Below are 67210 nucleotides of genomic sequence, written 5' to 3' on the forward strand. Positions count from 1 at the left end.
GCAGGTGAGACAATTCTTCACCATTTGCAAGTCTGATATGATTTGTATTTAGTTTTGGTGATGCCTGTCATAAACGTATATTGCTTGTACAAATATTTATAAGTGGTATTCACGTTTATGGCGTCCAACAACACAATTTAAAATTTACGTCAATTATACAAAACTCTTATCAAAACTTATTAAGAAAGCAATAATATTTGATAAATTGTAATGTTTTATGTTAAAAATAAACATATCTACTTTGTATTCATCTCTAAGTCATTAAATGCAATGAAAATATAATTGCAGGGCAATGTTTTTTCTACTACGAATCAATGAAGTACCTAAAACAAAAGATACACGGATACAAAACTTTTCTTCGAAATAATGTATGAGAATAAAAATATCAAGCTCAATAAACACGTCAGCGAGAGTCAATCATGATCCTCGCTTGGACATATTACTAAATATGATCGACTTAATTAACTATAGTACAAACAGATTATATCGTTATCTTGCATATATTCTCGTTGTGATAGATATTTCAATTTTCATTATCTCAGTTTAGTTGAGTGTATTACTATTAACTTTTGTTCTTTTCTGTTTTTAAGTTTATTACATGTTTAGTACAGAATATTGCTGAGATATGCAAAAAGATTACGTGAACAGAATCCACTATGTCTCTTTTATATCTACCATCGACATCCTGCAAGTTAATGGAACTTGAAAATTATCTTGCTTATGTTTTGATGTTTCAATGCAAATTTTCTGCATATCAGTATATAAATAACGTATGCACGTGATGAAGCGCATAATCTGTCAGACTGTCTATTCTCTTTTATGATGTAAACAGTATTATAAAGAAATATCAGATTTTAACTAAGGGATACCATGTATCATTTTCAGAGAAATCACAAATGCCAGTTCCATTTTTAATAATGCAAACAAATGGTCTTAAAATCTCATCTTGTCTGCAAGCAAATTTTCAAAACAAATAATAGCATTATTATTTTCACTTACCTTTAGTGGAAACCCTTTGATGGGGAAGAAAACCATAAACAACACTAGAAAACCTGACTTCATTTTCAAACGATTTGCTGGTCTTTAATCTTGCGGTCCGCTTTTTATATGTGAACCTTGTTTGTCGATGGTTTTTTTTCTACAAGGTTCTGACCAATACAAATAATCTTAGGAACACAACTTTAAGATGTTAGGTTTTTTTTCTTCCTGCATCAGATGCATTTCTATGAAAACATTTCAATTGTTCAAACACTGGACTGAAAAACTGACATTTACAAAGAAAACCAGTATGCTAGTAACTTTTAAATTTACGGTGACATAGAATTTTAATAAGGCTTTTACGAAGTATCGGGTGATGAGGTTAATGACAAATTTAAATTTTCCTCTCAAAGACATATGGAACTAAGAATAAAAAACTAAATTCGTATTACTAAGAATTACGTTATCTTCTGGAGTTCTTTATATCAAGACTAGGCAGATAATGCTAACTTTGCTTTTAGGTTTGAACAAAGCAAATACGATGTAAAACTATATATGTGCATTTCCCCGTGATTCTATCCTTGGTGTTTTCTTTTGTCTGATAGATGGCTATCCACTGACCCTTAATGGATAACAGTGTTTATCTTCTCCCAATAACAACTACTTGCACTGACAAAAAAAGTGATTTGATTACGATAAGCCAAAGGGGTTTGAAATATTAAAATCAAATGACGGTAGATTTTCCAACGATATTTAGCTCTAAACAGTTTGGATATGTAACATACGAACGTGTGGCAGTTGCAAAAAGAAAGATAATTTTATTTTTAAAGTGTTAATTTATTAGGGTTTGACAATGCAAAAATTGGGAATAAATCTAGTAACGTTGTCATCTACACCACAAGAGTTATCTTGCAAAATGGCGTAATGTAAATCTTACTTATATATACATGGTGGTACGAAAACCGTAAGATAGCAGAAATGTATGGCTAAAACATTTTTGTGCATAATATCCAGACATTTCCTCCAAATATTGCATGATACGCGCAATATTGGAATAAATCTGTTGGTTAGTAAGCTATAAAAATAGACTGGGTTAGATTTTGGGGATAGGTCGATTCAGTTTTATGAGATATGTTGCATTGTCCCACACTTGTTCTATTCATTTAAGTAAGATTGAAATTGAATTGTCTACACGTGCATGTTTTGTCAACAAAGAACGTTATCTCTCTTACAGTAATCGAATCTAGTTACATACAGAATAATGAAAATCTGGAATCATTTTAATATATGTGATATACGGGTACACATTTTGTGTTGTAGTTATTGAATTTTAATGGTAATCTGGAATCATTTTAATATATGGGATATATGGGTACACATTTTGTGTTATATTTATGGAATTTTAATGGTAATCTATTAGGTTTCAAAATGTACACTGTATTTTATTCCGGTATGTTAGTTCCATAGTATCCATTGAGTTAGAGGAACTCTTTCAAGCTGGCAATGAACTTCACTAATTTGTTTAGCATTCTTGCACACCGCTCTCACAAATGTTTTCTAAATTGTAAGAATCCCTCCAACAGATAATAACCACTGCTTTAATTATGGTGTATATAAAAGCTCATTCCACAGTCCTCCACCTTAGTTGTAGATAGAGTTACCTCTTCTATAATGACTTAACTTCCACCTCCAGTAGGTCTTCTCGGGTTGCTCTCTTTATCTGTTCACAAATAATCCAATAAATCGTCAAGATTTAGTGCGAACCATCTACGCAGATTCTGCTTTCAGGGAAGGAAAATGTATTAGTAGGAAAAAACTTCATTAACTTTAGTTAGCACCGATACACTGACCTTTGGTTGCATATTCCGGGTTATTTTAGTGCATAAAACACATACGCTAGTCTAAGGCTACAAACATTAGTTAGCATGAAATTAATATCATAAATTATTAAGAGATGTCTTCATTTTAGTTCATATACTTACATGCTATATTTCGGTGATGTAGGTATATTCCAAGTATTTTCACTGATTGTAGGATTTTGCGCTTGATTATGAGTTCTTTGTTCTATTTTGAGGGCATGCATTACTGTTTTAAGCTAGGTATTTTTTTCTTTTGGATGAAATAGTATAAACCTGTATAAGTAGATGAAGGTTGCCTGAACACGTATCTCATAAATAGATTGCATACCAATTAAGTTTCATTCAAACATTCTGCATAAATTGTTGATCACTACTAGCACGTAAAACAATTTCAGACTCTACTCGATCGCAAAGTTCTCATTCTTGACTTCTTTCTGCAAAAGTAATTTGATCGATTCATAAGTGTCATTGTACATAAACAGAAACATCAAAACTCTTTAGAAGCGAGAAAATCATTCTGATCCATTACAAAAGTAGCTGACGTGTTTCTATGTTTAATAGTGGCGTTTATTTACTCGTTTTTCCTAGAACGTGCTGTACACAATGGACTTGGTGAAGATGGGCCTGTCGATTTCTCGATATTTCTCGATTCTGGTTAATTGTCATTGTACAACCTATCGTGATCCAGCAATATATTCTACAAATAAACAAAAGCCTTCACGAAAGCCAAAGTGAATATCGACGCTTTTATCAAATTTAATCAACAACATTAAACAATATTCCCTTTTCAGTCTTACTATCTGATTTCTCAATCAGTTTGTTGTCGGCCAGTTGTATGCCCGTCATAACTCTGACTTTTTATCTCATCACGTTGTCTATGCGTTGTCTGTCCAAAGAACGTCAGTTAACATTTGCATGTCCGGCCTATGACTATGATACGGTTGAAGGGATTTTCATTATTTTCATTGCATTTTACCCAACGGGGTAAATCACTGTCCTATTAGTTATCCACTTGGGTGTGGGTATATGTTCCTGGTCTTGAAACCGGCGGTACTGCGAACTGTAGGGCTTCACATCCTCTTATCTGATAAACCATCAGACTGAACCCTTGATCGTAAACTGTTTCAACCACTTCTCGATCATAGATATCGTCTTAGCTATTATTCTATCGAGGTCACCGGCCAACAGCGCCACTTCTGCTCGGCGAATCGATAAGAAGGCCGGCATGGAGAGAACTTCCTCTTCTGAGATTTTACAAACTGAGTATTGATGCACCAGATAAACTTAACACCCTTTCCTTCATTATGTGTGGGCGCGGTGATGAAGCCCTGGATCATGACCCTGTGCAGCTGGGATATATAGAATCTATGTTGGGGATTGGACCGAGACAAGGAAATCCCAGTCAAGGGGTTATATTATTTGTCTCCCCACGAGGCTTGTCAGAGTGGGGAGACATATAATATAACCCCGCGACTGGGATTTCCTTTTCTCGGTCCAAACCCCAACGTAGATTATTTTTCTCACCCAATATTTTCCTTTAAAGTAAAAAGAATTCTTCACTAGTGTTCACGTTCAATGTTTACATGCGGCGCATGAATATAAATATGTTAATGAGGGCTGTGGTGTGACCGTTGCGTCCGAAGTACACAGTTTATATGCGTGAGCAAAGAAAAATAACAACATAAAACGTCGCATAGTAATGAGGAATTATCACATTTAATAATATGGATCTTATATGAAATTGATAATAAATAATTAACATTTATTACAAGAAACTGTTTTATTTTCATCAGTTTCTATTTTGAAAAGTTATATTGTAAATAATAAAACGATACTGGCTACTCAGCTCTACATTAGTTATACTTAGTACAAGCTGTAACGAAGAGCAACATATTGCTTCAGATTATTCATGGGTAATTAGAGATCTGTGTCACTATCGTATATAACGTTTCTTTTCTTTGGAGGAGGTGAAACTGTTTGTGACATACTTGTGTTGTCCTTAATATTGGTTGTAAAATTACACCCGTGTATAACCCTCCAAAAACGGAATCTAGCTGATAACCATGTGCTAAACTTTCAAGTTCACGGATTCTTTGAACATTTATTTTTCTGTCCTGGAAATATGGCAAGTCCTACAGTGAAATTTGCTTACGGATTAATGTCTAGACGGATAAATGATTCCTTCTGGCTGGTAAGTGCATTATTTGTCATCCAATATTGTAAGTATATTTTTTATTCTACCGGACGCAATGGAGATGCTTAACAAAATTAGAATAAAGCATTTATTATATAACACTTTTCTGGCTGTTACTAAGTTTTCCGAAGTTGTTAAGAGAGTTGGGAGGCTATGAAGTGTATAGGTATATAGTCTATATACATGGATCAGTGTTTTCTGTCATAGTTCATTTCACACAGCATTGAGAATTTTATCCCATCTGTAGCATTTTTCAGGTCAGCGTCATTAAATGTAGCTAACAGTATATAATTTGTTTTACACGAAGTATTTAAAACTAGTTAGGTAGCTTTAGCTACATTTAATGACCCTGACCTGAAAATGTACTGAGCTAGACCTGCATATAGGATAAAACTGACCATGCTGTGTGGAACGAACTAGCATAATACCAAAAAGCTCGACATCTTATGCGTTTGTTTTTTTGTTGTTTTTTTTTGTTTTTTTTTTTTGTTTCTCTCGAAATGTTTTTTTTATGGTGTGTTCTCAAAGATGGATTTACCTTAATTTTCTATGTTTTTGCTATATATGTGTTGCTGTTGTTGTTGTTGTTTGATTTTAGTACAACTACGTCAGGCATAGCAGAAGACAACAAGGGTTTCTTTTTTTTAAAGTAGTTCTGAGCGCGTGGACACCTTGACTGTGACGACTGGAGCAGCAGAGAGGGCGAACAGACCAAGGTCGAAAAGCGTTGAAAAACTAAAAATAACCCTTCCTACGAACAAACAAACAAAAAAACATCGACATAAATTTAACCAAAAGCGTCGACACAAATTGAAGCAAAAATAAATCTTCCAAAAAGATTTCTCAAATTGGTGTTACTTTACCGTCGTTGTCTTTTATTTTGTTCGTAGAATGGTTTATTTTACCACGTGAACACTTTATTGAGGTCGCGCCCTCTCTGCTGCTATTAATTAAAAAATTATTATATCAAAATAATGGTACATCCAGAATCTCATACTGCAAGAATAGCACGAGAGAGACTAGAAGCAATTAAAAAATTTCTCCCCGTGCGAGACTCATTCAGAAAAAATCTACAAGCGAAGCAAGAAGCACAAGTTGAATACGAAGAGGACACTAAAAAACTGTTTAAACCCGTAACTGCAGCTACTGAGAAAGCTTCAGCGGCTGTTGAAAAAACTATATGGGGAGATATTGCGGAGGAAGATGAGAAGAGGAAAAGGGGTATTTTTCCGGTATTAGAACAAACTGCAGCGCAGACTGAAAAAATAGCAAGAAGAACTAAACAGACAAAGAAGATTTTACGAGATCTTCCAACTGATATAGCTGCGGCTCAACCTCCACTCGTTGGCGAAGAAATACTTGAAGGTATTGGAAAACTTCGTACTGAAGTCGCCGACGTGAGAAAAGAACATACACCTGAACCCAAACCAATAAAAGAAAACGTAGAATTGATTGCAAGATTTAAGGAAGGGTTTGTCGAAGATATTAGAAATACTAAAAAAGAAAAATTACCTGAAAAAGTATTAATTAGTATATTTAATAAATCTAATATTTTAAAACCCCGTCATGAAAAAGTAAGTGATGATAATCTTATTAAATGGATATATCGCGTATATAGAAACAAAAGACAAGCTAGAGATGATGATTTAGAATACAGATCTTGATGAAGAAGTAAAAAGACTTTATAGAGAGAAAATAAAACAACTAAAACAAGAACAACTCTCCCAGCAGGAACCTTCATATCAGCTTCCTCCACCGCAGCAAGAACCCTCATATCAGCTTCCTCCACCTTTACAGCGTAAAAAAATTTCTGCGCCGGTAATGACATTTACACCGATAGATTCACCACGTGAATTTCGAAGTGACTCACCTGGCACACACCCAGTCACTACTGAATCATTTTATCCGGTAATGCAACCACCAGTATTTAAAACACCTCAAGATGAACCTAAAACAGGATCTGGTTTATGTCCTAATAATATCATTAATGATGTGTCACGGTTAGAAGTTCTCATAGGAGGAAAACGAGCTGGAAATAATTCACCAGAAATAATTAATGAAGCAGCCGATATTTGTCGGCGATTATTTCAAGGTGGTATGGTATCATGGATATCGGCGTTTACCGAGAACTTATCGATGAACTTGTTGATGATTACAGTGACTAGTTGTTAGATAAATAGCAAATTAAATAAGATGATAGTACACAATAATCATCGTAAATCCGTATCGGTCAAAGTGGTGAACTCACGATTACCAATCTACAGAGCTATTTACGGAGATGGAATTGGTGATGTAGTACGGGGATTATTTACAAGGTTAGCCCTAAAAGCAGCGCCTATTGCAAAACAATTATTGATGAAAGCTATTGATATTGTTCGTGAAAAAGCTTCTGGTGCAATTGTCAATGTTACTGGTAAGGCGTTCTCGGCGATCAAAGATAGACTAGCACGATTAATAAGACGAAAACGACAATCAGTAAAATTACCAAGTACTGAAATTATGCCCACAGACGTAAGTAAAATAATAAATCAGGCTGCAAATCAAAAACTGGCAGCGTTAGCAGATCAAGGACTCGGTGAACCAAGGAATAATATTTCAAGTTTGATATCAGGAAGTGGAACTTCCCGAACGTGGTAATCAACGTGTTAAACGGAAATAATTATAATAAAATGTTCAAGCGCGTATCCGACGAAGCATTTGATATGGAAGCACCTGTCCTTAAAGATGAATCGGTACGTGATTATCAGTTTTATTCTTATGAAGCACGAACACCAGATCAACGTGGAGGAAGAATTGAACTACAAGTTCATGACACAAGTAGATACTTTTTACCCGCCGAGGCTTTTATTGAGGTAGAAGGTACAATTGTAAGAACAAATGATGCTAATTACGCAGATGCAGTAAAAGTTGGTTTTGTCAACAACGGGATCATGTCATTATTTAATAGCGCCACATATATGATTCATGGAAAAAATATTGAATCGATTCAGAATGATGGCGACGTTGCTACAACAATAATTGGTCTAGCAAGATATTTTGATGATTATACAAGATCAGCAGGTCCCACAATGATGTTTGTGAAAGATAATTCTGGTCACTCTGAAAGTGATCAGTATAATATAAGACGACCAAGAAATGCTGACGATACCGCTGATGCTGCTGTGTGGCCAGTGGTTCATGGTCCTAACGTAGATTTCAACTTGGGATTTGCAATGCGTAAAAATATGTTGCTAGGAGCCAATAGAAGATTTTCATGTACAATTCCACTATCGCATATTTTTGGATTTTGTGGAAATGTTAGAAAGGTTATTTTTGGAGCTAGACACACGGTTGTTCTTGTAAGAAAGGGTGATGATAACGATGCTCTGTGGAGATCTGGTGGTGATGCTGGTAAAGTAGTATTATCGAAACTTTCACTGTGGATGCCGGTAATGACTCCAACGATCGCAGAAGAACAAAAGTTGATTTCTTTCATGGACACTGGTGGTAAATCCTTGTTGTCATGGTTAACAACAAACACAGATAGTATACAAACTGACGTTAACGGTCAGTTTACATGGCATATAGCATCACAACAAGGTGTTTCTACACCACGGCATATTTTTATTGCGTTTCAGAACTATGATCGTTTAGGTAATCAAGAACGTACTCATATGATATTCGATAAACTAGGTGTCACAGATATTTCTTTACGGATAAACGGACAAGAAGAACCAACAGAGAATATACAACTAAACTATGAACAAAATAGTATATGACGTGTATATCATCGTTTAATGTCATTCATGGGACGTGATCAAAATGTTGATACTGGGTTGCAAATATCACAACATGATTTTAGAACTTTGTATCCGATTTATTATTTTTCACTGGAGCATCTTGATATATCAAAACAACCTGTCGTTGATATGCATCTTAAAGCAACATTAAATACAGGAGGTGTTGATTATAGAGCAATCGCGGTCATACTCAGCGATAAAGCCATGTTATTTGAAGGTGGTAGTGGTCGAATGAGAATCGTTAATGCACCAGTGGAAAATCTTTAATCATGTTATTTAGAAAAATATATTTATATAAAAATGTCGTATAGTCATGTTAATATCAATCTGACTCCCGGTCAGGTCAAAAAACTTAGGTCAAAAAACGCCAACAAATGCGGAACTAAAATACCACTAAAACGAGATCAGATTGGTGGTGGTCCAAACAAATTATCGTTGACAAATAATCAGATTAATCATTTCAATAAAGCCATAGAATCAAAAACCGGAGTTCAATTCCATCTTTGTCTGAGCGCCATCAAGGACATAGATAAAATAGGTGGTATATTTCCACTTCTTGCGGGTATTCCAGCGTAATAGCTGCTGTTGCTCCAGCCGTAGCAAAAGCAGCCGCATTAGGTGCTGTTGGAACAGCTGCTGAAATGGCTCTAAAGAAAGCAACAGGAAAGGGATACAAAAAAATGGGACGTGGCGTAAGATTACCGGGATCTCGCTGGGGAAGAGGTCTGAGGCTTCCACGTTAGACGCTCCAGCATCAAATTTTGACTTACTTGATGCTGCTAAAAATTTAAAAATAAAAGCCTTTAGAGGTGTTTTTATGCGAGATCAATTACCGAAACAACCAAACAGTGTTGAAACAGGTATTATTAACCTCGACTCGAATTCAGGACCCGGTACTCACTGGGTATCATACGCGGTTGATCCACGTGGAATCGTTTATTTTGATTCATACGGGTTAGCTGCACCCATTGAATTTATCAAGTATGTTGCGCCACTTCACGTGCAAGTTTGGTATTCAACGCTACCCACACAAACAATGACAGATCCGCCAATATGTGGCCGTGAAGTAATTAATGTACTTAACGCTATATCAAAATCATCCAAACCGCCACATAAAGTCGTGCATGATTATACAAGCAACCGATTTGTTTTAAACAGATCTTAAAATATAATGGTTGATATTTACGGAAGAAGATCTTCACGCGTTAAGACAAAATCCGATGACGTTGATCTGTCAAAGTACGCGACTAAAGATGAACTCGCTGATATCATGAATCTTGCTGGAGTTGACCCAGATGAGGTTGTTATTTTTCAGGATCGATATGGTAAACTAAAAACGAGCAACATCAGATGGAATGATATAGTTCGACGAGTACTCGGTGCAGTTACGGATAATATTCCCGTGTTTACTGACAGCGGCAAAATCAGGGATTCAAGTATATCGTTTACAACCATCAGAGATGAAATTGCAAAAAGTGTTGCTAATCGCGTGAAAAACACCGGCGACACAATGACGGGTGAACTAAGCATGAACGGGAATAAGATAGTAGTTTTGAGAGATCCAACATCCGACGAAGACGCAGAAACAAAAAAGTACGTTGACGTCAACTACAACACCGTAGATGGTAAACTATCCACGTTGCGGGCCGAGTATGACGTTCACGTGGACGCTTTTGCAAGATTTCGCAGAAACCATCAAAAAAGCGATGAATCCATAGATAAATTCTTCGGCACTCCGCACACCGTTGACATAAAACTCGTTGATATCAAGACGAACATCGACACGATCAAACAAACACAGCAAGACATCGTAGCGGGGATTCCTGAGATCGTTAATAAAACCAATTTGATTAAAATTTCAGCCGGAATAACTCCTGGGCATATTACAAACATCGTATACACGGTGTCATCTGGATTCGCAACCTGGTCGCAGCAAAATAAAACTATCAAATATACCGCAACGGTCACTGGCGTGTACAGGTTGTCTGTGTTCAGTGCTGCAAAATTTGAAATATTTACAACGTATCCATGGCGTCATTCAACTGATAAGTTTTCTGGGGTTGTATCTGTTATATTAAATAGCGGAACCGAAGAAATTTTTATTCTGGAAGCAGCTGATAAGAAATTAACCGCAACATCTTACTGGTGGTGTTTGAAATTTGTAGCTGAAACACCTCAATTGGTTACTGCATAAAAATATATGGACGGTGCACAATACAGGTACAATCAAGCGCGTGAATGGTAGGCAGCATTAAAAGATCGAGTCGAACAATATACAGTAAAAGTAAAGAAATATCGACGACGATTAGTTATCGTTGATGCGATTGTTTATTCAGTATCCGCTGTTGTTGCTGAAACAGGTGTTATATTATCAGCGGTGACAATGATGGCAGCAGTAGCCGTAACAATATGTATTTCAGCAGCAACAACGATTGCAGGTGTGCTCAATATCATTGAAAAAAAAAAACACGTACTTGCACGAATGAAAAGTTATCCGATTACATGATAAGATTACATACAGCGACGGTCGCGTACTCGAAGTTATCTTCGTTGTTATCAGCAAGTCTCAGTGATGGAATTATATCTGACTTTCAGTTTTCAATGATGACTAAAATATATCACGAAGGTATCTGTATTAAAGATACAAGTACTAATAATGACGGAATTACTCCAGCAGATCGTGACTAACACCACTCCGCCAAAGATAACGATGATCTCGGTAAGTTCAACTAATCCTGAATTTAGTATTAACTTTCCTACTGCAATTCCAGTAAAGGAAATAGCACTGGCTCAATTACGGGTATATTACAGCTGGCCAAATATCAGATCAAAATCATTTAATGGTACACCAGCAAATAATTCGCTTGTATTTGCTAACAAGAACAAACCAGATGGTACTCCTGACTGGATTGTTGTTGGAATACCCACTGGTAGTTATGAGATTGAAGAGATCAATGATTAATTACAACGTAGAATAAAATCAATAACAGGAAAAGAAGCAAAAATATCGATTAACGTTCATGAGCCGACGCTATCTTCTACGGTTGAGATACATTCTCCTGATTATGCCGTTGATATTTATCAGTCCACGATAAGATCCGTGCTAGGTTGGCCTGATATTACGCCAGAACATCATGGACCACCAGAACCAACTCGGGCTGATTTTACATCGACAAAAAGTTTTCATCATAATATTAAAATGAATTATACAAGTTTTTGGTGGAACATAGAAAAACGAGTATGGGATAAACGGGATCAATTTCGTGTCGAGCGAACTGGTGAATACTATTGGCTTTTACATAACGCTGATAACGGTAATAACCTGTATAATTCATTTTACGATATAAATATCAATAATGTCATTAAAATCATAAATTCAGACCACAAAGAGCAACTAAATAATTTACGTGTCCTTTTTCATGAATATTTGTCTGATTTGACATCTACGCGTGAAGAAATTATTAAACAAATAGAAATTTTAAATCATATAGCTGATACTATTGAATATTTACATAATAGAATCATAAACCTGGTTTTTGAATCATCGGGCGATTATAGAAGGTTTTTCGCAACCAAATACAAAATACTCGAAGCTGACATTGCAACGTTTAAATTCCCTGATTATAATCCAGATAAATTAAGAAAATCTGTCAATGACATCATCAATGAGTTTTTTCCTAAAATACTCGATGCATGGAGAAAACTAGCACCACCTCCAACTGTTCTCAGATATAATAACGATCCACACGGGGCGGCAGAGACATATCACCGGGAATCGTTAATATAACAAGCACGAACGTGGTCAATCTGGTTTGTGACGTAGTTGATGGTAGCTATCAAATAGATCTCGGAAGATCAAATCAGGCTCAACAAGGATATATTTTATACACATTTACACCATAAGTATCCCCTGGAAGTTTAATCGTGCAAGAACCAACTAATCCTGTGTATCTGCGGTGTCACAATAATATGTTAACACGAATAAATTTTAAGCTCACAGACTACCTTAATCGCTTAATTGACCTACGTGGAGAGGAGCATGTAATAAATCTGTATGTGAAATCTTAAGGATTTGTATCGTAGATCTTTGATCTTAAAGATCCATAAATTAATCAGGTAAATATTATATAATGTACCAGCACGTGAGGGTTTTTATACATGACAAAGAAGTACTTGAAAACGCCATCAGAACAGCGTTTTCACAACCTCAAGACATAGAGCAATTTAACGTCAATTTAGTTATTAATGAATACGAAAACGAGGATTTCTTATTAACACAAGAACAGTTAGATGAGCTCCGTCGAGAACATATTGTCGCGATCATTTGTAAGAGATATCAGATTCTAAATTATGCACACTCCTGTATTAAACTCGATCAACTTAAAAAATAATATTTCAAAATAAATAAAATATTTCTAAATAAATAAAATATTTCAAAATAAATAAAAATATTTTTTATTATTGATATGGTGATTGGTACTTAAAATTATACAAAATAATCAGATTGTGTGTCTGATAGGGTGATTGGTACTTAAAATCGTGTAAATTAATCAGATTGTATGTCTGATAAAGGTAAATGATACAAATTAATCAGTTTTGTAAATAATTCTTATAATCTGAAACAATTTATTCAGAAAGATATATTTTATTATTATTCTGAAATATTTTATTTGTATGAATTCGATCAGATTGTGTCTCTGATTTGTAGTTTGGTACTCAAATTGATCAGCTTTGCAAAAAATACTACAAAAAAAATATTTTATTATTATTCTGAAATATGTTTTTATTCAGAAATATACAAATCAATCAATTTGTTAATTCTGATGGGGTGATTGGCACTCAAAATTATACAAATCAATCAGTTTTGGAATTCTGATGGGGTGATTGGTACTCAAATTCGTGTAAAACAATCAGTTTTTCCAAAATATACTATAAAAAATATTTTATAATCATTCTGAAATATTTTATTATTATTCTGAAATATTTTATTATTATTCTGAAATATTTTATTATTCTGAAATATTTTGTTATTCTGAAATATTTTATTATTCTGAAATATTTTATTATTTTATTATTGATAGGGTGATTGGTACTCAAAATTATGACAATCAATCAGATTTGTAATTCTGATAGGGTGATTGGTACTCAAAAGTATACAAATCAATCAGATTTGTAATTCTGATAGGGGGATTGGTACTCAGAAGCATACAAATCAATCAGATTTGTCGTTTGGTACTTAAAATTATGCCAATCAATCAGATTTTATGATAAAAATAATATTTCAGAAATAAAAAGAAAATAATATTTCAGAATATTGCTACTCAGGGTTGCTTTGGTAACTTGTAACTTCGTTACCTGCTAACATAATTTTTCTTAAGTATCTTATGCGGGTACTGATTATTTATTTTCGTTTCGTACTCGCTGGATAATCCCGATCTGACTTTTTCTACTGCAACAGAAAGAGGAACAAATTCATTTACTTGATTATCGTTCACCATAGCCAGTGACTGAAACATAGCTACCTGAATCCTCTTTATGAACTTATATTGAGATGATAGAACATACTTATTTTCATTTTTAAGTTCTTCTAACGTTTCAAAATCAGATATTATTTTTTCAGGATTTAGTTCATCAGATATATTAATTCCGTTTTCTTCTAGTTTTTTAATAGCAGAAATAATGCCTTTGATATTTTCATGGTTCATTATATAATATATAAATCTTTAAAATAAAAAGAAATATATCCCTATGGAACCCCTATCGAGTGTTTTAGCGAGTTCGGAGGGATGTTTCAAGGACGGCACAACATATAGTATTTACATATTTACAACCCAGAACTCGTAGCTTGCCACCGCATTCTACCAAAGTTCAACGGGCACACACGGAACACAACACGTAGTATTTACGTATTTACAACATCGTAACTTGTAACTTGCCACCGCATTCTACTAAGTTTAGAGGATACACGGAACATATAATCTTAATTAAGAACAACACAACACGTAGTATGTATAATGTATACAATGAATGAAGAACGGCACAAACATACAATGAATGAGCATATACAATGAATGAAGGACGACACAAACATACACGCTCAGCAGAACACCCCCCACCCCCGATAACCAGCCCGTGGGTGATACAAAACATGTAATCAAACACCAATGATGTGTGGTTGGAGGGTTCTGCTGAGGGGGGGGAGAGTTCGCGGAAACCCCAATTATTATAAAAATCGCAATTATGCGTACCACCGACAGTTGTCAGCCATGGGGATTCGATCCTGGACCGCGAGCGTCACAGTCCGATACGTTACCGACTGAGCTATCGAATCAGTTTTAGAAATTAATATATAGCTAATAATCATTGAAAATGAACTGATATCAAGTATTTTTGCTCAAAATACAATTCTGAACTCAAGAAATACGTTTATACAATATATTTTCACCAAACAAGTTAGATTTATAAAGCTAATATTTTTCTGGATAATAAAAATAATTAGGGAATTCCCTATTTACTATGCCGCTTATGATCCACTCCATCTATGATAGAACAATCCGGTCTAGATCTCACATATACTAACTTAACTGCTGGATTTTTCCATCCTCCCTATAACTGTTCAATGGAGAAAGTATCAGAAATATATATTACGAGATTTCCCACTCATAAATCTGTATCCGTGAAAAACACAGTCAAGGGAGTATTTAGTTGTAAATATTACTCGATAAAAAAAAGAAAAATAAATAATCACACATACATACACAAACACATATTATATATATTTCTGCACTGAAAAAGGAAAATGCAACTGATTTTTAATTCCAAACACTATTATACACGTATTTCTGTAATCGAATCAATATATGCAGGATCCCTGTACTGTACTGTGGATCTAAAATTAACCCGCCACGATCGATACAGACTAGACGCTGGTTTCTGCACTCAGTAAGCTGAAATATACATGTCATACTGCGCTCGGTTTTCTGTATTTCAGTTTAAATATACATGCATTTTACGTGCTGTCTATATATAGTACACTGTTCTAAATGTTTCACGAATAGAGCAGAAAATACACGAACCGTATATTTTGTAAGTTAGAAAAAATAAATATCTTTCTACGGGTACAGTTACTATGTAGATGATTAACAAACTAATTATGACCATATACCGAGAAAAAAAATTACCTCCCTTCGTTTAAGTCGAAAAATAAGTAGTATAATAATGAGAATTTCTGACAAAAAAGATAAATAATTAAATAAATAGTTAATAAATATAATACTTGCTAGTGATGATAATTCTTGATATCAGAAGGTGATTCTCTGTTTATATTTTTTGAGAAAGCAGTTTTATATATATTTTCTGCAACGAGTTGTATCGAATACGAGTGAATATCAAAATACTTGCCAGCAGCACTCATCGAACGAAATATTATTTCTTCTCTGGTCTCCGTATTTGTAGCCTTGATCACCCTTTTAGAAACTGTCTTACATTTACCAGTATTACCATGTGTATTATTCTCACTCTGTGAAATATCTTGTAAATTGGATAAGGAGTTATTTTGAGGGTTAGCATCAATATGATCGATAACAAAACCATCTTTGATCAAACCCTTGTGACACTCGTAAATGAAACGATGACAGAGATATCTTTTCTTCCCAACAGTAAATCTAAGATAGCCAGTATTATCAACATTACCAACCGGTCTTTTTAACCTATAATTTCTGATCACACCATCAATATTTGATTCGTAGTTTGTTATGACAGGATGTGGGACAAATTTATTTTGCTCCATTATATAATAATATTATTTGTTTAAATCATTGTTTGTCTTAAATCTTGATATATAATCCTTCACGGATTTTATAGCGTTTTCACTGTTATTTTTTTTGGTCATAATATCTCTTAAGTTCTCTAAACCGTTTTCCACTGCTATTTGGCACATAATCCTGTTTTTCTCGTACTCCAACACCACATCGCAGATACGGTACTGGTCCTAGACTCCCCCGCCGTATACTTTGTAAGTGCATCCAACAAAATTCACCTTTACAGGATTTGTTGCAGCGAGTTACTGAGCCGATCATGAGCCAAATGCACTGATTCATCACATATATATAATATTCTTTCTTTAAATATTTGTTTTAATTATATGAACGAATTCGAGAGATTATCCCAAACTAGGCCTTCTAAATATAAATTTAATCTCGACAGATTATCTCCTGACTTACCAGAACGAGATCTGGTTGATCCGAAAAATAAAAGTTTGATCTCGAAAATTCATGACGCCAAGAAAGAATTTTACACGGATGGTGCATCTCATATATGGTCAACGTTCAAGATTATTCGCAACGCTGACTCTGTCAAGGACAAAGTTGTTGATGTTACAGTGAATGACAAACGAGCGGCAACTATCATTAACTACATCACTGAGTACGAGGGTGATCAAAAATATTTATTCAGAGTAAAATTTATTGTGTTAACAGAAACAGATAGTTGGATTATCCGTGACAAATATGATCCTGTCCTTGGTAATAATAAAATTGCCATATTAAGTAAAAATTCCAGACCTGGTCTATTGACTGGTATTGATAAACCGTATTATGAGCGAGCGTACCCTGTAACAGCAGTTATTTATGGAATCTAGGAGATAAATAAAAAACCCAGCGTTGATAAACTGGCACCAATGAAATTTTCAAAAATAAATTGTGTAGCCGAACGAGTAATAGAACACTTTACAAACGCGATGCGTGGAAACGGCTGAATTAGGAAAAATAGTAAAATTTCCAATAACAGTTTCAACGATAACCGAAGAAATATTATACGAATCAAAATATAAATCGAAAGGAGCTCCAATAAATATTATTGATCATAATGCACACTCATGGACCAGCGCAGTAACAATGTTTCCACGCGATCGAACTGTTAGATAATTCTGGGGGAGGCATGTTTGATTTTATTAACGAAATAAGTAAAAACGATCCTGTATCGGTATGGTTATTTAAAAGTGATGAGGAAGGTGGATTTGATCAATTTGTTAAACCAAACGGTGAAATATATCGAACAGAATCTCTCCACGAGATGAAAAATCTCGCGGAGAAGTTTTTCAAGTACAAGCATGCGGAAAATACTAACAAATTACGAACTAATTGTTTTACTGTTTCATCTGTTGCGGCTCATTTTGCTAGAGAAAAAAATTCATGGAAACCAACACGATTTGATTTACTCGAGGACGTACGCGCAAGTTGCGTCGAATACGGACACGGTGGATTATGGAATACCAAGTATAATTACAATGATGTTATTTCGGTTGATATGGTTGCATGTTATCCGGGAAGTTTTCTAGGATACGGAGATTGTTCTGTGTACTTTAAAAGATTTGGTCACCCTACAAACGAGATGACGCGAGTGGCAATTAATGGACCATTACCTGATTTTGATCTGACTGGATTCGCTTGTGTTGAATCATTCGAGTTTAACGAAAATCTCCACCAAATTTGTTATGTTTGGTTTGGCAGACATTTTTGTGAAAAACGTTGGGCGCCTATAGTTTTATTACGATATATGCTAGATTGTGCGGTACTGACATCGTTGGTTGTCAGTGAGGCAATTATGTCATATCACGCGCAGACCAAAGTTTGGTTGCCCATGCCAGATTCTATCAGTCTCGATGAAGTTATTAAGGAATTTAAGGAAAAATGTCCTGGTGTTTCCGAAGATGATATTATCAAAGAAGCTCCTAAAATTCTCGAGATTAAACTTAAAAATAACGAAAAAACCGCAAAAGATCTCGGTAGAAGAATTATAGGTAAATTTACTCAGGGTGGTGCATATGATCATAAAAGACATTACGCACGATTAATTCTAGATGATGCCGAATACGATTTTATAATCGCTGATACAACAGCGAGAGATATATTTGTAAATCGAGAAAGTGTTTATTTATCCGACGGAACAAAATTGGGTACGATAGTTAGTTACATAAATGATGTCTCCCCACAGTATACTCATCTAAGATCTTCTATGTTGGCTTATGTTTCTGTAAATTTATTATCGATGATTAATATATTTCCTGAGACCGCAGTCAGAGTCGCAATAGATTCGTTTTATATTTCGAGTAAATATTTAAAGTCTGTTATGGAATTTATAAGTAGTGATGAACGATGGAGTTCATGGAGAATAAAAAAGGAAATATTACACAATTACACAGAATCAGCAGATGTTCCGATGAGAGGTTTTTATCGTAAGGTAATACAATATCAGAAATGTCGAAAGCGCCGTCGGTGAGTGATCCAATAACTAGATGTAAGACAGTATATCTCAATGGACCTGGTGGATGCGGCAAGACGACTCGAGCAATTAATTAGAAATTCAGATATGATCGTGCTGACACCCACACATAGGCTTGCACGAGAGATGAAACAACGGCAAGTACAATCGTGCACGTATCATAGTTTCTTTCGGTAGCGCGGGGATACATGGACTCCTGAACGAATGGGAGGAAAATATATAGCTAAAATAATTATTTGGGACGAGATATGTACGGTGTCATTGGATACATTAAAAACGTTTCTTGATTGGTTGTTGACGGAAAATACCGCTATAATAATGTGTGGCGATAATGGTCAGCCGCCGCCTTTTGCTGGACCATCTCCACATGATTGGTTAAAAAATTTCGTTGATTATTACGAAGAAATAGATGATGATCATAGAGCTCTTGATGAAAATTTAAAGGAGTTTAAAAAATTAATCAGATTACAATCAAACAAAATTCAGTGTGAAATAATACGCGGAGTGATCTCAGAGACCTCAATGAACGATTTTTTGAATTTATGGAGACCCGACGATTTCATAGTAGCAAGCAGGAAAATAATCAGAGACGCTTTACAACAGCAGTTATTTCAGCTGCATAAAGAAAAATACTCAGAATTGCCCGTACCGTTATGTTATAGACCATCAGATACACGAAAACAGAATATTAATGTTGATATTTCAGGGCAGACTGAGAAACAAAATCTTGTATTAAATGATATTGTCGCTGTTTATATCAGTGTGGTCGAAGATGCATTACGCGCTGACAAATCTCCATGGGTGTTGGGATACGCTATGACGATCCACTCGTCTCAGGGATTAACTATTTCTGATACACGAGTCTGGATTGTAGACGATAGTATCGAGTGGTCAAATTTAGTTTATTTAGCGGTATCAAGGGTTAGAAAAATGTCTCAGTTACGGAGAATTATAATCTCTGAAATCGTTAATAAAACCAGCATCATCATCGACGGTGATATAATAAGAAAAAATTAACCGGATATAAACAATGTGATAAAAAAAATAAACGCGACTTTGATCTTGATGTTGAATTTATTATTGAGTTAAAACATCAGCAGAATAAACATTGCGCAAGTTGTAATTGTATAATGCTGTGGAGGTATTCGAATAATGATTCAAGACAATTTACCGTAGACAGAAAAGATAATAGTCGCGGTCATACACGAGAAAATGTGATGCTGACCTGTCTCGAGTGTAATCGACGTAGAGGCGCCAGCGCCTTGGGTGCTAGTTAAGTGATCGCGGTGGTAGTTGTGTATCCTCGGGAATCACCTGTAATTGTTCACGCACAAATCCACGTTGAGGAGCAGTTAAATCTAATCTGTAGATTGCAGGTCTACCTGAAGATCTTGTCACGGTGGATATTTTGTGTGTGGTAACACTCCAAATAGGATCAGTCGCTCTCGCTTTACCACCTTCAAGTTCACCCGGTTCATATAAATATCTAACTGTAACATCACCCAGTATTTTTTGTTTTTCAATATCCTTTCGTTATATTGGATTATTTATTTTGGTAATTGCATTAATGGGTTTCATGCTGGTTGTTCGTGTAATCTCATTATTTAACGCAGTTATCACGCTTGGTAATCTTGCAACCCATTCGCGAGATCTTTTATCTTGAATAAATTCCTTCGCGTATTAATATCCAAATAACCGCTCAGCAAGTGTTCGATTAAATCGCTCAACAATTGCCTGATCACGGTGAATTGCAGTCGTATTTTGTTATGTCGTTTCATCAGCGATGATACTGGACCAAGAAATTCCTTACCAGGATCAACCTGTAGCAGCTGTGGCCATAGTAATGGTCCTCGTTGATAAATTCGTTCAAACGCATCGGCTACTTCAGATGCTGTCTTCGTAGATAGAAGCTCTGCCTCTTTATACCTACTTGCAACATCAACAACAGTTAACGCGTACTTGTATGTTTTTCTACATACAGTATCATGTAATGAAAATAAAATATCTGTTTGATGAACTTCATTAGGAACACTAACATCGAAATACGCGTACTGAATTCGTTTCGGTGGTGGTAGGTAAATTTGCCATATTGCCTGTTTGGATAACCACACTTTAACAGTAGAATGTTTAACCGCTGCTGCATCAGCAAGTTTACTAATTGCTGCTCTGCCTCTCCAGTATCCTCTTGGACTATAATAAATTGATTCCATTATATATTACCAGCCCCAAGCGCTAATTTACCTTTCATCGCGGATCTTACTAACCAATTAGCTAATTTTTCTCTTATATTTTTATTTTTTATAGAATTTAACGCATGAATTAATTTCACATCTGCAATATGCCTGTCTTGTAGATTTTCACTTTTATAAGCTACATCATGAGCGTGACAAGCTCGATTAATAGCGTTTATTGGTTCCTTGCCTGGTTTTGGTTGATCCTGATTATCAAGTCTAATATCGAGTCGAGTACCAGGACCGCAATAATTATATCCTGGTAGATGTTTTTCTCCTGGGTATTTAGCCCATGGAGCACCTGGAAAGTTTGACATCAATTTAGCAATATCACCACCGCGCTTATTAGGTAAAAACGAAAATTTCTTTCTACCGCATACAGAACATTTTCCACCATACGCTATTTTTTTATTTTTTGTTGTAACCGTAGCTAAATCAGTAGTTGGAGTTTTAGATCTACAACGTAAACAATATAGATTCATGTTATAAAATATATGGATATAATTGATTTCTCAGCAACTCGGCGACGAGAGCCAGTTAAACACCACCCTGCGTTACCAAATTCCATCAGAATGATTATCATAGGACCATCTGGATCGGGTAAGACGCAATTATTACTTAATTTGATAATGAGATGGTTGAAATGGGATAAATTATATTTGGTAGCACCATCCGTTGATGATCAGAGGTGTTATGAAGTATTAAAAGACTTTAACGAAAATGCAAGATTAATAAATGACGGTGAAAATATTATTGATTTTATAACAGATATTGATGAAGCACCGTCCATAGATGATCTTGATGGGTTTATTAATAATTTAGTTGTGTATGATGATGTGATGCTAGACAAACAATCAAATCCAGCCAAGATATTTTCTCGTGGCAGACATAAAAATACAGATGTCATTTATGTTACTCAACGATACACAAAAATTCCGAAATTCAGAAATTTCTTTTCACGAGCTCAAGTTGCGCACGGATTTATAACGATAAATTTACATGATCCAAGAACAAGATATCGTGTGGGTCTTGATAAAATATTTGGATAAATTAATAGAGCAGAGAGGGCGCGACCTCAATAAAGTGTTCACGTGGTAAAATAAACCATTCTATGAACAAAAAAAAAAGACAACGACGGTAAAGTAACACCAATTTGAGAAATCTTTTTGGAAGATTTATTTTTGCTTCAATTTGTGACGACGCTTTTGGTTAAATTTATGTCGATGCTTTTATTTTCTTTGTTCGTAAGAAGGGTTATTTTTAGTTTTTCGACGCTTTTCGACCTTGGTCTGTTAGCCCTCTCTGCTGCTACTGGTCTGAGATGACTAGACTGAGATAAGAAAAGTAAGGTTAGCAGAACAGCTAGATTTCTCTGTCGCATGGGTCAGAAAAGTTCACTTCTAGAAGGTGATCACTTGATATCTTGGCTTGATAGGCAACGACGATTTTTTTTTTTAAGGCTGACTAACAACCAAACCACTTTCGCGCACAGTGGATCTGGCCCTCGGGCAGCCATAAGATCCATCTGTTGCTGTACCTCCTGAAACGCGTAGTAAAGGGGGACCGGCTGTATGTGGTCGCCCTCAGCACAGACGATCAGGCTCGCTACGACGTACTTAAGCAAATAAGCGACGCAATTGTCCACGAGAAGATCGCACTGCTAGCGGTGGGCAACCAATAAACGACGAGGTCGACGCCGTAGAATCACCAGTAAGGTTCATTTCTAGCGTTGACGACGCCTCTGAGCAGAACAACATGAAGCGCAACAAAATCAAAAGGTGATATCGTCCTTTACTGAATGGTCGACATGCGCAGCCTGAGCAATGCCCATGCCGCATGGTGTGATTCTGATATGGACTAGCTCGAATTTCACCACTTTTTAAGCCAAGGCGAATGCAGATTCAAGAAGATATATTTTTCAAAACAAATCGCCATGTCATACAGCAGAACATAAATCAGAAATATATAAAACGGCTGTCCCATAGATATATTGAATAAGGCATACATTTTGAAAACAGACAAATAGAGAAACAACAAATTATTTAAGACTTTAAATGCATTCAGGCAGAGGTATTATGATCCTGTTAAAGATAATGTGGTAAGGTTGAGAACAAAAATATGAAGGTCCCTGCACACATACCAAATATGGACCAAGTTGTAGGTGAGCGCCAGTAAAGGAAATTAAACTCGGATTTCGATGGCACAACTTGTTATCGATGTTCAATAGTCTATTTGAATAAACTTACTAAGGGAATATATACATCATGATTATTGACAGCTAATTTACAAAACTGAAAGAAGTACAAGCTATATCCGACGATATTGCCCAGACAGTCCCTATGTATTGGTCACTAATTTCATTTATCGCTTTGCGTTTTTGAAATACATCCGTACTGACCAAGGGCTTGAATTCAGATCAAACGCATCGTTGTGCAGCAGAAAAAAGCACCGTAGATCCAGTCAGACGAAAATTCGAAAGGCTCAACAGAACCTGGTAACAAATGCTACCGTCTTCATTGTTGAACATGAAAGATTGTGATGATCATTTGCGTATTTCCTGATGGTACATCGAACTTCAGCACATGAATGTTCGGACAAGAAATTACCCTTCTTCTTAATACAATCGTCCGTTTACCGTACGACTTCCACTAGTGATAACAGTGACAACTCAGACTGTGCTGAGGAAGAATATCATATGCTGAGTCTGATACTGACGGACAGAGTAGTTTTGAAACAGCGTACCGCTTGAACTAGTCATACCGGTACTACTTCAGAAGCTGCTACGGTTACATCAATGCCATGTCAGATACGAACATGGCAGCTCAGAAACACCAATAGGCTGGTGCAAGTGATAGAAGTATTTTACCTCATGCTTTCCTGAGGACGATCACATATCTACCGAGTCAGAGAGTGACGATCAGGGCGGTTCTGAAACATCACCGGACTCGAGCTAGTGACAAAACTATTACCACATACTATGCTAAGTTAACGTGTTCCGAGTCAGATCCTGACGACCAGGGCTATTCTGAAAAACCAGATGGTCTCCACCAGTGATAGTGGTAAAACCTCAAAATATGCTCTTAATTACATATCAGCCGAGTCAGATAATTGATGGCCAGGGTGGATCTGATTCGCCACTTAGCCAAGTACCAGAAATAAATGACACTTCAAAGAATGTTTTCCTGCAAGAAAAATTAATGTTTCTCTTAACTTTATCCCCATTTGTGTCAGCCCGAATATAAATGGAGCAATGTAGAAGATAAATTTATGATTAATAAGTGTCTGACCATAACAGGTACATATCCATCACAGATTATTGACGAGTCATCGATGAAACTTAATACTGTTTTTCTATTGATATGAATCTCGGGAACATAAAGCTATCGAGTATCAATATAATATTAGAAACAGTTCTCCTCCAATGGATCGTACCAAACGAAAGAATCGCTCTGTCATGTTTCTGGGCTAGGCTCTTTACTTCGGTTGCCACAGAATAATATAACCTTTCTTGTGTTGAAGTACCGTTGAAAGCAAATCGAACAAATAAATCCGTTACAAAGGATCAACAATTCCATTTTACTTCTTTATAGTTTGTCACAAACACTTGATAATAGTAAGGCCTTTTGGAATATTGTCCTTTTGACAAAGTATATACTATGAGCTGAAATGGCTGTCGCCAAGAATTGTCAGTTTTCAAAACATGTTAGCTTTTATTGTAGAGTGTCATTCGACAGCCTCGTAGAATAGTTGAATTCCCTTCTGGAAGATGAAGGTCGGGCAGGTGAAGAATTGCACATGCTCATTAAAACCTTTTCGAAAGACGGCATCTCAAGTCTAATCAATGATTATGGGATTGCTTGATCTGATTCATCGTCAGGGACTTTGTCTGGGACCAATCGACCCCCTCCCCCTGCACAAAACCTATATTCTGAGGCAAATCAATCATCACTTTAACTTAAACGAAGGTAAATGGCTGCACAGGATCTTTCAGTCTCGCATTAGGATGAAGTCTTAAGGCCCATGAATCAAACCTTGTATACAGTACTCATTTGGATCTTCCAATCCCGCATACGATGAAGTCTTAAAGCCCAAGAAGCAAACCTTGTATGCTCAGAAACAAAACTTCATTCCACATTGTTAGAAACTAATTCGTCCTCATCTAAAATCAGAAAAAATCAGTTTTGCAAAACCACTCCGGTGGACTAGTGGTTAGAGCCTCTGCCTCGGATGCTGGAGGTAGCGGGTTCGAACTCCGGCCAAATCATACCAAAGACTTATAAAAATGGTACTAACAGCTGCCTCGCTTGGCGCTCAGCATTAAGAGGTTAGTGTTAGGACTGGTCGGCCTGGTGTCAGGATAATGCGACTGGGTGGGACATCATGCTCCATGTCTGCGGTATGATGCCCCAGTGCTAGACATCACTATAAACTGCTACACTGCAGACATCGTAGCGATATAACTGAAAAATTGTTAAAGCTACGTTAAAATTCCAAATCACTCAATCACACACACACACACAATTTTTTCAAAATTGCACATTTCTATGCCAAAACTCAGAACCTTGGTTATCGGAACCCACAGGGTACAATTTTACCTTTACCAATTCAAACAGTCCTAAGCAAACTATTTTCTGTTTCAGACAAATTCATTTGGTGTGGATATGTGTCCCAGTGTACGTGCGGTTTGAAAGATGGAACATTTTAAAGCTTCGTTTGCAACACCAATGCCACCACTTCGAGCCGATTGTCGGACAATGCCTCCATTTTTACTGCGTGAATTACAACCATATTCAGATTCTTGAACTAAATTGTTACCATTAAATCAGAAACGTCCCTAAGATGTGCGGGGTCTGAGGCAGCAAGTGATGAGCGGGGCCCCAAGCAAAAACACTGCATTGCGGAGTTGATTTCCGTCAGCGGCGTGGGGCCCCTGAAAGCGCAGGGCCCAAGGCAGTTGCCTCGTTCGCCTTGCCCTAGGGCCGGGCCTGCATTAAATAAACAACTTTCAACTTTTTTTTATTTCTCTCTCCACATCGACAGCCCCGCAAAATCTCAGATTTGACAACCCGTTAATATCTCATATCTTACAGAACAATAATTTTCACGAGCAATCTAGAAAAAGTATTCCATACTATTGACTGCTGAGTCAGCATTATATTCGGGTTAATGAAATGGCTGATAAAGTAGCAAAGCAGCGCAGGGGTCACCCTATTTCGAATGGAACATTCCGTGTACTGACTTTAAATATTATATAATTTGTCAAGTTCTGTATACTTAGCGAAATATGTGGAATAAAATCTCCACAACAAGCTTCGTAACATTAAATCCATTATTGAAAAATATCAACCTTTATATTTATCTGGTTGAAACCCAGTATACTGAATTGATCATATAGAATTATGGCCAACTATCATGACAGACTATGTTTATGTTGTTTTGATGTTCAGTGGGGGCACTGGTTTTGTTACATAGAATGAGTGGTCTTTCATATGGGTTCTACTGTAACTGGATAATTGGATTTCAATGTGCCAACCGTGCAATGGTTGTTTATTTACCCTTTCAGCAGAGTACACTTCTCAAGAGATGACTTGTCCAAAAATGAGTTCATTTCTGCTTGACCTGATTGACATTTTTTTTATTTTTTTATTTTATTTTATGTCAACAACTAATACATAGCTAAATTATTCTCAACGTGTATATGTTTAATATCAAGATTATTATTCAAGGAAACAAGAAGGAGTAAATATGATTTTTGGGGGTCGGGGTTTTGGAATTTGCTCAGTGAACAAGGCTCATTAAATCATTCTAGAAAGTTATTTTCCTTCAGGTAATGTGTTTATTTTTTAGAAAACGCTAATTGTGAGGATTTGGTCCTTTGACTAGATTCTCTGGAAATACAAAAGTGCTCAGATACAATTATTGGATAAAGACGTTCTCTGGAATGTATAGAATATTCAAATTTGGAATAATATTAATGTGATGCAACAAAAGACTGTTGACACATCAGCACTCCATAAGGTATAACGGACACTTCATCGCCTTCAGTTTGGGATCTCTTCCGAACTTGTATTTAGTTTTATTCAGAACTTTACTTTATTAGGACTCGTGTTTGTAATTCCTGGATTATTTTGGGATTTCATAAGCAATACTGTAAGTTCTTTTTTCTCATTTTCTCTTTGTATTCTAGGGAAATAAATCATTTGTTAAATTTTATAAAGCTTGTTTGTTCCCTTTAACCCTTTTCTGTAACTTATTTTAAGAGCATAGACTCGTAACTATATATATATGTGTGTGTGTGTGTGTGTGTGTGTGTGTGTGTGTGTGTGTTCTTGTCTTTAATCTTGCATTATTTCTTACCTTATGATTTATTTTCTTCCTAATTTTGCATGTCCTCTTGTTTTAAATCACTTGCAAGGGTTTATTTTTCTAAGGTTCTTTGTGCAATTTCATTGCTGTATATTTAGAACTTTACAATTCATTGGCACCATATAGCCATCACTGTATCAAGACACAACGACGGCAACGCTATCGACTGCACAACGACTAGTGGAAATGACATACCAGATCAATTATGTTTAATAGGATTAAAACTTTAAACTATGGTTAAATAAATATGTCGCCTTACTGTCCCAAAATTTCTTATGACCTTATATATTTTCTCGACATAATAATTATAAAACAATGTTATATCGCTTCTCCTAGCAGTGAAACTAGTAAGTCCCAAATCAAGACTATGACATGGCAATCGATAAACAAACTAGAAGATTCGATAAAAACTCCTTGATGCATATAGTTGTTAATGTCCCCGAGACTCCTACTTCACAAGAAAATAATTTGTTTTATAAAAGTTTACACTGTTACCTCATAATCAAATCATACAAAACTACAATCGTCAATATGGAGCGAAATGCAGGGACGTTTTTGGGTGGGGGAATGACTGAAGGTCTGCTGACAATCATTTTGAATCTGTATATGGAAAACATATATATTCTATTTTAAATGTACAACATTCATACATAATAGATAGGTCTTAATAACTGACAACTGGACAGCGCCGCTTGCAACAGTGTTTAAGCAAAATACTTATGTATAAATCATCTCGAGATTGTCGTGTATATATATATATATATATATATATATATATATATATATATATATATATATATATATATGTGTGTGTGTGTGTGTGTGTGTGTGTGTGTGTGTGTGTGTTCTTTCTTTTCTGAGGCTTTTTCTTCCTATTCGTTTAATATATATTTGTTACTAGGTATAAGTGCAGTCAGTGATTCATGTGATGTCAGGAAAATGCAAGAAAATATACATCTTTGAAAGTGAAAGTTTCATATCTTTAAAGCATTTTAACATTAAATAGATCACTGATCATCCTGTCCCTTTCCACCCGAAGAAATATGATTTTGGTTTTTGGCGAATGTCCATTGCGTACTGCGTATGAGCTGAATTTCTTTTCATAGGTGACCCTCATTTTTTATGTAGTAGAAATTAAATATTATCTTTTGTAAATTTACATAATGTTTGAAAGTTAAAATATCATTTATTTATATGATGAATTTAATAGCTTAAATAATTTCATTATGAAAGCTACGTTACGTACACCGATTTTGCCAAGAGATCCTAATGTATGGGGTGATCTCAGATGTTACGGGCGGTGCACGGGTAGCCAGCGATGTTACTGCTTATTGCAACAGACCTGAGTAGGTCAGATATGTAGATAAATGTAGATAGATATATGTTTCACCTGATAGATAATGAACAAGTAATACTATTTTGTATTGGTTATTGAATAATATTATTAAATTTTTGTCACTAGTTTGTTGACACATTTTCTATATTTTTATTTTTCTGAGTGTACGTTACAGCGTTTCCGTCAGATAATGTTAACTTCAATTACCGTTGATATAGCTCGACAAAAATGGTCGTATCCGTTTTATCTTTCATTGACATGGATATTACCATGTCAAAAGTCTATCTGAGAAACAGGCAAAGTGATATACATATACTTTCGATGCTGGCGGCTCATAGTATGCAAGATGGATGCACAGCAGCACCTATTTTGCGACTGCACTGGAATGGACCCACGTGTATATTACACTGAGAAAGTCTAATGGGCGGATTTTTATTGTTGAACTATACTTATACCTTGACAATAAAGAAGTCTTTATAACAAATTATTATATAATGTGCAATATCTTTTATTATCAATATTACATTATTATGACATCATATATGAGATTGTTAAGAACATCATTAGATCAAATGGCACGGTATGGTTAGTGCTTTCCGTATTTAAAATATCAGCATCGTCTGCGGTTGTCTGCCTTTGTCTTCTGTCATCTGCCGAAGAAAAATTGTTGAAACTTTGGAATCGTTAAAATTTTATTTCGTTTTATTTAAAAATAACTTTGTACGGGCCTCATTTTGAAAATAAATAAATTTAATACAGACATATAACCTGCAAAAATTTACAGTACAGCAAATCATATCTATTTTATACCTATTTCTTTCTTTCCTTTCTTATATATAGTATATGCATGATATTTACACTTCGATTATGTTCAAATGTCTTCTAAGAGTTCATGAATATCCAGCTATTACATGCTGCGTATTTTCAAATAGTATTTTTATGCGTATTACATTTGGTTAAATTCATTAGCATGATACTTTGGATCAAATACAAGGTGAGTTAGAAATATTGGTACGTATAATGCTTTCTGAAAAACATGTATTAATGGACAAAGTGGATAGTGTTAGCGAATCAATATGTTTCAAGTTAAGAAGTCTTACAGGAAGCTTATTTGGGTCGGACTGTATAGGATGCTCTGAAACCTTTGAATCCATATCCGTCATCGGTATGGAAATGAAACATCAGGGACTGCCCTGTAAAAACTATCGGGCCGGATGGACCATTTCCACAGAACCTGCGAGTAAAAATATAAACACTGTCACACCAGACTCGATGAAAAGACGCATAATTTTAAAAGACAGTCCTTTGTACATTATAATAATGAAAATCTCAGTAATAAAACACGACCAGTCTTTAAGAAATTTTGTTAATTCATTAAGGAAATTAAATAGAATTGTATGGCAGTTTAATGTATTCAGAAATGTAGCTTTCTTTTGATGACACTTATTACAATGGTAGTTTAAAGTATTCAGTAATGTAGCTTTCTTTTGATGACACTTATTACAATGGCAGTTTAAAGTATTCAGTAATGTAGCTTTCTTTTGATGACACTTATTACAATGGCAGTTTAATGTATTCATTAATGTAGCTTTCTTTGATGACACTTATTACAAAGTTGACGTTAATGCCCTAACATGCACATGAGAAAATTACGTTCCAGTTGAATAAAATTAGATTGGAAAAATTAGCTCACTTCAGATTTCATAATTTCTCATTTTGTAGATGTAAAACGTCGGCTGAGAAGCACAGTGCAAGCCTCCAGTACCTATTAGCATTTAAAAATCACCGCATGGTTTGTCCTGGCAGTTATAAGCTAAATAAACGCCATTTTAACTATCAAGCTTTGAAAAGAGACTGCTTGCCTCCAAACACGATTGATATCAAAGTGCCCTTACTTTGGTCCAGCCAGAAGCAAACCGTACTTTCTGATTTCCAACCAATCATAGTAGCATGTTTCGTCGTCTTCCATCTCAAAGTTATCGAAGGTCACGGTGATTTCCGATGCTTGCGGGACCTATAGTTGATAAACATGACATCTACAAAACGTTCTTCCAAGATGATCTTGACTCTACATTTCGGATTCACAAAAAATGCCACATTTTTTACTCTGGTGCATAATATGAATAAGCAGAATTCAATTTTTACTTTCTTAAATCCATATTTGACACTTGAGGTATAGATCGTTAAGCAACAAATCAATTCTAAATGGAGCAGAAAGGGAAAAAATCAAAATATAACGTTTAGCAATAAATTACATTGTTGTTTAGAAATCCATAGGCTTTTAGTAATGGTTATCATATCACACAACTTGCCGTTAAGAAGAACTATGAATATTAAGAATGGACATGGCATCTTACTTGGACAAGCCAATAACAGTCAGCGTTATCAGGATAATTGCCTGGAAAGTTTGGTGTCGTGAAAGTTCCAGATGCTCCGCTTAGGATACCGCCACAACCTATTTAAAAAAGAATTGGTGCAGAAATGGAAAGTATAGAAGCCTCCGAGTGTCAGTTCATGGTGATGTTTAGGATGTTCACCATTCAGTGAAATAGTTCATCCCAGTCTTCGATATCTCTTACACACCGTGCAGAGCTATATTGAAAAAACCCCACAAAATAGCAGTTTCATCCATTAAAATTTTTCAAATACATTTCAGAGAACATCGGGAAGCCAGATACCCGATATGCAGTCTGCTTATGTTTGAATGAATGCCTTAGTTCACAATTTTTTACTTAATTGTTATATATAGTATTGCGCAAACAATTCCTGCTGACTTTAGAAATAGTCCTGATATCTTAGGAAAGTTCCTTAACACAAAAAGATGTTGAATAATTCGTTTATAAGATAATCGAATGATTATCGCAAAAAAATATTCTAAGCCCAGAAAGATGCATCTGGAAGAAAGAAAAATAAATTTCCATATAATTATATATTTATTTTATTATGCATGAAACTAAAACACTAGAAACTTTTTCCGTATATTTGAAAATTTATTAGAAATAAGATTTTTTTTAAAAATTAATTAACTCATCTTCACTGGTTACCCTACCTGGTGTGCCTCTCTTGACGTCGTCGCATGTTCTTCCAGTAAGACCTGAGGGACAGACGCATGCGCAGTTTGGACCAATGTAACCACCATTCTTACATTCTAAGTTGTTCGTGCAACCCTCTGAAGATGAAAACAGCAATATTGTCTTTTCATTGTACACTAAAGAGTTTTTTGAGTTAATGAATTAGATATTTTGTATTTATCGATCATAAATTTTAGATTTATTGACAAATTTAATCTTATATATGATAATCAGTCATCGGTTTTGATTGTTTTTGCTTTCCTGATGACCGTTGCAGACTTGTATTATCACATTATTAACTGTTTTGATGACTTCCTAAGATTATCCTCAGTATCCTAGGTTGTATCATTTGATTGATTTTACCTTCCATCTGTACAAATTGGCATATATGTAGTGATCGCCAGGGATGCATCCAAATAATATGTACTCTTTTTTACTAAAGTTTGAGACCTACTAGAGCGGATGGTTAAAGATCTTAATATCTTCACCGCTACAACCGTCCCTATAACTCTGGCATTAGTAAATTGTATCTAGATTCGCCCCTCAAAGTGGACGAAACGCTTGTCTACAACGCCCGCAACTACCGATCACTGGACGATCCAAAACGTTGACGAGAAAAGGAGAAAACATGGCTACCAAGAAGGATCCCATCCAGAAGCATGCATTCATGCCAGCAGATACAACTATCTAACCAGATAGACCGGTCAGTAAGGGGTTATATGTTCTTCGGTCGCTTGTTTTAGGTTTCTACAGATTACTTGGGAAGTATGTTAACCAGACCGCACCTCACACTTTCAAACTTTGTACCTGGATTTTTCTTTAATTACCAAAGGCAGAATTGCCAGATGAGAAAAGAACACGGTTAAAAACATTTTAAAACAACAAGAATAGCAAAACGACGCTTGTATATGTGTCATATGTGTCAAGAACAATCAATTTTATAATATATTTGGCGTCAATATGGTGCAAAAGAGAAGAGAAGAAAGATAAAAAGAAGCAGTAAATCGAAAGAGAAGGAGAACATGGATTATCACGACATCATACTTCCAAGGTGTATATTAAAGAAAAGTGCACTTCACCTTTTAAATGTTGAATATGATTTTTTGGGGAAAACTGAACCAAAGTGTAAAATGACAATGCTTATTTATCGAGACCTATACTGAAGTGTAAAATCAACAGACCAATCTATCAAGACCTATAGTGAAGTGTAAAGTCAACATTCCTATCTAAGGAAATCTATACTGGAGTGTATCTATCGAAACCTATATTCAATTTCTCTTTCACTCATAAATTTGCAAACAAGCAAGCTGAAGTTTTTGTTATTTGGAACATTTTCTATCTGCATAATGAATTTTAACCCAACAACCCGTTTAAAGGTGTAATGTGTGGATCTGCGTCCTCGATTTCAAGACAAGTACGCTTCTTAGGAAATATAATACAATATTCTTCCAGTTTGAAACCTCTTCGTATTTTTCCGATGTTTTTTTTTTCTTCTCTAAAATATATAACCAATTTTGTTTATATTAATTTCAGAAGACGGTTTTAATACAAGAATAAACATCCAAGCGCATCAGTCTATATATCCTTTCTTAACAATTTATTTTAATTTACAATTATGCTTACTAATATTTCTTCGTACATTTGTTATATTTCTAAAATATTCATTATGAAAGTGTCTATTAAATCGAAATGTTTCATATTCCCAAATTTCATTCCCACAAAAGTATTGGCATAACGGTATGATCACAAAAGTTTCACTACAGATCTAAAGATCAAACGAAGTTTATTATTCTCTTAAATCAAAATATTACAAGTCTATGAGCTTGATAAAAAATATGATTTCCTGTCGTGAAAAAGCTACTTGATTTTGCAGTTATTAATACATACACTGATATATTTAATAATAGTTTTATTATATAATAAATTTTATATTTCATATTTAATTCATTCATTTCGGCTGGATATATGTTAAACAATATCCTAGCCTTAATGTATTGCATTCTTAATGGTTCCAATCCAATGTTTACTAGATCGGGGATGAGTAATAATTTTACGTCTAGTTTCACATATTTTGCTGGCTGATGTTCTAAAAAGAAATGTTCGTTAATAAGATATTTTTTTATTCATTGAAGAAAGAATGTGTTGCTTTACTTTAACAATAATAAATGATAATTCACACAAAACCTTGGGATCTATATTAGCGCAGAATTTTTTGCTTTAAGTGTCTGACCTTTAAAGAATGTCCGTCACTAAAAATGAATCTAAGTCAAAAATTTCAATAACTTTATATAAGCATTATGCCTTCTACGCTTGCAATAGCATATCCAACCAGAACATCATTATGAACAGTTAATTTACCCACATCTCTGTCTTCTTCACACCCGCCATTCAATATTTAATATTACATCTACAAATATACGGGGCTCTAAGCATAAATTTATCTTGACTGGTACGCTTTGTGATTAATATATTGCGTCGATAAAGAAACCTTCCTAAAATAATCTGTAATTGTATTGTCAAAATCTAGACGAAGTTATCAACCTCCATGTCATTCGATCAAAGCTGAGATAATCGGTAGGACATTATCAACCTGTATTCAGTCATTCTGTCAAAATCCAAATAATCAGCATAAAATGTATCAACATTCTACAGTCATTCTGTAAACATGAGGATGTAACTTCTGCATCAAACAATTCAATCTCATCATCAGTTAAATTGTCCTATTTTCTGCTGGTAAATAAACAACACATAAAATGGCATCTTTATGATCATTAGCGATTAAAAACTTTTACAATTTTTAATCCGCAATATAGTGTCACTAGATGAATAAATACAAGGAATAAAGAACACAAATCTCATTTTCTAAGAAATATTTTGTCTACTTGTTTTAGGAATAAACTTTAAACCTTGCAGACAAACACATCTAAATCATCTAGTTTGGTTTCGAGCAAACAAAGAGACGTTTAACATATTAAAAAATCTATTTCCATTTCAGTAGAATATATCTTTGCCTTATCGATCGCTCCCAAACACAACACGTGCCAAAAATGATGGCTCACTTACTGCAGCCATTGCAAATTATAAAAAATTTCTAGGTGCTGCTTACCATTGCATCTGTAAAAGTCATTGGCTGTTTTAATGTCCATGAAGCTTAGTTCTTCCCTCTGACCCATGACGCCCATCAAACCTTTGTCTTTCGGCTCAATGGTGTGGGATTTCTCATCTTTACTGAACCACTGCATCATAAAAATGTGTTGGTTTACATTGGTGTTGGTGTATGTGTGTGTGTGTGCTTGCTGTTGGCATTGTTGTTTTTTATTTGCTGTTTTTAATGCAGGTGATACACACAAAGATATATATATATATATCTATCTATATATATATATATATATATATATATATATATATATATATATATATATATATATATATATATATATATATATATATATATATATATTAAAAATGTGGATCATCGTGCATAGTCTTTCTCCATCTAGCTGTCTTTATGCCACATTTTCAGGATTCTTTTTAGTGAATTTGAAAGTGGTTGATATTTCAGTTCATAATAGTACCAATAAATAAGCATTCTTAGACTCACTTTTGGAAAGCAGTAATCAGTAGCTACAAATTAGGATGCCCTTTGAAAAGGAATTACATATCCAGTCAGCTTTAATGACATGGCCTTAAACTGATAAATTCACAGATGCTCAAAAAAAATCTAAATAATACTTATTTCAATACCAACAGAGAACATAATTTAATCTAAAGAAAAATGTAAAAATATTCCACTTTTCAATTTATGTAATTACATTTTGACACTGATCATAAATTCAAATAATGATTAGTCCTTACTGATATCAAATAAATCATCATGCTTTATTCGCTGTTTTGTCTTTCTAGCCAATTGTCACATTTTCTCAGCCCTAGTTATTAAGTCGTGTATATACAGAGGTATTATTACAAGCCGTGGTTTGATGTCCGAACACAGCCGCGGGCTAGAGTTAATCGCTTACGCAAGATTACCGTGACCAGACAGAAGATCCGGCATCTTGGATCGGCAGAGGCGTTAGAACGAGCGAGTTCCCACCTATGTGTTACAAAGATCAGAGGAACAGCGAGAAAACAGAGAGCGAGAAGAACGTTGTCCGCTAAGTTTGATTGGATTGGGTCAAAGCGACATCCAATCGGAATTGAAACGGAGGGTGTGATAACAATTTCGATCCGAATTATAACTTCTAACTAGCAAGCGAAAGTTTAGTCTCGCCTAGGAAGATTGCTGAGCAATATAGAGTTGCTCCGAGAGAGCCACTCGTAATTTGGCGGTAAAACTTAGAGAGAAGATTCTGAGGAAAGGCAAAGCTTCGTAAATGTCAGTAAGTTATTTTCTCGATTTTTGCAGAATATTGCGGCATAGTAATTGTAATTATTGTGGTATGTATACTTAATTACTATGATCGTTTAGTAGTAGAATTACCTTTGTAGTGTTCATTTACAGACGTATTTGAGTCTTATGTAGAGAATTATGCAGATTGTTAGCTTGTGGTCAGAATTAATTTTGTCATTTGATAATAGGTTACTTCGTAGTAAACTAGTTGATTTATTCATGTGATATGATAGAATTTACACATGCTTGAATTGTGAATTTGGAAACTGGTTGAGGTGTGTAAGACTAGTTAATATGGATATATGGATATATCAGAGAATGAACATTTGAATATTTGTGTACTTTGTATGGGCTGTAATGTAAAGAAATGCGTCTGATTGCTGTGATATTGCTTAGTATAATGCGACTAGGAATATGAACTGATGGGAGGAAATTTATTGATATATGTTTGACAAGTAATTGATACCGTGCTTTTATTACGACGTTGTTTTACCATACAAGGACGTATGAGTATTTCGATGTGAATGAATGCATGACCGAAGAAATTTAATAGCCGTCATCTGATGATAAGCTGGGTGTAGTTTGAGCTGTGAGGGCTTAGGAAAATATTGTACCGTCCTTGTGTTTTCACAGGAAGCTTTTAGAGGACAGAACTCCTGGTTCAGTGAAGTCCCGAGTCTCTACGAGGGAGACGGAATTAAGACTAGCAGAGCAGTCGGAGTCGACAAGTCTAGTCGGGGAGAGAGAGTCGAGAAGGAGGAGGAGAAAAATGAGTCGAGGAGGAGAAAGTGGAGAAGGAGGAGGAGTATCGAGGAGTTTGTGGAGTGAAGAATTTGGAGAAGTCGGGAGGAAGAGGAGGAATAGGAGAGAAGAATACTCAGATGAGTAGAATACAAGGACAGGTGGAAAGCTATCTCACGCTACTAATCAAATGATGCGATAGGCTATAAAAGGGTCGAGCGGAAGGAGAGTACGTGGGAAATTTTAATCATTTGACTATTGAATTGTCATTCAATTGTTATACGTTGAATTTCACTTTTTGCATATTCAATCATTTAACCGTCGGCATTGCTGACTGGGGGCCTCGGAGCTTTACATCTATCTTTTAATAATCCAACTTCCAACCAAAATCGAGCCTGGGTGGGACTTCTATAATAATTTAAATAAAATATTGGAAGCACCCCACCCCACACCTACCACAGTGACGGCATAACAACCTGGCACGCCACACCAATATCCACAATAATTTTAGCAGGAAACCCTAGGTCAAAGTCAAAGAAAAAAATTGTATTCTTTGACTTTGCTAAGAATAAAGTTTCAATCATACAACCGTCGGGTATTTTCTTATCTCATACTCACCTAGTGTACTACATTAAAATGATATTGATGTACGATAATTTCCTAATATCGATTTTAATTCGATGTGGACTTGAGTTTGAGCTTCATGCTTAGTAAGAGAAAAGTCAGTGTGATTAAAAAATGTGTGTGAAATATCTGCTCACATTATGCTAACGTCACTTACCGTAGGTCCATAATGCATGGCGGAACCAATGTCATATGGCTCCCGCACGCCAATTTCCGTGCCGGCCTCATATTTCTTAAAGTCATCTTCGTATCCTGCTTTTATGTTTGTACGTATGATATCAACAAAGTAGTCCCGGTCAGGGCGAGATTGTTCGTGGTAAAATCCTATGGAGTGTCCAATCTCATGAGCTATTGTCACCTTCTGGATCCCAAAAAATTGGAAATATATTACGCATATGGGATCGTGTCAACAAAGGCTGCTGAGAACGTTAAAAAAACAGTCATGCATATAAAGATCGTGTCAACAAAGGCTGTGTAGAACGCTAGATAAATCATCCGTTTCCTATTTGCTACATGATTTACATGATTTATGACTTCATCATAAAATTTTAACACTAACAATGTCAATGACGTCGATCGACTGGTTAAATTAATGAAAGTCTTCGCACATGTAGAAAATACAAAATGACTTTGAACAACAGGGAAATAACCATGACTAGCCCCGGATATTTGAAACAAATTTATTTGGAAAATGAGTGGAATTTATTATTTTATACACAAAATTAAATTATGCTGATATCATCTCCCTCGAGCCTTAGATTAGTTTATTTTCATACCTAAACTTTAAAGAAACATTTGCAAGCTCTCGTTTTGTGCTAGTAAACAAGAATAAGAATTGAACTATTGCAAATTGCTCACATTGTTACAGCTCTCGGAAATTGTGACTTCTTGAGGTCCCCCCATTCTTCCAATCGCAGACGAACATCTGAAAATAATTAAAAATATTTAAGCAAGAACAACTGCATATGCCACTGAATTTTATTTATATCGTTGATTTGTCTTTTTCATGGTCTAGAATTTTAAATCTTGCGCAGTATATGTAGTAAATATGTTAAACCTAATTAATGCAAATAATTGCATTAATGCTATTATTTGATTAGTATACCTAGTTTCGAAAAACGGCTTGGTGACTTTTCGGATCAGGTCCTTGAATCAACACCAGAGACCTTAACCTGGTCTTGAAATGGTACAATGTTGTTCCAAAATCTGTAATGTCGCCCCTAAGTAAAACGTCTCTGCTATCTGTCGAGTCACTGTACAATTATTTACAAAATCTACACACCGACCATCTGGCGTGATGCATTTTTCTTTCTCTAGACAGCAGTAGAGTATTCATTCTGACATGAAAAGAAGTTATACATTATCTGTCAAACTAAATTCAGAACTCTTATACGTCTATTCAAATGGGATGTTTTCCGGGTGGTGGTGGTTTGCACAATAAATTTTTAAACAAAAGATTGTCGTTCCTAAGCATGTAAGCTCACTTGAAGAGAAAAATTTGGGATTGATTTTTCATATACCAACCCTGGGCCCTTGGAGAAGAGTATAAAGTCGGAATGTCCAACTTCTTTCTCAAGTTCTGCTGTTCTCTCCCGGAATCGGAGACAGGTGACAGATTCCCAGTATTCCATCGCGGATAGAACCGTCCTCTGGATGCTATCCGCTGTACAAAAATACAGTTAGGTGTATTAAAAATTAAAACTTAAAATGACTTCGATTTCTCCGCACCCACCTATATCCATGAACCTTTCTTGAAACGTTATCAGTCTTTGGAAGGGGGTGGGGGCAATGACTCACCTGTTAATATAAGTCTCCATTTTTCTCCCATGGACATTAGAATTAAATAACAATTCAATAAGAGTTGCTCATTTAACTAGCAAATTACGTTGTATGTGAACAAAATGGGTGGAATCCCAAAGTTGTCAAAGATGACACACACACACAAATCCTAATGAAGAAATGCAATATTTTTGAGACTTAATTTTGAAAGCGTTTCTATCATCCATTGGTGTGACGATTTTTGCTTCTTTTTCACATTTACTCAAACGTTAGCAGTATCAGTTTTTTTTTGTAATGTGAAATGAACATAACTTTTTTTTAATTCTGAATGGAATGTGATACAGTTTTAGTGTAGATAGGCTTTCTTGCAACCATGTAATTGAAGAACTTTGATAATTAAGTAATAAAAAGTAGTCTAGTATTTGTCTTTTACTTTTGCATGGGGAAAACTTTTAATTTTTTTCTCAAGTTAAGGAAAAATGATAGATCATAATTTGCTCTATACTTAAGATTTTACTTTTTCTAGTGCTAAGTATGTACATGTATCTCAAAATCTAATTTTCATTCCCTTTCTTCGTGTAGATGGTAAACTAAAGGAGAATCCCTGTACTGTCTCAAATCATTAAAAACATAACAGTATCTTAAAACACCAAATGTCAAAATAATGTAACTCACGTAGTACGTTGTATTTACTAAACTCGAACATAACAGTTCCTTTCGGCCACTTGTAGATGGTGTTGCTTACAACCTTTCTTTTTGACCTCCCAGTGCCATCCAGCGCTTTGCTTCCTTCCATTATCTCTACAGCCTGTAATGGCGTCAACTTCATGTCTGCTTCGTACGTTCCCTCGATGTCATTCAAACCTTCCATTGGCTTGTGCAGTTGAGATAACGTCTGGCCTCGGAGAAGTCGAAGATGCTTCGTGTTTAATTTCGGTGAACCCTGACACAAAAAGCATGCTGAAGTGTATAGTGGTGTCGAATATGATGTATACTCTGTCTCTATATTTTACCTTAGGGTTGTCACGGTGCGTGTTGTGAATCAGCGGGGATAACTGCGCGCGGAAGACGTTATAAACACGAGGCTAAACAATCTCAAAAGTACGATTTGCCTATTTCGTTATTTAAGCTATATTCAATATTGAATAATGGAATCCCATGGAATACTATACTCACTTTTTGACCACATAATAGTCAATTTTTTGTGATAAATACGCTGCATATGTTACAATTACTTTAACAGGGCATGCAGCGGGCATGGGCGCCCGCACATAGTGGCGGGGGGGGGGGTGGCTTACTTGCCCCCATCCACCCATCCCCGGATTTAACCTCTAAACATGTTTTGGCCTACATCCGTAAGGCTTAATAGTTGATCGCTACATATTTGCCCACCCATCCACCCAAAAAAAAAAAAAAAAATTCTGGGGCGCCCCTTGCAGTCGGTTTACTTGTAGGATGTATTACACATAATATCTCCGTTAAAATATTCACGTAGCAACTGTCACCAAAAAGTAAAGATAAAGCAGACCATTTAAAATTGATTTGTCCAATTTCGGAATTTAAGCTGGATAATGTATTCTAATGTTTATTCAGAAAATACAGTCAAAAAGTGATTTTGGAGTTTTGTTACATTTTAGACACTGTTTAATTCTTTCGAGTCATAAATAAACTTCATCAGATATATTTTAGATGACTCCAGAATAATTATATAATGCCTGCATCAACGGGTGAAAATACTATAAGAAGGGTATTACTAAGTCACAATGATTGTACAATACTTTATTATATGCTCATTTTTTCTCCGTTAACTTTACATTATCAGAATCGTTCAATATTTTACGATCTTGCACACCTTCATATTGCACCCACGCGCAGGACACGTGTGCCCAACAGTGTATTAGGAACTACTTTGTAAACAAATCATGTACTCTCGTGTAGCAGACGCTTTACGTTTTGGTTGATTAAATTTGTTTCTGAATGAACTAAAGCAGATGTTTCCTAGACTGCCACATACCAGCTGTTTTGCTACATTCCGCGTTAACTTTTTTGATACAATATTTCAGATTTCATAAAATTGCTTGGTACCTACAAATAACATGCCAGTTATAAAGGCATAAACTGTTTCCTTTAGCTGGTAATAAGAATGGCAAAAAATATACTTACAGTTTTACATTCTGAATTTCCTCAAAATGTACTTTCTTAGTTCTTCAAATCCGAATTACATGAGCCATGTCATGAGTTCTCAAGCTTGATTACACATTTCGAAATTGTACTGTAATTTCGACTATATAAGTATATTCCAAGTGCAATTACATCCTCCTTACTGCACTCAAAATGCAAAAAACACATTAAATTCAATAGCGTCTTTTTGACAATTGCAATTGAAACACTTCATGTTTTTCCCACATTATGATTTCAAATAGTCAATGACAGAACAAACACACTTGCAGATGTAAACACGCCTCTCCCGCGCTGCTTCAATCCGATGTATTTCATGTACAATATGCACAGTTGAATCCAGTCCATAATCACGAAATTTCGTAGAATCGACAAAAATACAAAAATCTATTCATTCCAGATCAAATAGAAAACTTGTTGCAATGCGCAGTCATACACAATATGACTCCAAATTTCAATTTTAAGTAGACAAAAACGCCATTTTCTTTCAAAACTTAGTCTAGCGCGCGACAAGTTTAAATTTATCTAGGCGGAGTTATGTGCGCATTAATAATGTTGTTGTTGTGGAATGATGAATCTGAGCTTGTGTATTTAGTTTGGAATAGGGCATACATTCATTTACGTTGTTTTTTTTGTAGTGTATTTTGTTTATATAATTAAGCCTTAGGTAGAATAAGAAAATGTGCATATAATAAAAAGGTTACTGCATTTGTATGGGAAAATATGAACTCGTTTTGTCGGATGGATATACTGCACTCCCTAGATCGTACAGTATTCCATCAAAAAAAAACTCGTTCATATTTTCCCATACAAATGCAGTAACCTATAAGTATAGCGACTTATTTAAATTACTCTTGACTTGGTTTTAGTAGTCATGGAGATAGTTGCAATACATAAAGCATTGTCTTTCGCATCTTTCGTAGCCAAAGGTCGTCGATCCACTTGAATCCGTCTATATGGAACAAAATAGATTGACATGCCTCAGTTAACGAATATGCGTCCTTCCAGTCCTGAGCTGGGAGTAATGTTTAAGACTAAATATGAGCATATAATGCGGCTTTCTTTCTTTATTTCTCTAATTGATGTTCTCTTTGTCGATTTTATTCTTAGTTTTATTTGTCTCTTCATAAAACTCTGGGGGCGTTTTAATTTTTCTTTTTGGTGCATGTAGCCTTAATAAGTATTTTGTCACAGCATATACACAAGAATTTACAAAATCAATACAACACGTGTAATTTCAATATTCTCAATTATCGTTCGCAAACGTGTACAAAATATAACACGAAACTATGAAAATACCGTGTACAGGTCTGATTTACCTAAAGGGGTTTTGACAATCAGTTATTGATTTTTATCTGAGGAAACGAATTTGATGATTTTCGAGTGAAATTATTTGACACCCCAGGAACACTGTGTCGTAGTTATTGTAAATACATACAAAAACACATTAGCAAGTAATTTTTGGTTTCTGAAACAAAAGTGAATGCGGTGTTAGGTGACATACAAATTTTCAGCAAAGTGTAAAGAGGAAAGATGTAAAATAGGCAAAACTTACCTCTGACGTTTAGTTAGCTATGTGTTTAAACCGTATTTCGGGAGTAATTTGAGCGTATTCGACGCATAGCTACTGCATCAACTTCAATGGTTTGCTCTGATGTGAATGGTCATGCAGATTCACGCGACTGATATCTAGACTTAACACTAAACCAAAACAAAGACATGAACAGTAGGCATCGACATCTAGACCTAACACTATACCAAAACAAAGACATGAACAGTATGCATTGATATCTAGACCTAACACTAAACCAAAACAAAGACATAAACAGTGTGTCTTGATATATAGACTTAACACTAAACCAAAACAAAGACATGAACAGTGTGCATTGACATCTAGACCTGACACAGAACCAAAACAAAGACATGAACATTATGCATTGATATCTAGACCTAACGCTAAACCAAAACAAAGACATGTACAGTGTGCATTGACATCTAGACCTAACACTAGACCAAAACAAAGACATGAACAGTGTGCATTGAGATCTAGACCTAACACTAAAGCAAAACAAAGACATGAACAGTGTGCACTGACATCTCGACCTAACACTAAACCAAAACAAAGACATGAACAGTGTGCACTGACATCTAGGCCTGACCCTAGACCAAAACAAAGACGAACAGTGTGCATTGACATCTAGACCTAACACAGAACCAAAACAAAGACATGAACAGTATGCATTGATATCTAGACCTAACGCTAAACCAAAACAAAGACATGTACAGTGTGCATTGACATCTAGACCTAACACTAGACCAAAACAAAGACACGAACAGTGTGCATTGAGATCTAGACCTAACACTAAAGCAAAACAAAGACATGAACAATGTGCATTGACATCTCGACCTAACACTAAACCAAAACAAAGACATGAACAGTGTGCACTGACATCTAGGCCTGACCCTAGACCAAAACAAAGACATGAACAGTGTGCATTGACATCTAGACCAAACAGTAAACCAGAACAAATACATGAACAGTGTGCATTGACATCTAGGCCTGACAATAAACCAAAACAAAGACATAAACAGGGTGTACTGATATCTAGATCTGACCCTAAACCAAAACCAGAGATATAAACAGTGTGTATTGATATCTAGACAAGACCCTGAAGCAAACCAAAGACATGAACAGTGCATTGATATCGTGAAAACACTATGCTCAAAATGAATGTCGAGTAACCATTTCTGATTTAAAGAATACATTATTGATGACAGTGCGGGAGCCAAGTTCTTGTTCACAAATAAATCTTTCAATATTTCGAATAGATCTTCCAGGACAATGCTATTGCAATCTCTTCTCGTTTTCTCTGTGCCTCTTTTCGTTAGTAACTTACTGACAATTTTAATTTACGGAGAGTGGATAATCTGTTGTGTTTTTTTTTTATATAAAAATAACTTCTTGTTCTCAGACAGCTGAAAACCCAAACATTCTTTTTCCGACTTAAAACAAAAACAGTACCATCATGTCTATTATATTAATTGAAAGAATAAAGTATCTTGAAGTTAAATAACTAAATAAAAACAAGCTCAAAAGAAACTCACAGCCGAAAATGTAATAGTTAATCCATAATTGGCTGTCTGAGTGATGATCGGAGTGTATTGTTTGGTCAATATTTTTTATTTTATTACAATCAAATGCATTTCCTTCATTTCACTGGTTTTTCATTTTATGAAATACAGCAATGCAATAGTCTTTCAAATATTCTTTGGAAGGCATGTTACTATATTGGGTGACTTTCTAGAACGAGAAAAATAAGGACTTGGAAATCTTAACTTAAGTTTGAAATTCAGTTTCCACTTTCACCCAATAAAAGGGGACATTTCAAAAGTAATGTCCTCTGACAAAACTTCCAGCTTAAATTATAGGGCAAAAGATAATTATTTTGTGAGTTGTTTTAGGCCGGTGAACAGATTTTACACACAAAAATGTGTCTCGTGTATATTCACACATCATTCTCGACAGAAATATTTACACCTACAAATAAATCTACTTTATTATAGAAATGGTGGCTTATCGAATATGAATTATGTTTCCTAGTGTTTGTTACCTTTTAAAATCTCTCCCTATAAAGTCAAATTCTTATAAACCCATGGGAATAGTTACGTTTAGCCAGATTTTCCTTCAAAGCAATAAAATTAAATTGTTTGCACAATAATTCTGACTTCCTTGACTGCACTGCTATATTCGGATATACATACATATATACATACATACATACATACATACATACATGCATGAATTATAAATTATATTATGGAACAACTATTTGACGGATAATTCTAGTTTGTAAAAACCGTTTCAATATGAGTCGTATGTGCTACGTACACTGTTACAGTATAACCCTTACGATGAAATAATTCTTTCAAAAACATAACTTTGTATGAAAAAGAAACGTTTTCGTGAGACAGTAATGTCAACATATGAACCATTTTAAGACAAATACTAATATAACATATTTTATATTTCATTCAAATATTGATCAAAAATAGTTTTACTATAGGGTCGCTTTTCTCTCTTTTTAGAATATATATTTATGCATTTATTTATTTATTTATATGTTTTAGAATATGTATGCATGTATTTATTTATATCAAACAAATAATTATTGTCTACAGACATCGTCATTGTTAAAATATTAAACCTAGAACAGTTGAGGAAAAACACTCTCCTGCAAATCACGCTATTTTAAAATTAGAGCAGAGCATAATTTAAAACATAGAAGAAATCCCGGAGACAACTGTCAACCAGCTTCCTTACGTGAATAGTTTCAACGATTCCAGTGTTGTTACTTCTGTTGGTCTCATCCAGGATCTGAAAATGTAATTTGGTTTTATTAGGTTACATTTTGGCAGATAGACCGGTTAAACAGATGGATAGATCCGCAACATGTTTTCACATAAAACACTGTTAATTTAAGAGACGTATAAAGTACAGTGAATTTTCATTAGTTTCCCAAATGTATTTAACATCGACCCACACTCACGTTCGAATTATTTTCGACAGAATCGTTGCCAAGCAATATCTTGTGAAAGGAAACTATTTTTCTAATACTGAATATTTTCAAAGAAAGAAAATGATTTTAACTCCAATAGCCTTGCACTATACTTTATTGCCATGATGAAAATTGAATACGGCAAAATAAATTAAAGTGTTCTATGACTCCAATATCCGTCCATTATATTTTATTGCCTTAATAAAGATTTACTAAGGCAATGCAAGTTAAATCATTCAAACCTTTCACCTAAGTGCTTTTGAAAATAATGCTAAAAATTAGGTGGTTTAATGTTGCTATTTAACACTGATGCCTTAGTACGTATAAATGATATATCGGCACAAGAAATAGCAAGATTGTAAAAATTCTTTTGTTTGCGCAATTAATCTGTAGAAAATATGACTTACAATAGTGTCGTGTTACTAATGATACATAAATCTTCTTCAAATCTGTCGTGATATTAAGTCTGCTTTAATTTTACAATTTTAAAAATTTGGACTTGCATATCGTGACAAACTTGATACAGATCAGTGTGACTGCTATTTTATTGACCGCACCATTTGAAAAATTTATGAGTTATATTTCTTTTCTCTGACAAGAAAGCTTTCATTTATCTCAATAAATTATCCTTTATAAAAATAAAACATGTCAAAAATCTATAAATGACTTTTCATTTCCTGCAGAAACAGACAAAATAAATATTTAAAAATTCATTTGTTACATATAAAGTTTCAATGAATGACAACATATTCATTTATTGCAGTTATTTTAGTGTATCTAACGTTGCATTACAGCCCTATTATGTATGACAGACGGAAACCTGATATTATTATTATTATTATTATATATATATATATATATATATATATATATATATATATATATATATATATATATATATTCACAAGTCGACAGCAACGTATAGTAAGTGATACAATTGGTATTCAGTTTTGTCCATAAGTTGTCAGATTTGTATTGATTTTATTTATAACTTTAAAAATCAATTTCAGTGTAAAGTTATTCACAAAACACATAAACATGGAAAATGGATAATGTCCCTAACTGGTTCCATGATGAATCACGTGGCAAGTTTAACAAATGCGAACTTTTAGAATGAGGAGTAAAGATGGAGAATAATCAATTAAGAACCGCGTTACTTGAATGGAACTATGTTTTGAAGTAACATAGAAAATGATCAAGTAAAAGCCAAGTTATTTAAATGAAAATATTAATTGAAGTAACATAGCAAATAATACATTTAGAGCCACGTTACTTGAATGAAAATATCATTTGAAATAACATAGAGAATAATCAAGTAAATGCCCAAGTTACTTTAGTGACAAATATTATTTGAAACGAAATAGATTTTTTCTATAAAAAAACCGTGATATCTTTAAAAAAATTAAAAAATAACTTTTGTTTCAACAAAAAAAAAAAACAATTAGATTCATACCTGCACAGGCTGTCCATTCGTAAGTAAAAATATATTCAACAACACTGCAACACCTGGACTCATTTTCGGGTCCTGAAATGGTTTTACAGCAACTCTCCGGGCTATTTTATATACTTTTGATGCTATTAGATCATATTTGACTACACTACGTTATTACCCATCAAACGCACTTCAGAAAAATCAACATGTATGCAATTGTTTATACATGCCGAGCCTAGTGCAATAAACGTAGCTCCTATGTAAATAACTAGGGGTGAAAATTAGTATTTGTTTAAGGAAAAGCCATCTGTTAATCCAGGAATTTAATTAAGTTTGAATTATAACCCAACAAATCACCATCTCTGGAGTAGATGAATCTCCTTCAAGTTGAGATAAAAAGTGAATCAACAATAAGGTTTGACCCAGTGTATAACCGCACAGAGAAAATTTCAACATTTATTAGATTTAAATAACATTATGGGATATGCGTGGCGTGGGATTAAGATGTTCGTACGCGTAAATGTCTTCTTCATTCAAACAGTGAAACGACGCAGGCTAAGACACCTACATATAAACACTGAGATCAAAGTTAACCTGATTTTTTTGGCATTGACCTTTAAATATAATTAGAGCTTAAAAGTAAACCTCAACAAGCACCCCCTTAAAAAATAGCAAAGTAAATAACACAGATCTTCAAATGTTTGCCAGTATGTACTTGAGTACCTGAATGGTTAACACAGTAAAGTGTTTAATTCCGCCTAATTCTGCAAGTTTTTACCTAAGGCTTTCAGACAAAAAAAAAAAAAAAAAATCGATATTTTTTCTTTTGACAGTTATGATCAAAATCACAATATCCACGTGCTAAAACCATGTCCAAAATACGCAACAACCTTGGCAAACCAAGGTTTTTACCCCGCTGTGAAGTTCATAACAACTCCCAACTTTACACCGGAAAAAAGGTCAAAACCAGAAGGTACATTTTAACTTCTGAACTTAACATCGGGCTATATTATATTCAGATTGGCATTGCCTTTTCTCCCCCCGAAAATACTTCAGCGACGATTAAACCGTCTGTTGTTTTCCTATCTCTGTAGTGAGATCAGGGAATTTTCAAGAAAATAAAGTAAATACCCCAAAATATTCTATTAATCATAACATCACAATTAATAAGGTAATTTTAATCGGATTTATAAGCATACATATCGTGCAGAACATCTTTTCTTGTTTAAAATTATTTGCTCTATTATAATCTATTTATAGACAAATTAGTATTGTTTTCAAATTGAATTTTAGTGGGGAAAAGTAATTAACCTTATTTTAAAAATATATTAAATTACATCATTTTCTGGAAACGGAAATGTTTTCTAAATTATGGATAATCGACATTTTTTTCTTCAGATCGATTCAACATCTCCTATACAAATGATTAGAATCAAAAGCCTGTAAACATTGATCATTCATTTTTCCTACTTTATACACGAGTCTTTTTGCATTTTTATGTCGGGTTTCTGTGTAATGACAATCGTCATTGACATTGCAAAATAATTATAAAGACGTTTTGAGCGAGGAATCATGACAAAACGAGATTTAAGACACAATGTCCACGTAGTTGTTATTCAGCATTTATTTAAGGGAATAATTAAATAAAATTATTTTTTGTTGGAGAAGTATGTCTATAATTTCTCAATGTATCATTGTATTAGCGTAGGATGTTCACCCTTGTAATCCAAATGTCCTCAGCAAATATCAAAATTGTAAAAACCAAGTTACAATGCGAAATCAAATTGCAAAGATTAGCGATAAATCAATAATTATTGCATACATACATACATACATACATACATACATGTATGCATACATACATACATACATACATACATACATACATACATACATACATGTATGCATACATATATATTGAGAGAATCTTTTTAACAAATATGTATTTGAGGTAGTTTCTTTGCGCAGATGGCATTCGGCTAAAATTTTTGGGAAAATAAAATGCACTTGGGAAAATCCTCTGGGTTTGGAAGTACTTTCGGGAAAAGAAAGGCAATGCTAATTAAATTACATAAATTGTTCAAACGATAGATATATTACAAAAGTTAAAATAAAATAGACAGGAAAGAGAACATTTGGTGCCAGTGATGATTACGGTCGATTACACAGTCTGTTGTTTACCTGTCTCTATCGTAAGATCATAGAATTTTCAAGAAAAGAAAGTAAATACCACAATAGCTGCAAACTGGAAACTTAGTGAGTTTAGTTAACTTGTTCTTTTTTGTTGGTTGCGTTATTCTTAGCAATCTAAAAATCGGCATCCTTGAGAATGACGTTGGAAACTCTTTCTCTGTATTCCTAACATAAACGTTTTGTTCGTTAAGCAATTAAAATTCATGAAACATCTAATCAGATATAGACAATAAACAAGTATTTGCTTTGTTATATTCGCTATTTTCTTCAATTCTGCGAATATAAAATTCTCACAGCTAATTCTGACGCATATAAAGCGAAAACTCCGCGATTTCCGTGATAACCTTTATAAGGTCAGCCTCTCCCTGTTGAGGAAAATAAATAAATAAATAAAATGTTGGAAATGGTGGATAGCTTTACTTGGAAAATAGATTTTCTCAAATGGAAGTACTTAATTTTTTACTGCTCGTTTGCCTCAGCGCCCTGTACAATGGATGTTTAATGATGCTATAACTCATGGATCAAATGACTAAGATTTTAACTTTATTTAGAATGTTCCGTCAGAACTCGTAATATATACATATAAACACACTTAAAAGCATGTTATCACTTATGAAATTCTTTCAACAGAGTAAAAAAGAGAAATTCTTTCTCAGATTCTACGTGAAACGTTAGGAAATTTCAGGTATGGGGTTCCATGTTCATTAATACCGACGGTGACAAACATCAAATTTTTCTGTGGGGCATATGATAATCTGGGAATTTGTACATGAAAAATTATTTTTTGGCACCGACCAACATGTACAAATATGCTCAGCGTATTAATACGACAAACGAAAAATCAATACGGAAACTGGAAAAGAAACATCTTGGACATTCATTGATAAAAACAAAGTGGTATACAGTGTCCATTTTTAACAAATTCATTTTTGTCAAATTAATCTTAACTTTATGCCGTTGCATATATCTCGTTTTATTACGAACTCATACCTTGCAATAGTTTGCATGTTTTAACAGCCTTGTTCTATGTTCAGTCATACAAGTTCACTTTGAGTTATGACGTCATGCTTTCTATTCATGTAATGATATGATTATTTTATTAGCCTGTGTCTTTAACTACGCTATTTTTGTATTTTCAAAAAGAATGCAACGAAGGACTTGAATCTGCAGTGCAATTGCAATCCTAATAGAGTTAGTTTTGCATCAACCAAACATTACCTAAACATTTCTTCAGCTTCTTCCTCCTAATATATATTAAGAGCTGAACAATTAAAATTGGAACTTTATTAAACTCGATATATATTTCATGTTGAACGGTTGCTTTAATTTCTTTAAATATGATATTTGAGCAGTTTGGATCATTGCAACTTGTTAAAAACTGTAGAGATACATTTGTATCTGCAACGTTCGAAAACTTTATTACCATTAGACTTGTTGATCCAATTCACATTTTCTTAAGACCAATTTATGCAATTGCTCTAAATTCCTTTCATCTTTCGTATTATTGTTTTTCTTTTGTTCACTTTTCTCTAAAAAGGCAACAGGTTCATTTGAAGAGGTGTTGAAATACGACTGTACCAAACTAACGCTAGTTGAAAGAAGGACGTATAAATTAACATAACTGGACCAAAGTTCGTCATTTATTGACAGACTAGCTTTTGAAATTTTAATATATGAAAGACGGTGCTAATTTACGGTTATTTCCCTGTCCAAATGTTATTTCACAGAGACGATAATATGAAGAAATGCCGATATCGCTTGTTGACCAAACACTTGTAAATGTCTTTGAAGTCCTTTTTTCTTTTATTTATATTATAAAATCTGGAGAAGTCTCATAAGATTTAATATATGGGTACTTGGCCCAACTAGTTGATACAAACAATCGAAATAAAACTAATGCGTTGATTTCTGTCTAAAGAAGACTTTTCTGTAGATTAATTGCATTAATCTGTTTGATTATGTTTTTGCGTCATTTTTATCCTCAAAGTATTGAATTAAATTTAAGCATGATGCATTATCTAATCTTCTGGTTTTAGAATCCTTGTATATTGTCCGATATTTTGATCGGTCAAGAGGCTTTTGGACTTATTTATTGTGATCATGTCCGTCCAGGGTCTTTTAGATTTATCTATTACGGCCATATCTCTACCGTTGTTCAAATTTGCTTATGATATACTGAATTGTACGTACATTATAATAACTTTACTATGTACTTCACTAGGCAACGGGTCTTTGTTCGCCAAACAGAGATTTAATACGAATACCTTCGTCAGACTTTGCAACATAAATTCAGGGAGAATGACTTCAAACGCCTTTCCTTCACACTCTTTCCCTTCTCCCTATATGTAGTAAGTACATTGGTAATTGGTACATACAGAAACAAACGAGAAAAAGAAATAAGAATAAGTAAAGGCTCTTCGAATACCTATACGCTTGACCAGACCTTTAATGTAAACTACATATACGATCAGAAGAATAACAGTAACCTTGTAGATTCACAAGGTAATTTTTTTCAGATATTTCCTGGAGTGTTTCGAATGGTATTTAATATGTGGCTAAATAACTTTTCAGAGAATCACGATCAAGACTTTTCATAACACTCAGTACCTAGACGATATGACTTCTATTGGCACTGACGTCCAGAGAACATCAAGCAAAAGTCATTTATGCAATAAACATGTAATTTACTAATATAAATTACTTTTCAAGAACATTTACATCCTAGAACTATTCTAAATATCTAAGTCAGTGTTTGAAAAACTTAAATCGGACTGGTATCACTGTTATATGGATATATTTTGATGTTTTGAAAGTAACATTTACAAAAATATTCACAAAATGCTTAAATAGTTTATTCTTTAAAACACACGCGCACCTCCAAGCGTTAATACACTTATGGAACGCTGTGACATACTCCAAACAAATGTAAAAAAATTTGTGTAGCCACAAAGGACTTAAACAACATTTTGACTTTAAAAAGACACTGGAATTGACAATATTTCATGCATAATTCCTGAACTCCGTAAACCTATCTCACTAGCCTCAACCTGATTATATATAAAACAAAAGAGCTTTTGGATAAATGAAACTACAATGCAGCGAGTACCGACAGGATTTAATGTGCTTGAAAGAGACAAGTGTTCAATGCTTTCAAAATACCTTTCGTCCATATCTGTCAGACTTTTTGAACGGATATAGCTGCCAGATTGTTGAGGGGTGATTTTGGAGATTGTTGTTGTTTGTTTTATCGGCACTGTTAACCCATTGTCGGCTATATCATGTTGAGGAAATGGCAGCTGTGTGTTTTTCATAAGGGTACACCAAGGTAGCCGACCCGGGGTGGCCTGTGTGGACATTGAACCAGTGGCCCTTGAATTACGAGTCTGACGCTCTACCAAATGAGTAGAAGCGAGTCCTGAAATATCGTGTATTACCATTTGCGGTAGGGTTGGGGGTGGAGAGGCATAAACAAGTCGGCGAGGGGTCAATGGGATAGAATCCCTTGTGTCAGCCGGCGGTGGTAGCCCCAGAAGCGCTTGCATTTTAAGCTTTTACAGGACATAATTGTAACCATCTAGGTGTAAATAAAACTTACGCTGCGAAAAGTTCTGTTTGCGCTCATCTTTAGGGCGGTTGGCGCTCAGGTTCAGCCTCTTCCTCAACACCTACCACCCGCCCTGATCCACAGATGCTGAACTACCGCCGATTCTATATAGGTGCCTGTCTATCCTGATATCTCTGACAGAGGACATGAGTAGCGCCTTTGATATGGACCAGCATATGAGGGCCATGTAAATGGACCAATAAGAGACATACTGTCAAGAAGAAGGAGGGGGTTTGCTGCCATAGTATTTCTTCAGTTTTATTAAAAACGAATTACCGGAGTAACAGGTAAAAGATTGTTCAGATAGGAAGATATTTAACTGAAATGCTGCATATCATACAAATGTCTGCAGGGATAGTATTATCGTACTCTTTATATTACACAGTCGTCAATCATATCATTTTGACTAAAGTACTCGAAGATCGCGATGATTACCACACCTCGTTCATACTAGACACTGGGAATAAGTCTCTTCTTACGTGGTTTACAATCAATTAAATGAAACCAAATTACTGTATGTTCTAGACAGTAACACTAGGGACGAAAACATTTTGCACTCGGCCCATCTTTACCGTCGGAAATATAATGAAAATTAGCTGTGAAAATTCACCTAAACTGTATACGAGTTTAAGGTGATTCATTGTGAAAAGTTCACCTAAACCATATAGGGGTTTAAAATAACTGGCTGTGAAAAGTCACCGAAACTGTATTGGAGTTCAAGCTGATTAAATATGCAACGTCACCTAAACCATAATGGATTACCTCCCACATTTTCACACACATGTTCAACTCTCAATACGAATGCATCCAGTACGAGCTCAGCAAAAATGCATTCAGTAAGATCTCAGTAAGAATGTATACAGTGAGATCTCAATAAGAATGCATCCAGTGAGATCTCAGTAATAATTCATACAGTGCGATCTCAGTAAAAATGCTTTCAGGGAGATCTCAGTAACAATGCAGTCAATGAGATCGATGTTCTGAAAATGATAGCTATGAAGGGGCAAATTTGTTGGCGATCTAACAAGAATACGTTAGTTGTAACCAGAGAACCATTAATTAGATTTATGGAGACAGGCGCGTATCATATCGCCATACTACCGTGTACGGTAATGTCCTTTAGAGGGAGAATTTTGTTCCTAATTAAGCATTTGTTTATACAGCAGCCAGACGGACTATTAGGGACACGGAAAACTTCATTTTCATGGTAAAGTTGTCACAATTGAGAAATCGCAGAAACTCTGTTACTCAGACTACCAGGCCAAGCTGACGCGGAGCAGCAGAGGGGGCGAACAGACCACTTGTCTGAAACCTAATTTGCTTAAAGTATAAGCTTCTTCCGAAATTAAAAAAAAATGAGGTCACTACAAACCTGATCGAGAATTGTGTTTACATACCAGAGGTCCCGCCCCCTCTGCTGCTATCAATTAAAAAATTATCATATTAATAATGCCACCAACTAGGGAATCTCACACTGCTAGATTAGCTCGAGAGAGACTAGAAGCAATCAAAACATTTCTTCCTGTTCGTGATTCTGTTAGACAAAAATTGCAAGAACGTCAAGAAGCCCAAGTTGAATTTACAGAAGGCACAGAACAGTTATTTAAACCCATTACAACAATTACTAAAAAAGCTGTATGGGGAGATTTTAAGGATGATGAGGATGACGAGGACGAGGAGAAGAAAAAGAAGAAGGGTATTCTTCAAGTATTAAAACAAACCGCTGAGCAGACTAAAACAATAGCAGAAAGAACCAAGAAAACAAAAAAGATTTTACGAGATCTTCCAACTGAAATAGCTGCAGCTCAACCTCTACCTGATGAAGAAATACTTGAAGGTATTGGTAAAGTTCGTACTGAAATCGCCGACGTGAAAAAAGAACTTGCGTCTAAACCAATAACAGAAAACGTTAAAATAATCGAAAAATTTAATGAAAAATTTGTCAGAGAAATTAGAAATACTGAAGAAGATGATTTACCTGAAAAAATAGTAATTGGTTTGTTTGATAAGTCCGGTATTTTAAAACCCGGTCCTGAAAAAATAAACAATGATAATCTTATTAAGTTGATATATCGCATATATAAAAACAAAAGGCAAGTCAGACATGATGATTTGGAATATACAGATCTTTTTGACAAAGTACAAAGACTTTATAGAGAGAGAGTGAAACAAACAGAACAACAACAATCTTCTCCACCTCTGCAACAGACAGAAAAACCAAAAAAAGATATTCAACCTGTAGATATGTTTACCGATGAAGCTCTTAATACTTTTACTGACCGAGATAAATTAGTTAATATTGCTGCGTTTCATTATAAATCCAGAAAAAAATATGTGAAACCTGAATATATTAAAATGATGGTTCCTGAAAGTTGGGTTCCTGCATTATATTTTGCGTCTAAAAATTTGAGTGTTGATATTAGTGATCCAGAGTATGTAAAATTTAAACAAGATGTAAAAAGAATGAGACAACTATCAAAACCTCCAGAAGAATCAGGTGCCACTGGAAGCGGTTTTCCTTTGGTTACTCAGGAAGGTGGTCTTATTGCCTGTCCTAACAGTGTTCTTTCTGACATAGAACGACTAGAAATACTGATTGGAGGAAAACGAGCAGGAAACAATTCTTCAGAAATTATTAATGAAATATCTGATATTTGTCGAAGATTATTTCAAGGCGGTATTATGGATCGCAGCATTTATCGTCCTCTTAATGAAGAAATTACTGATGATTATCACAGCGACTAAACAATTAATTAATCAGTATATAAAAATGATTATACACACTGCTCAACGTGGACCGATCATGGTCAGGGTAGAAAACTCACGACTGCCAAATTACAAAACAATTTACGGAGATGGACTTGATGATGTTGTTCAGGGTCTATTTAGAAGGATGGCTCCAAAAGCAATACCGATTGCAAAACAATTAGGGATGAAGGCTATTGAGGCAGTTCGTGATAAAATTCCTGGCGCTATTGGTAATCTTGCCAGTAAAGCGTTCTCGACAGTCAAAGACAGACTATCTCGATTAGTACGAAGAAAACAGCAGCAACCAATGAAACTGGCCAGCACTGAAGTTATGCCCGCAAATGTCAGTAAAATAATAAATCAGGCTCAAATCAAAAACTAGCGGAATTATCTGAAGAAGCAGAAAGAAATATAACTGCAAATTTAATGGCGGGAAGTGGTCTTCAACGATAATTTAGATCACCATTTGGAAAATTGATAATTATAATAAAATGTTCAAGCGTATGTCCGACCCAGCATTTGACATGGATGCACCGGTCATCAAAGATGAATCAGTACGTGATTATCAATTTTATTCCTATGACACAAGACAACCAAATCAGCGGGGGAGAATCGAATTACAGGTTCAGGATACAAGTAGATATTTCTTGCCCGCTGAGGCGTTTATTGAAGTAGAAGGTGAACTTGTAACGAATGTTGCGGCTAATACGCCATATGATGCCAATTTGCGAGTTGGTTTTGTCAACAACGGGATTATGGAGCTGTTTGATAGCGCCACATACATGATTGATGGAAAAAATATTGAATCGATTCAGAAGGATGTCGATATTGCTACAACAATAATTGGTCTTGCGAGATATTCTGATGATTACACAAGATCAGCCGGTCCAACAATGATGTTTACCAAGGATATTACCAACAACGCTGATCATGCTCAATATATTAAATTACGGACACCAGTAGGTACTGCATCTGATCCACAACCAGTTGCTGATGGTCCTGAATATGCAGCCAGACCAGTGCTGCTTTTGATATTATAAAAAGTGTTTAATGCAACTTACAACTTAGGCTTTGCAACTCGCCTAACAGCGTTGTCAGGAGATAATAGAAGTTTTTCGTGTGCGATTCCATTGTCTCACATCTTTGGATTTTGCAGAAATGTTAGAAAAGTCATCTTTGGAGCTAAACACACAGTTGTGCTCGTAAGAAAAGGTGATGATAATGATGCAGTCTGGCGAGGTGTTGGTGTTGCTGATGCTGGTAAAGTAAATATAACGAAACTTTCATTGTGGATACCAGTAATGATTCCATCTATTGCTGAAGAACAAAAATTACTCTCTTTTACGGATCAAGGCGGTAAATCATTACTATCATAGTTAACAGTAACCACAGATGCTGTTCAAAGTAATGTTAACGGTTTATTCACATGGAATATAGCATCACAGCAAGGTGTTTCTGCCCCACGACATATTTTTATTGCGCTGCAAAATAATGATCGGACGAATAGTCAAGAACGTTCACATATGATATTTGACAAACTTGGAGTTGATGAAGTTTCCTTGCGGATAAATGGACATCAAGAACCAGCTGAAGATATATTGTTAAATTTTGGTCAAAATCACGTAGCGCGTGTATATCATCGTTTGATGTCATTTATAGGACGTGATCAAAACGTGGATACTGGGCTGCAAATATCACAGTTAGATTTTACAACATTATATCCGATTTATTACTTTTCGCCGCAGCATCTTGATTTATCCAGGCAATCTGTCGTTGATATACACTTTCGAGCTCGTGTTAATGACCCACCAGGTGGTGGTGCCTTCTACAGAACAATCGCGGTCATACTCAGTGACAAAGCGATGTTACTTGAAGGTGGTAGTGGACGAATGAGGGTTATTGATGCACCAGTGGAAAATCTTTAATCATGTTATTTAAAAACACGAGTATTATCATAAAATGCCATATCATCACATTAGTGTCAGTCTGACTCCTGTTCAGATTAAAAACCTTCAATCAAATTCAGCAAAAAACTGCGGAATGAAATTATCACTAAAGCGAGATCAGATCACGGGCGGTCAAAATAAATTATCATTATCAGAACGTCAACTTAAGCATTTCAACAGCGCTAAACAATCAAAGACAGGCATCAAACTTAATCTCTCTGCGGGTGAGGTTAAAGACTCAATTAAAACAGGCGGTATTTTTCCACTTCTCGCGGCTATTCCAGCATTAATTGCCGCAGCGGCACCTGCCGTAGAAAAAGCAGCCGCATTGGGTGCTGTTGGAACCGCTGCTGGAATGGCTCTGAAGAAAGCAACAGGGCGAGGATTAAAAAAAAAAGAGGGACCGGATTAAGATTGCCGGGATCTCGCTGGGGAAGAGGTCTGAGGCTTCCAGGATCACTTCGTTAATTATTCCAGCATCAAATTTTGATTTACTTGATGCTGCTAAACAACTAAAAATAAAAAACTTCAGAGGTGTTTTATGCGAGATCAATTGCCGGACCGACCAAACAGCGCTGAAACAGGTATTATTAATCTCGATGATAATTCAGGACCTGGTACTCATTGGACCGCATACGCAATTGATCCACGTGGAATCGTTTATTTTGATTCGTACGGGTTAGCTCCACCTCGTGAGTTTATCAAGTATGTCGCGCCACTTCACGCAGCGGTTTGGTATTCAACGCTAACAACACAAACAATAACGGATCCGCCAATATGCGGCAGTGAAGAGTAATTAATGTACTTGACGCTATATCAAAGTCCTCCGCGGCACCTCATAAAGTTGTGCATGATTATACAAGTAACCGCTTCGTTTTAAACAGATCTTAAATTATAATGGTTGATATTTACGGAAGATCTTCTTCTACCTGTAAGAAAAAAAATCCGACATTGATTTGTCGAAGTACGCGACTAAAGATGAACTCGCTAATATTATGAACCTGGCTGAAGTTGACCCAGATGAGGTTGTTATTTTTCAGGACCGATACTTAAAACTAAAAACGAGCAATATCAAATGGAATGATATAGTTCGACGAGTACTCGGTGCGGTCACGGATAACATTCCTATATTTACTGACGGCGGTAGAATCAGGGATTCAAGTATATCGATTACAACTATCAGAGATGAAATTGCAAAAAGTGTTGCTAATCGTGTAAGAAACACCGGCGACATAATGACAGGTGAACTCAGTATGAACGGAAACAAGATAGTAGTTTTGAGAGATCCAACATCCGACGAAGATGCCGCGACGAAAAAACACGTCAACGTCAACTACAATACCGTTGACGGTAAAATATCCACGTTGCGGGCCGAGCACAGCACCGTAGATGGTAAATTATCCACGTTGCGGCAAAGTATGATGTGCACGTAGGCGCTTTTGGAAGATTTCGAAGAAATTTTCAAAAAACCCATGAAGCCATCGATAAATTCTTGGCACTCCGCACGCCGTTGACATAAAACTTTCTGATATCAAAACTAACCTAGACACAACTAAAAAAACACTCGAAGATGTCGTAAGTGGAATTCCTGATATCGTTAACAAAATTAGTCTGATTAAAATTTCAGCCGGAATAACTCCCGGGCATATTACCAATATCGTATGCACGGTGTCATCTGGATTCGCAACATGGTCACAACAAAATAAAACTATCAAATATACCGCAACGGTCACTGGCGTGTACAGGCTGTCTGTGTTTAGTGCTGCAAAATTCGAGATTTTCACAACGTACCCATGGCGTCATTCCACCGACAAGTTTTCTGGAGTTGTGTCTATCATATTAAATAGCGGAAACGAAGAAATATTTATTCTGGAAGCAGCTGATAAAAAATTAACCGCAGCATCTTTCTGGTGGTGTCTAGAATTTGTAGCTGAAACACCTCAGTTGGTTACTGTATAAAATATAATGAGTACCTCAGCATCGCAACATTACAGGTACAATCAAGCACGTGAATGGCAAACGAACTTAAAAAATCGAGTCGAACAACATACGGTAAAAATAAAGAAATATCGACGACGACTAGTTATCGTTGACGTAATCGTTTATTCAGTATCCACTGTTGTTGTTGTTTCCACCGGCGTATTATTATCAACGATAACAATGATGTCGCCAGTAGCCGTAACAATCTGTATTTCAGCTACAACATCAATTGCGGGTGTGCTCAATATCATTGCAAAAAAGATAAGTACTTGCACGAATAAAAAATTATCCGATTACATGATAAAGTTGCACACGGCGACGGTAGCATACTCGAAGTTATCTTCGTTGTTATCAACAGGTCTTAATGATGGAATTATATCTGATTTTGAGTTTACAGAAATGATTAAAATATACAGCTGTGCTGGTATTAAAGGCACAAATATATTAAATAATGACATCACTAGAGCTACTCCAGTTCGATTAATCCTGAATTTAACGTTAGTTTTCCAACTGCGATTCCAGTAAAAGAAGTTGCATTAGCACAATTACGAGTATATTACAGCTGGCCAAATATCAGATCGAGATCATTTAATGGTACACCAGCAAATAATTCGCTTGTATTTGCTAATAAAAATAAAAATGATGGAACACCTGACTGGAATGTTGTTGGGATACCCACTGGCAGTTGTGAGATTGAAAAGATTAATGAAGAATAAAATCAATAACGGGAAAAAAAAAGCAAAAGTATCAATTAAAGTTCATGAGCCGACGCTATCTTCTGCGGTTGAGATACATTCTCCTGATTACGCCGTTGATATTTATCAATCATCGATAAGATCAGTACTAGGTTGGCCTGACATTGCGCCAAAATATCATGGACCACCAGAACCACGTCGGGACGATTTTATTACAGATGAAAAGAAATTTATAACAACTCCAGGATATCAAGGCAAATACCCGTGGAGACGGACTGGAATTATCCCAAATACTACTGCTCCTGATGGTGAAATTCTTCCTGAAATAATGAGAAATTTGTATACCCATGATGATAAAATGAATCCAATCATCAATGAAGGATTTATTCAGTCATATCTCGATCCTGTTAATTCTGAATTTAGACAATCAATCAACAAACAACAAAATTTATTTTCTGACATCACAAAATACTACAGTGATGATGTGAAACAACAAATCGTTGAGACGATAAAACATCTAAATCAGGTTATATCAGATCTTAGATACGCCAATAAAACTATCATTTGGAATATATCTTACCTCGGTGATTATAAAAAACTACGTACAATTAAACAGTTGTTTCTCAATCATTACAAAATAACTGAACAACAATTACCAACATTTGTAATACCAGGATTTAATATCGACGAACTAGTAAAATCATTCAACGATCTTGTTCTCAAACATGATAACGATCCATACGGCGGCGGCAGACATGTTTCACCAGGAATCGTTAATATAACATCGACGATCGCGTTTAATCTCGTTTGTGATGTGATCGATGGCAGCTATCAAATAGATCTTGGAAAATCAAATCAGGCTCAACAAGGACACATTTTATACACGTTCACAAAACAAGTGCCCCCTGGGGATTTGATCGTGCAAGTACCAACCAATCCTGTATATCTGCGGTGTCATAATAATATGTTAACACGAATGAATTTTAAACTAACTGACCACCTTGGACACTTAATTGACCAGAGGGGAGAGGAATTGATTGTGAATTTGTATGTGAAATCTTAATGATTTTTCAGAAATATTTTATTTATTCTGAAATAGTTATTATAATCTGAAATATTTTATTCAGAAATATTTTATTATTGATGGGGCGGTTGGTACTTAAAATCATGTAAATCAATCAGTTTTTTGTTTTGATGGGGTGGTTGGTACTTTAAATCATGTAAATCAATCAGTTTGTTTGTTTTGACGGGGTGGTTGGTACTTAAAATCATGTAAATCAATCAGTTTGTTAATTCTGATGGGGTGGTTGGTACTTAAAATAATGTAAATCAATCAGTTTGTTAATTCTGGTGGGGTGATTGGTACTTAAAATCATGTAAATCAATCAGTTTGTTAATTCTGATGGGGTGGTTGGTACTCAAATCGATCAAATAAAAAATATTTCAGAATTAAAAAATATATATTTCAGAATAAATAAAAAATATTTCAGAATAAATAAAAAATATTTCAGAATAAGTAAAAAATATTTCAGAATAAAAAAATATATATATTTCAGAATAAATAAAAATTATTTCAGAATAAACAAAAAATATTTCAGAATAAAAAAATATATGTATTTCAGAATAAATAAAAAATATTTCAGAATAAATAAAAAATATTTCAGAATAAAAAATATATATTTCAGAATAAATAAAAAATATTTCAGAATAAATAAAAAATATTTCAGAATAAAAAATATATATATTTCAAAATAAATAAAAAATATTTCAGAATAAATAAAAAATATTTCAGAATGAAAAATATACATTTCAGAATAAATAAAAAATAAATACAAATATTTCAGAATAAAAAAATATATACTTCAGAATAAATAAATTTTAAGAAAAATAAACAGTAGCATGATGAGCGGTTATCATTCATGGGTTTTCCTGCACTGGCCTGTGTGTCTCCATGGGATCCTTTCTCTGAGACTTTTGTCCCGAGACTCTGTCGGTTGAGACTTTTGTCCCAAGACTCTGTCTACATTTGAGACCTTTCTTATGGTCATTTTTCGGCATCCCATGATCGTTTCTTTTAGCCAAACATTTTTTCTAAAATTTTTTTGTGGATACCCATGTGACGTAGAGCTTATACATCCACGCTACTGTTTATTTTGGGGGCGTCATAGACATATCTCCGGAGAATTTTTCTAACCGAAACAAAATGATAGAAATATTCGGAAAATTGTCTATGCGCCATGTACACCCCCCCCCCAGGAGAAAATCCCGGGTTGCTAAAACGCACTATCACTACGGTTTCGTTGTGTGAGATGTACATGGGCTGCTGCCGCCCCCATTCTTATACTGGAAAAACCCTACCATAGGTACCGTCGACAGTATGTCCGTTACGAGATTCGAAATGGAGACCCCCAGAATGAGTCAGCTGCGCTACCATTTGCGCCACAGTTCCTAATCTGATTATATACGCTTCAAAAGTTATTATATAGTTAACCATCACTGAAGAAATCTTTATCTCTGCAAACTTAATATTAAATCATTCGATAAGTATAACTAATTTTTCAGTTCTGCACACAGATAAAACGTATTTTGCTTAATAAGTCAGATTTAGGAAGTTAGTTATTTTTCGGGATAACATATGTACCGGAAAAACGTTCTGGCTAACTGCCACACTGTAGACATCGTAGCGAACCAGGAAAACCGAACGATTCGGCTACTTGTTATTATCGCAGCACTATAACACGAGTATCGATAAATGGACCAAACTGCCACACTGCAGACATCGTAGCTAACCAGGAAAACCGATAATAAAAAAATATATTGTTTGTGCAAAATACAGTCACCGATATAAGGGAAATAATTGATACTATTCCTGTAAGACAACGGAAAATAACCGATATTCTTCCCGTTAGCCAGCTCTTGACAGATCAAAATTAAATACGTGCGGTTTACATCCAAATAACTCCCATGTACATTGAAATCAATGGTTAATTGACACACATGAAGACATCGCAAATTTGAAACAGATGTACTGTCCATTTCATTTAAAGCTGGAGGGTATAACAATTTTCCGGTTACGATCGTAAACACGTCTGCGTGGTCAAAGGGAAGTAACTCAATTACATGGGTATGCCCAACGGAGTTATCCCCCTTCTTCAGGCAAGTAGTCTGCTCGTATACTATAGACCCAAATATTAAATAAATAGTTAATAAATATAATTCGAGGTAATTTGACGATTTACCTCCATCATTGACTTTTACACAATTGCGGCATTGAGTTATCTGTATCTAACACCAAGGAATATAAGAGAACGATGTCCAGTTTCCAAACCGGTATAAAATGATGATTTCGTTCTCTTATCTGCAACATATTTTACCATACGCGAGTTAATATCTAAACATTTTCCAGCCGCGTTCATTGACTGAAATATCATCTCGTCGCCGGTCTTTACATTGACAGATTTAATCGCTCTAGGGATTTTTGAGTGTTTACCCGTTCATCCCCGTGCAGAGTTCTCGCTTTGTGTTATAGCCTGAAGATTAGATAAAGTATTATTAAGTTTGATTCCGTTAATATGATCGATCACAAGACCGTCTTTAATCACCCCAAAGAAACATTCGAATACGAAACGATGACAATAATATCTTTAAGTCCCAGCAGCAAACATTAAATAACCGGTATTATTAACAGTACCAACTGGTCTTTTCAACCGACAGTGTCTGATAAGACCATCACGATTGGATTCATACTTTGTTATTATATGATGCTTCATAAATTCTTGGCTCATTTATATACTAATAATATTTGTTTAAATCATGATTTGCCTGAAAACTTAGTTAGATAGTCCTCTACGGATTTTATATATCTGTCACTGTCATTATTTTTTTTTATCATAATATATTTTAAGTTCTCTGTATCGCTTACCACCACAACGAGCACATAATTGTGTTTTTTTTCTCGCACTCCAGCACCACATTGCAGGCACGGTATATGTCCTAAGCTTCCACGGTGAACGCTCTGCAAGTGTTGTCCGCAGAATTCATTTTTACAGGATTTATTACAGCGAGTCAATGAACCGACCATCAACCATTTGCATTGAGACATTATATATAATATTTTTCATTTAAATACTTGTTTGAAATATAATATGAGCGAGTTCGATAGATTGTACCGAATCAAACCCTGGAGCGCAGATAAATTTAATCTCGACAGAATATCTCCTGACCTGCCGATGCGAGATCTGGTTGATCCAAAAAATAAAAGCTTGATGAATAAAATTCACGGCGCCAAGAAAGAATTTTACACAGATGGTGCATCTCATGTATGGTCAACGTTCAAGATTATGCGCAACGGTGTCATCGACGCTACGATGAATGACGAACGAGCAGCAACTATCATTAACTACTTTGATAATCGCAAATATCTTTTCAGAATAAAATTTGTCGTGCTAACAGAAACAGGTAATTGGATTATCCGTGACAAATATGATCCTGTACACAAGGGTGAAAAAACTGTCGTACTAAGTAAAGATTCTAAACCAGTTCTATTGACTGGCATTGACAAACCGTATTATGAGCGAGCGTATCCTGTGACCGCGGTTATTTATGGAATCTATGTGATAAATAAAAAACCCAACGTTGATAAACTGGCGCCGACGAAATGTTCAAAAATAAACTGTGTGGCTGAACGAGTAACAGAATATTTTACAGTTTCGACTCGTGGAAACGGCTTAACGGATAAAAGACGTAAAATAATAAACACGTGGGGAGAAATGGTTAAAGATACCGGGGCGTCAATCAAAGATGTGGCTGAGTTAGGAAAAAAACTAAAGTTCCCAATAACCGTAGCGACAATAACAGGAGAAATATTGTTTGAATCAAAATATAAATCAAAAGGAGCTTCGATCGAAATTATTGATCATAATGCGCATGCATGGACTAGCGCAGTAACAGTGTTTCCTCGAAATCGAACTGTTAAAATTTACCGCGGAGACATGTTTGATTTTATTAACGAAATAAGTAAAGACGATCCTGTGTCAGTATGGTTATTTCAGAGTCCTTGTGTGGAAGAAAAAAATAAATTTGATCAGTTTGTACGACCTCGTTTCGTTATTTATCGAAAAGATCTTCTCCACGAAAAAATGAAAAATCTTGCACTGCAATATACTGATGATACTGACGAACTATTGAGCAACTGTTTTATTGTTCCGTCAGTTGCGGATCATTTTGCTAGAAAGAAAAATTCGTGGAAGCCAACTAGATTTGATTTTCTCAATGACATAATATCTAGTTGTGTCGAATACGGACACGGTGGACTATGGAATACTAAATACGATCACAGAGATGTTATTTCGTTTGATATGGTCGCGTGTTATCCCGGAAGTTTTCTCGGGTACGGAGATTGTTCTGTGTACTTTGAGCGATTCGGTCATCCGACGCATGAAATGACACGAGTATCAATAAATGGACCATTACCGGATTTTGACCTGACTGGATTCGCTTGTGTCGAGTCATTCGAGTTTGCTATGGGACTTCATCAAATTTGTTATGTTTGGTTTGGAAAACATTTTTCAGAAAAAATGTGGGTACCAATAGTACTGTTACGATATATGCTTGATTGTGCGATGTTAATATCGTTGACGATCAGCGAAGCAATTATATCATATCGGAAACAAACTGAAGTTTGGTTACCACAACAAAAACAGTATTATGATGATGAAAACCCGGATAAAACAGATTACGAGAATAAAATTACGAAAGATCTTGGCAGAAAAATAATTGGCAAGTTCACTCAAGGAGGATCATACGATCATAAACGACATTGTGCAAGATTGATCATGGACGATGCTGAATTAGATTTTATAATCGCTGATACAACGAAGAAAAACACGTTTATAAGTCGAGAAATAGCTCTCTTGTCAAATGGAACTAAACTAGGTACAATTGTGAGCTACATGGACGGTGAGTCACCTCAGTATGCTCATTTAAGATCATCGATGCTCACATATGTTTCGATAAATCTGTTATCGATGATAAATAAGGTTTCTAAGTTTGCTGTCAGAGTTGCCACGGACTCGTTTTATATCAATAAAAAATATTCAGGATTGCTAGAACAACTACATATCGATACTTGCGCACAGTGGGATTCGTGGAGGATAAAAAAAGAAAACATACTCGATTATTCCGAATCCGCTGATGTTACAATTAAAGATATTTATTGTAAAAAATATCAGACATTAAAGCAATCTTCTGCAT

General features: G+C 35.1%; 1 protein-coding gene across 1 annotated transcript; it reads right to left on the reverse strand.

Moving 5' to 3' along the window:
• Positions 1 to 29508: 29508 nt before the first annotated feature.
• Positions 29509 to 47928, reverse strand: LOC149805061 (blastula protease 10-like). The gene is made up of 12 exons (XM_089946933.1): positions 47814 to 47928; positions 46126 to 46179; positions 40302 to 40569; positions 39372 to 39510; positions 38706 to 38772; positions 38005 to 38208; positions 35202 to 35331; positions 32074 to 32193; positions 31382 to 31479; positions 30920 to 31038; positions 30125 to 30258; positions 29509 to 29674 (listed from the first exon to the last, which is right to left on the reverse strand). Exons 1-11 carry the CDS (start codon positions 47874 to 47876, stop codon positions 30132 to 30134), a joined length of 1389 nt encoding a protein of 462 aa, XP_089803059.1. The 5' UTR covers positions 47877 to 47928; the 3' UTR covers positions 29509 to 29674; positions 30125 to 30131.
• Positions 47929 to 67210: the final 19282 nt, after the last annotated feature.

This window comes from Sinohyriopsis cumingii, chromosome 2 (assembly GCF_028554795.1).
Source record: "Sinohyriopsis cumingii isolate HCF-2022 chromosome 2, ASM2855479v2, whole genome shotgun sequence".
NCBI lineage: Eukaryota > Metazoa > Mollusca > Bivalvia > Unionida > Unionidae > Sinohyriopsis > Sinohyriopsis cumingii.

Coding starts and splice junctions, on each gene's coding strand:
- LOC149805061 (XM_089946933.1), bottom strand. CDS start 47,876: ATGAGTCCAGGTGTTGCAGTGTTGTTGAATATATTTTTACTTACGAAT. Junction 35,332..38,004: donor CCATGCATTATGGACCTACG/GTAAGTGACGTT, acceptor TTTATGATGCAG/TGGTTCAGTAAAGATGAGAA. Junction 31,039..31,381: donor ACTGTTATTGGCTTGTCCAA/GTAAGATGCCAT, acceptor TATCAACTATAG/GTCCCGCAAGCATCGGAAAT.